The 54,995-nt window shown below is 42.9% G+C and overlaps 2 protein-coding genes and 2 long non-coding RNA genes across 6 annotated transcripts; 2 read left to right on the forward strand and 2 right to left on the reverse strand.

Moving 5' to 3' along the window:
- Positions 1 to 20,752: 20,752 nt before the first annotated feature.
- Positions 20,753 to 30,577, reverse strand: LOC310838488 (Golgi apparatus membrane protein TVP23 homolog B). 3 transcript variants are annotated; one of them, XM_083725962.1, is made up of 8 exons: positions 30,488 to 30,577; positions 28,969 to 29,051; positions 27,199 to 27,343; positions 26,459 to 26,548; positions 25,117 to 25,248; positions 24,891 to 25,019; positions 22,320 to 23,526; positions 20,753 to 22,174 (listed from the first exon to the last, which is right to left on the reverse strand). In XM_083725962.1, the coding sequence occupies exons 1-7, from the start codon at positions 30,497 to 30,499 to the stop codon at positions 23,494 to 23,496; spliced, it is 624 nt and encodes a 207-aa protein (XP_083582088.1). In that variant the 5' UTR covers positions 30,500 to 30,577; the 3' UTR covers positions 20,753 to 22,174; positions 22,320 to 23,493. The 3 variants fall into 3 exon arrangements, with proteins under 3 accessions (XP_083582088.1, XP_083582089.1, XP_083582087.1); XM_083725963.1 differs by having other exon boundaries at positions 30,466 to 30,536; XM_083725961.1 differs by lacking the exon at positions 30,488 to 30,577 and adding an exon at positions 30,180 to 30,461.
- A 3,036-nt stretch (positions 30,578 to 33,613) lies between these two features.
- FBXW10B (F-box and WD repeat domain containing 10B) lies at positions 33,614 to 50,747 on the reverse strand. Its single transcript, XM_083725807.1, has 14 exons — positions 50,013 to 50,747; positions 49,348 to 49,491; positions 47,626 to 47,832; positions 46,969 to 47,096; positions 46,570 to 46,689; positions 46,019 to 46,128; positions 45,204 to 45,407; positions 43,869 to 43,990; positions 42,427 to 42,575; positions 41,442 to 41,584; positions 39,697 to 39,855; positions 38,799 to 39,064; positions 36,556 to 36,690; positions 33,614 to 34,985 (listed from the first exon to the last, which is right to left on the reverse strand). The coding sequence occupies exons 1-14, from the start codon at positions 50,554 to 50,556 to the stop codon at positions 34,111 to 34,113; spliced, it is 3,306 nt and encodes a 1,101-aa protein (XP_083581933.1). The 5' UTR covers positions 50,557 to 50,747; the 3' UTR covers positions 33,614 to 34,110.
- LOC310838511 lies at positions 35,546 to 45,447 on the forward strand. Its single transcript, XR_014561001.1, has 3 exons — positions 35,546 to 35,670; positions 37,144 to 37,241; positions 45,257 to 45,447. It is a non-coding gene; the product is annotated as an uncharacterized lncRNA (long non-coding RNA).
- On the forward strand, positions 37,628 to 39,992 carry LOC310838534. The gene is made up of 2 exons (XR_014561027.1): positions 37,628 to 37,666; positions 39,715 to 39,992. It is a non-coding gene; the product is annotated as an uncharacterized lncRNA (long non-coding RNA).
- Positions 50,748 to 54,995: the final 4,248 nt, after the last annotated feature.

Consider the following 54,995-nt stretch of genomic DNA (forward strand, 5'->3'; position numbering starts at 1 on the left):
TCTTGTAGATCTAGATTAAGTCATCCTCCTGGCAGGCTCACAGCTTACACTGGAACTGTGCATGTGACACTGTACAGTGTGGGAGTCACAAACAACTGGCAGGGAGTCAACTAGGGAAAAGACAATGCAAGAAACCACAAAGGCCAGGGCTACTTGGACTGGCTTGAAATCCAAGGCTCCAAGTCAACATCTCTCCTTGTGTCAGGAGTCCATTGGAAGGCTGCCACTCCAAGTGGCTGGACACTCTGTAACAACATCCTCTCTCCTTTGTTTTCCTGCAGCCTCTTCCTCACTTTCATTTCCTCTCTGCATCCATTTCAGGGGCATGGTGCAACCCAGAGACACAGGCACTGGTTCTTTGTTACCTGCTAGGCATTACCTGCACCACTGCTACTAATATTGTTGAAGTATTGTGACTTCTCCACATGGTAGAAAGCTCCTGAGGCAAAGCAGTTACGCAAGTTTGGTTCCCTTTGGAAGGTGGTCAGTGGAGTCTTGCTAGCATTTTGTATAATTTATTTGCAGATACATAGATTGAGTAGAACTGGAGCCCCAGTTTGCACATGACAGCAGATAGCCAAACCGTTGTCCACTTCAGATCTCCAAAGAGGTGTGTCCCAAAGCTGCTTACAGAACCCAAACTCACCTCTCTGCCCTCTTGGTTTTCTCAGCCTTTCTTCTTCCCGACTTCAACCGCAGCTTCTGTCAGGAGAAGAAAGGCATGTCACTTTTCATGACCTTCCAGGTATTTCCCTTTCAGAACAATGCAAGGTGGTCTTGTATTAAGAAGCAATCATCTAACAATTATCTCCCATGGAGACACATCACCTGAATACCCTGAGCTATTAACATTCCGATCCTAGGTGTCCAGGTGCTGCTTTAAGGCAGTGGTGGGAATTGGATCTAGCAGATGAGCCAGTTCCCAACCTCCCGCAAGTCCCGTGGGCTATTTTGACAGGTGGGCGGGGCCACCACATGTCAATCACTTAATGTCACCATGTAAAGTAATTAGCTTTGCTTATATGGCATGAAATCCAACCACGCAGTGAAAGACTATGGGGTTTGCAGGTGACACTAGTCATGATGACCACCTCAGGTGGCAGGACCCACAGGGGCAGCAGAACCTGATGTCTTTATCTCTCTCCCCCCCCCCCCCGTTCCTGGCAGGGAAAGGGGGTGTCATTTTGTGGCTCACCTCAGGTGCCCAAATGTATTGGACCAGCCTTGGCTCAGATCATAATGACCATTATTTAATCAGGCCACAACTAGCAGTTTCACAATTCTTTATTTAACATCAGGCAAGTTGTAACTTTCATCTTCAGGGAAGAACCCAAGAGGAACCATGTGCTGCTGGTGCATAGATGAGGATGAGCACAGAGTGAGAGTGGGTCAGGAGCATGTGGATGGATGAAGGGATGAGTGTGAATGAAAGGTATATATATGTTTGAATGGAAGGTATATGGAGCTATGGCCCCACCCTCTGTTGGCATGTCAACTCTGGAAGGTAACGTATGGCAGGAATGCAGTCCTCAGGCTGAAGAAGTCTCCCCACCCCTCATTTAGAGGATTTTGTATCAGGGATTAACTTAGTCAAAGGGTACTGATTATTTCTGGGAACAGAACCATCTGAAGCATCTGCCCGCTGTAAATAAAGCAACATTGCTCCCCCATCTATTCGTTGGGATGTGAAGCGCATGGTCTCATGGAGAGAGGCAGTGTCATCAGCTGAAGTGCTGCCAAGTGCTCCCTTGACTTCCAGCATTCCTGGAAGTGAATAAGTTTTTCCTTCTCTTTACTGCCATTGTGAGCAGCAAAGACATTTGTTCTTTCCTTTGTTCTGGGTTAAGGGGGGGAACTAGCAGGAGACAATGCAACAGCACGTTGCTATGAACCACTGGGCGGAGATACAACCAGTACATGTGCGTTTGACTACTGTTCCAAGGAAGGGATATTTGGCAAAGCCCCATTTGTATCTTTGAAGGATATGCTAGTGAATGATTTGTACTGAGATCACCACCTACACAGCCAGGATTTCTGTCTGTACACACAGGCGTGACTGGTTGGCCGTACAGCCCTGGAGCCTTGCCTCTTCTTCCTTCCTTCCCTGGGCAGTCTCCCTTCCTCTCAACACAAATGCCTCCAGGCTGTATGTCATTGACAAGCAGCAGTTACCTCATGAATCAGACAACCCCCTGTTCAGACCTTGGGCTCTTCCAAAGGAAATTCCTCAATGTGGAGCACAGGGGGGATGTCTGACTCAGGGTGATCCTGTGGGGTTTGGAATGGACTATGGGAAAGTATCCCATACCACCTGCCATGTTAAGCCAATCCTATTTTCACCCAAGTTATGACAAACACCTAACAAAAATGGCTTTTTTTTTTTACTGAGAAAAAAGCCACAAAAGAAACCCCACCTCACAACCAATAGACTGAGAGTAAAATTCTCCTTTGGCCCAGAAAACCCGCCACCATTTGAAGCTTCAGTGAAGAGACTCTAATCTGAGAGAGGGTGAGTTGGGGAAGCTTGATGAAGGGAAAGAACATGACAAGCCCTTTTGAAAAGGCCAGCATTCTACCCACAAGGCCACACAAGTGCAGGGCAAGGCCTTGTGAGATCACACAAAAGACCAGGAGGGCCCCTTGCAATTGGAGCTAGCAGCACCGTCCCACAAATTGGTCCCCGGTGCGCAAAAGAACACAGAACCATGAGTTAAAAGTATGATGTGGAGGTGACCATAGAGTCAGAAGGGAGCCTTGTAGGCCACCAAGTTCATCTCCCTGCTTGATACAGAACTGGATCCTCTCCAACAGATGACTGTCCAGCCTCTGCTTGAAGACCAGCTTGCATTAGGGAAGCAGGATTTCAAGTTTTGCAGAATTTTGATCCAGTTACATACATGAGGATGGGAAAAGACTGGAGTAAACATGGATATAAAAATGAGAATTTTCTTTAAGGTGATTGCAGATATCTTGAGGTGGTTGGAGACTGCAGGCTATTAGTTGACAAGGACCATTAAAGACCCGGATTTCCCAGGATCAAGGATGTCAGACTACCTATTTCCTCCTAAGATGCTTCCTGCATTCTTGAGTGCTTTGGCCAGAGTAGAAACTTGGAAAGTGGCCTACCGGACATGCCCTAAATATCTGAGATTCCCCACCACCCCTCCATTAAAAAGGTGAAAATAGAACAAATGGATTCACCATATAATCGTAATAAGCATTTTAAAATATGTAATACTGTCCAATATGTAAAACTAGTTGTACAAATGTGCACACATGTAAGCCAGCAATTAAAATCTGGCTAAAATTTCTGAAAGTTGTATTATCTTTTTCTGTCACAGTAGGAATCAGTATGTGGGCTTCACCTGACTCCTTCTCATGCAATGAGACTTGTACCCTTTTCTTCACCCCATGTACCCACTGATATTGGCTCTGGGCAGGTCAGGAGAACCCCCAAAACAAAGCTTAGAGAAGATTTCCCTGTAAGCTGAAATGCTTGAGCTGTCAGAACAATCAACTTAATGCAATGCTGAGTTCCTCCCAGTGACTATTGAAAGTTGCCCAAAGAAGGTATTTGCTGCACAATGAACTGTTTTCGCCATAATTATTGTTCAGCATCTGGGACTGGCTCTGATGTGCAGGTGCTAATTTGAGGGATAGTCCCGGTTCTCTCTCAGTCATCCTCTTGCGACTAACCAGAAAAGGGGTGTTCTTTTTCACACGAAGCATCTACAGCGTTTGAGGAATGGCAAGGCTGTGAGGAGGTCCTAAGCAGCCAGGAAAGCTGATAACCACTGGTTACGCTAATCATCCAAATGTCACCTTGGTCACATTTCAAAGTGGAGACTGGGCCAAAAATACAAGAGGCAGAAGAGCATTTTGAGGCTCTGCCTGCAGTCAGTTCCAAAATAGAGAAGGAGGCATGTTTGTGGGTGTGTGGAAGAGGAAGGTGTCTTTGTTGCTTTGGGTATCATGGTAATCTGAGTTTGTGGGAGTCAGGTTTGTGGTAGTCTTGGCTGTGCCAAAAAAATTATTTAATCTTCGTACTTAGGAAAATATTTTTTGTACCAATAGGGACATCTGAGGCTCGTTTCTTTCCACATTCCAGTTTGATTGTTTTGGATATCTATACAGACGTCTTTGCCGTTGAGGGTGCCCACTCTGATACACAGGTCAGTCAGTCAGGGTATAAATAGCCAAGCCTACCTCACAGGGCTGCTGTGAGGATAAAATCGGGGTGCAGAACCATTTACGCTATCTTGAGCTTATTGGCGGTGAGACATAAATGGCATAAGTAATTAAGAAGGTCTCTAGTTCTATCAAAGCATCAGATTTTTGCCTTACAAAGACCTTTTGAAGCCACACACCATCAGAATCTGAATTTTCAAAACTGGGAGCTCATCACATTTGACCCTCCCCATCCCAGCCAGAAGGACCACCCTCCCTGTTTTTTCAGGATGTATAAGAAGCTTCTGCAAAAGAGTCCAGATGTCGGGCAGGAAGTAAGAACTATGGTCAGATCTGCACCTCCCCCCCAAAAACCCCCAGACTCCTGGTGATGTCGATGATGATAATTTTATTATTTATACCCTACCCATCTGTCTGTAGTTTGTTAAGGTGGCTGGGAATTGTAGTTCGGTTAAGGATAAACTACAGTTCCCAGGATTCTTTGAGAGAAACCATGTGCTTTAAATATATTGTGTGGCTGTGTTGGGGACCTTCCAGTGGGAAAAATGGGTACAGGGTCTGCAAAAACAGATTCCCCCACCCATGTCCTCATTACATAAAAAGGAAACGCTGCTTATTTTGAGGGAAGGGAATAATATTCTGTGTATGTGTAAGTTTAAGAATTAATGGGATAATTGCATTTTTTAAAAAAACCTCTCCCACTATGAAAAGCTGGGCCACCATGTCTCCCGTGAGTATCAAAGATATCTGGAAAGCTACTCTAGGGATGCACAATTCCTGTCTGCATTTGTAGGAAGCCTCTCTCTCGGCCATGGATGAAGTCGATGAAGTCCTTCATTCAATACAGATATATTTTTAGAATTGTGAGCAAAGAAGAGGGTCGTGCTGTTGACAGATGCAACCTTGCCTCAGCTCTGAAGCATGATGCCAATTTTATTGCATTCCCTGATAATCCCTCACTCCAACCAGCACATCAGCATTAGCAGCAAGTCAGCACTCACCAAAAGCAATGATGCACTTTATGCTGGGGCTCTGAGATTCCTCTGGCATTTGCTCTGCAATCTAGATTCTTGCCAGCGCTTCTCTTTCCATGAGCTCACACTATAAACATTTTCACACACCCTTCCCCTAATGCAATGTTCAGTACAATCAGGCAGAAGGGGGCTCTTTTTCATTGACTGATGCTGAAAGGTGGTGGAGAAGGCAAGGTTGGAGCAGGGCAGGAATAGTATTTCCTGCTCAGCTAACTTGCCAATCAACACTGGAGGCCAGGAGATCAGGGACATGTCTTTCTAACTAGCTGCGCTTGCCACCTGAGTGTGAATGAATGCAACCTTCAGCCATCCAAGTGGTTCTCTGAAATACAGCAGCAGTCAGGGACCTGGACAACTTAATGCAGCCAGGGGGTGACTTAAGAGAAAGAAGAGAATTTGCTTGCTTAAATAAATACAGAATAATACAACACCAGTTGAGTAGCAGAGCAAAAGAAAAGCGTAATAGCTCAGATGGAATGGGGTGGAAGATGGAGAAACCTACTAAATTTCGGGCATGCTGTTTGATGTGCAAACACAATGAGCAGTTTAACCCAGATTATTCAGCTAATAGTTTGTCTCTCAAAGGGAACTGGATCAAGCAACACACATATTGCTACAGGTTATAAAGGAGAATCATATGATGAATTTGGCAGCAAGAGGTCTAGCTACATGGAGAGTTGGGCTGCTTGCATGCTAGAGTCCTTCTTCTTACCTGGATGAAGCAAAATTAAAAGACGTCACACAGACTTGCCTACAAAAAGAAGACTCAGAAATATGTCCTATTGAATTCAATGGTGTTTCCTCTCAAGAAAACAGGAGCAGAATATGCAGCCTTAACTTATAGCCATATTATCCAGCAATGACCCTTTCCCATAGTAAAATATCCTCATATAATGCTTACTCAGTAAACTCCATTCAGCAAAGTTCCCCAGCAATATTAGTTAACAGTTTCTTCTTTGCAGGCCCAACCCACTTTATTGCTTACCTCAGCTGAGGGCTAAACTAGATTTGTGTGATGAGCATTTTTCTTCTTCAAATGAATAGTTGAGCTCTTCAAGATGGCCTGGTTTTGGAGCATTCATCCTGATTTGTTTTCAAGGAGGTTAGATGACATTCCTTCAGAACCAATGTTATCCCACACTTTCCAGCACATTTTCCCATCAGTTTCCTTATCATAAAAGGTCTGATCCTCTTGAGAAGTGGGTCAACCCTAAATGCACAGCCTGGATTTGCCAGGAAGTGATTGAATAGCAGCAGTTTGGAAACAGCCCTGCTCACTAGGTAGGCCCAATGTCAGCTAGTAGAGTTCTGAAGTGGTTCTGGTCATAACTCCAGGGATGGTTCCAGAAGGTAGCACTGGTTGGTTGGGATCATGTGGGCATCAGGTTGAATTCTTTTTAAAGATATGCCCCCAAAGCATATGCTACCTGTGGAAGTAAAAAGGGCGTAAGCTGGCACCAAAATAAAAGGAAACGTATTTTGCTCTCCAAGTCCCCTTTTTGCACCAAAACTGTTCACCGGCAACAAAATTTGGCATGGCATGAATTTAAATAACCACTCACAACTTGGGCAGATTACATATAAAAACAGTTTTAGCTTTGGAAACCATCTAGTCAAGAACCAAAGAATGGAGAGAGAATCCTTTCCTTTTGGTGCTGGGTGCTCTCTCTGCTAGACATTGGCACTGGGGCTTGGGAGATAATGTACACAGAGTCAGACAAAGGGGGTTTAGAGAGCAGGCAGCAGAGCTGTTAAGCTTTGGGGTCATTCTCCCTGTGTCATCTCTGGGACCCATGTTGGTCCAGTTTAAGCACTAGCATGATGATCACATGATTTCATTCCTGAAGCTTTTCCCATTTCTGTTTGTTTATGAAAAGAATTCTCTTGACAACACTGTTTCCAAATGAGTGTTCAAGGCTGGGAGGACTTGCTGGACTTCCATCACATATGATGACAGCAGCTAGGTGTGTCCCCGTGTGTGCGCCTAGGATTTGTGTGACGGAGTCTGAGAATCAGGAAACTCAGTGAGGAAACCAGAAGGACTGGTATGTGCTCTCTGGGAAAGGCAAAGTTCGCACTTTGCAAGGCCTCCAGGATTTTTGTTCCTGGAGAGGATGAGATAAGCTCATCTCCAGGAAGCATGATTCACCTCTGCAGTGGAAATGTATTTAAAGAGTTTATCTTGATAAATAATGGCTGGTATAAAAATACCTTCCACCTTAGCCATCTCCAAGCACCACCGTAGCTAGCCAAGGAGCAGCAGTCAAGCATCTCTTTCGCTTGTCCAGATCTTTTGCTGAGCAGTTTCCAAGTTGCAATTCTCTGCTCTTCAGGGCCTCAAGGCAACTGCTGGGTGGTACATCTTCTTGAATTGAATGTATTGACACAGAGACGGTGTCACTGGTTTCGTTAGGGCACTGAAACGAGACAAAAGTCCCAGGAATCTAATATTCAGCCCTCAAAGTTTCCATGCATGGACTTTAAAATAGCTATTGAACTTCTCTCACACATTACTTATGTGGGGTTGTGATGTCAGACTGGAAGGCAACTGGTCACTCAGATGAACATTCCGGCCAATGTAGATTTGACATTCATCTGCAAAGAGATGTAGGCAAAAAGGAATCCGCTGGAAGGTTCGCATGTGTAAAAAGCACCACTAGAGTCATGTGGCTCTTGAGACCCAACTGTCCTTGTAAGTGCGCCATTCATATGAAATGGCTGTGAAACACATGTGGAAGGTTGGAGATAGCTGAACAGCTCTATTTACATCTGGAATGTCAAGAGTTCACATAGCTAGAAGGGCTTTTGTGTGGCTTGTCTGTGGTTTCCCAAACAGAAAGAGAGGAGGACTGGCTGCTGGCGAAGAACCACCACCTTGCTCTTTTACAAAAAAAAAAAAAAAAAAAAAATGTACACAATCCCTTTTGCTGGGTTGCTGCCTGTAGAGGAGATGCTGGATTTCTTCAGCCAAAGGATGTGTCATTGATGAGAAATGCTGCTAGCAACTTTGAAACCTGATGCCAAACAGAAAGCAATGACCACACCAACCCGGCATAATCCAGAAGTTGTGCAGCCTTAGGAAGCTGCCTTATCCTATGCCACACTATAAGCCCATCAAGCTCAAGATTGTTTACATCGTGTGTGTGTGTGTGTGTGTGTGTGTGTGTGTGTGTGTGTGTAATCTGTGGCCCTCCAGAGGTTGTTAAACTACAACTCCTATCACTCCTGAGCATTGGCCCTGCTTGCTTGAGGCTGAGAGGAGTTGCCAGGCATGGGCCCTGGGACCTCTTGAAAAGAAGGCAGGTGCTCTACCACTAACTTACAGCCCCTTCCTAAAAGGCAAGGGCTAACTACTTAGGCAGCTGGGCAAATGGTTTCTATAATGAATATATCAGGGATGAGGTCTTCTTGCAGTGCAGCTCCCATCATCCCTGAACACTAGTCCTGGTAGCTGGGAATGGTGGAAGCTGGAGCCCAAGAACATTTCATAGAAGCACAGAACTGCAAACTTGGAAGGGACCACAAGGGTAATCTAATCCAATGCCCTGCAATGCAGGAATCTTTTGTCCAACAAGGGACTCAAACCCCCAGCCCTGAAATTAAGAGACTCGTGCTCTACTGGCTGAGCTATCCTCTACTATATTGACGAAGCTCAGGTTCCCCATCCTTTAAATATGTACATTATAGCTCTTCCCAGAAAACAGCATAAGATTCAAAATAACTCAAGTGAAATGCTCCACCACTGTTTCCTCCTCCTCCTCCTTCAATTGGCCTTGCTTGAGTAAGAGGCTCTATCCTGAGGCTGCCTTTGATCCTTGCAGCTGTTTCAACTCACTGGGGATAATACTGACAGACTACATTCTAAAGCTTGTCTGCTGTTCAAGAATATGGCATGATTCAATCCCTCCAGTGATTGGAGGAGGGAAATTATTGCAGAGAACATCTGGGCATGCCTGCCTTGCATATGTAGACAGGATTACCATCACACTCCCCAAAAAGGCCACCAGGGATTGTAAAGGGGTAAAAATGGTAGGAGAGGGAAGCAACAGGAACCATACTGTGGGTGTCTGTTATAGACCTCAAAGCCAGACCAAAGACCTGAATGATGCCTCCCTAGAGCAATTACCAAACATTCAAAAAGGAGAGATATAGTAGTCATGGGAGAACGTCAGCTATCCGGATGTGTGTTGGAACTGAAACTCTGCCAATAATGCAAGCTCCAACAAATTCCTCCATTGCCTCGCTGACATTTTTTAAAAAATGATTTTTATTGAAATTTACAATCACCAACCAACCCCCACCACCTACCACCAAAACATCACATCTTATTACATGTATCCTACTTTGTGTTTCATAGATCCATTAGCTTCCGTCCTTCCCTTCCACCAGTTTTCCTATTCCATTCTATAGTTTACAGATTCTTTAATTATAAATTATACCACGACATGAGAATTATTTCAATCCTGCCAAAGTTTTCATATTTGTACTATTCTCACTTATATAAACCATAAATTTACTCCATTCTTTTTGGTACAGTACTTTGTCTCCTCCTGATTGCGAATTCTGTGTGTCAATTTAGCCATCTCAGCATACTCAACCAACTTTATCTGCCATTCTCTTATCATTGGCATCTCCTGTTGCTTCCACTTTAAAGCTATCAGAACTCTGGCTGCAGTTGTTGCATATAAATATAATCTTTGATCTATCTTTTTAATCCCTTCTCCCACCAAACCTAGCAAAAATTATTCCAGCTTTTTGGGAAAACTGTACTTAAACATCTTTTTTAACTCGTAAACCGCATCCCAAAACTCTTTTATTTTATTGCAAGACCACGACATATGATAGAAATCGCCGTCTTTTTCCTTGCACTTCCAGCAGGTTTTACTACTTGTTCTATACATTTTTGCCAATTTGGTGGGAGTGAGATACCAACGATAAACCATCTTCATTACATTTTCTTTTAAGGCAGAACATGCCTCGCTGACAATTTCATTTCCCAGAAGGTGGAAGAAGTGACAAGGGGATGAACTATCTTGGACCTGGTTCTCACCAACAGGGAGGAACTAATCAACGAAGTGGAAGTATTGGGAAACCTGGGAGGAAGTGATCATGTCCTCTTGGGTTTCATTACACAGAGGCAAGGAAAAGCTGAGTGTAGTCTGACATGCACACTGGACATTCAGGAGGCTGATTTCAAAAAGCTTAAGGAACTACTGGGTGAGATCCCATGGTCTGAGATACTCAAAGAGAAGGGAGTCCAAGATGGATGCAAGTTTCTTAAGTGTGGAATGTAGAGGGCACAAAGGCAGACACACCTGACAAGAAATAAAAGTGGGAGGCATCTAAAGAAACCAGAGTGGCCACATAAGCAGCTTACAGATGAGATGAGATGTAAGAAATGAATGTACAGTGGTACCTCAGGTTAAGAACTTTTTATTCCTTCTGGAGGTCTGTTCCTAACCTGAAACTGTTCTTAACCTGAAGCACCACTTTAGCTAATGGGGCCTCCTGCTGCCGCTGCGCTGCCACTGCACAATTTCTGTTCTCATCCTGAAGCAAAGTTCTTAACATGAGGTAATATTGCTGGGTTAGCGGAGTCTGTAACCTGAAGCGTATGTAACCTGAAGTGTTTGTAACCTGAGGTACCACTGTATAAGAAATGGAAGAAAGGAGAAATGAGAAAGGAGCACACCCACAACCCAACTTAATGGGCATTGCCATTCAAGTGGGGTGGAGGTGCCACGTCATGTGAACGATTATGTGGAGAAGGGCTTACCTCCAACTCCCCCCCCCCCAATATTTTATTCAAGTTAGCACCTCTGGCTATACATAGGAATGCCGTGCAAGGCACTTACATCTTCTTGACAGCAGGTTTCCATCTGTTTCTGCTGAGCTAAGCTGGATTTTATGGAACAGCCACTGGAAGGATACCAAGCATCACTTGGAAATACAGTGGAGTTCAGGTGGGGGTCTGATTTCCAACTTGATCTGTGATGATGAAGGAGGGCTGTGAAATCAGGGCAAACAGGACTGCAGCCTGAAATGCTTAATAAGAGGCGTTCAGTGGGAAGCGAGCCCCGTTTCCCAAAACTGGAGCCTGAGAGTCTAAATGGAGTTCAAAACGCCTCCTAAGTGGAGCCAGGCTGTGGGTCTCGGTCTTGCACACTCCTCCTTCACACAACTGCCTGGTTCCAATTTGCTTCTTCCCACTTGGCTCCTTGCTCCAAGAAAGCTCAGCGAAATCATCTTCCTCCCCCCCATCCCCCATCACTGCACCGATGACCCAAAGGGAGCAGAGAGCGGGATATGAGAAAGGGTGGAAACAGTGACTCTTGCTCTGTTTTGTCATGGATTTCCTGTCAAGAACTTCTGCTGCAGCAGCCAAGGAATGTAGACGCAGGCCAAGAGTGACCCCGTATTGTGGCTCCACCCGGCTCCGCATCTACTTGTATTCTCGTCTCCCCACTCTGTTCCCTCCTCTTTCCGGGCAAGTGAAGCTCTGGCGGGGAAGGGCTGCCTTATTCTTTTCCACTTCTCGCACTTAAATTGATTCCTGGAGCCATTTCAAAGGAGTTCTTCCAAAAAGGACTCTGTGCCAAAAGTAGCCATTTTCTAGCCTGCTCCTCCTGCCTTTGCAAAGGAAAGAAGGGTTGTGGCTCCCTCTGCTGGTAAGACAAGAACTGGCTGCTTGCAGCATAAGATTCTGAAAACAAAAGTCTATAGAGTACCACTGATAGGGAAAGAAGAGCAAAAAGTCCCCTTGATCTGGCCTGCTTGGACCACTAAATACACCTTCTCTACCCCCTTTTCTCATTACAACCCTCTTCTACTGTCCGTTCATTAAAAAACAAATTCTGAAGTAGCTAAATACAGAAATTATTAACTATAGAAAAGCTCTGTTTGAAATTTGTATTGATGCAAGTATGCATTTACCTGCATACATCCTCATTTTCTAGGCTTTCCTTACTCTTACTCTTTCCTTACTCTTTCTCCTGCTACGTCTCAACTTGGATACTGCGCGATCTGTGACAACTGGAACATTTTTCTTCTTACTATCTATCTGCTTTATGTGATCCCCAAGCTAAGGAGATAAGTAACTAAACAACCTTTAGAAGGATACTATCAAGAATGTACAACTTGCTGTTGAAATGGAATACTGAGGATGAAACGGTAAAATCTGCTATGATAAAATGGGCACAAGATATCGGACATGACATTATGTTTGCTGACTGGGAACAGTTGTGGACCACAGGTATGAAATTTAGAGTACCACTGATAGGGAAAGAAGAGCAAAAAGTCCCCTTGATCTGGCCTGCTTGGACCACTAAATACACCTTCTCTACCCCCTTTTCTCATTACAACCCTCTTCTACTGTCCGTTCATTAAAAAACAAATTCTGAAGTAGCTAAATACAGAAATTATTAACTATAGAAAAGCTCTGTTTGAAATTTGTATTGATGCAAGTATGCATTTACCTGCATACATCCTCATTTTCTAGGCTTTCCTTACTCTTACTCTTTCCTTACTCTTTCTCCTGCTACGTCTCAACTTGGATACTGCGCGATCTGTGACAACTGGAACATTTTTCTTCTTACTATCTATCTGCTTTATGTGATCCCCAAGCTAAGGAGATAAGTAACTAAACAACCTTTAGAAGGATACTATCAAGAATGTACAACTTGCTGTTGAAATGGAATACTGAGGATGAAACGGTAAAATCTGCTATGATAAAATGGGCACAAGATATCGGACATGACATTATGTTTGCTGACTGGGAACAGTTGTGGACCACAGGTATGAAATTTACGGCATGTAATGCCTTAAGAGAGAATATTATGAAAATGATATACAGGTGGTACATGACTCCAGTCAAGCTTGCAAAAATCTATCGTTTGCCCGATAATAAATGTTGGAAATGTAAAGAGACTGAAGGTACATTCTTTCACCTTTGGTGGACGTGCCCAAGGATTAAGGCTTTCTGGGAGATGATCTATAATGAAATGAAAAAGGTATTTAAATATACTTTCTTGAAGAAACCAGAGGCCTTCTCCTGGGTATGGTCGGCCAATTGGTGCCAAAGAAGGATAGAACTTTCTTTATGTACGCTATAGCAGCAGCAAGAATACTCATTGCAAAGCATTGGAAGACACAAGATCTACCCACCTTGGAAGAATGGCAGATGCAAGTAATGGACTACATGGAACTGGCGGAAATGACCGGCAGAATCCGAGACCAGGGAGAAGAGTTGGTGGAAGAAGACTGGAAGAAATTTAAAATCTATCTGCAGAAACACTGTAAAATTATTGAATGTTAATGATGTTGGAATGAAACAAAGTGGTTCTAGTAACAAGGCAAAATAAGAATATGCAAGAATGGATTGATATTAGATGAAAATTTGAAGTTATAATATGTGAGGATAAACAATTAAGGGTAAATTAAGAGGGTATGAATTTGCTGAGCAAATTTTTAAATGGAATTCAAAAAAGAGAGGTGTGAGGAAGTCATGAAAATAAGTAAATGAGTGGTAAGATATTAGAAAGAGGGATTTTATTTTTATTTTTTTCCTTTTACGTTAAATTTTTGGTTTTTGTATTTTCTTTGTGTGTTCTTTGTTTACTGTTTTGTAACCTTTTTCTTGTTAAAAACTTAATAAATATCATTTTTAAAAAAACCTTTAGAAGACCTCTGAAGGCAGCCCTGCATAGGGAAGATTTTTACTGTTTCATTTTTTATTATATTCTTATATATGTTGAAATCTACCCAGAGTGGTTGGGGCAGAGAGAGAAAGAGAGGGAAAGGGAATGGAAATGGGTAAATGTTTATTTTATGTACAAAAAGAGTCAATGGCCTGTGGCCCCCAGGAAAGTTCCAGCTCACCAAGCTGCTAGAAATGGCCTGCCACCCCTGACAGCTTTGTCTTTTAAAACCATCTTCCCACTAGATAAGAGTAACTGGTAGCATTTCTGCTCATCCCAGTATTGGACAGTGTACCTGCACAGACTGTATTTCTGAAGTGCCTATATAAATTTTGGGGTGCGGTTGCCTTAAATTGTTTTTCAATGTTAAATGTTAATTTGGATGTTTGCATTTGTATCTGTGGGCTGTTTAGGGGCCTTTATTGGGGAGTGTATTTTTAATTAGTTTGTATACATTGTTAAGTTGTGGGCGAACATAGCAGACGACACAGCGATTTCTCCAGAGCAGCTCTTTAATTGTAAGCTGGACAGAACTGAACGGCAAACAGCTCAGCCGGCCTGCTTTTATAGGCAGCCGGCTGTCAACATTGTAGCAACAACAACCCAGGGTTTCCCGCCTAAAATAACTGACGTGGACCTGAGTGAAAACTATCTACAGTATCCCCCTGCTGGCCCAGGGTGAGAACTTCAGTACATAACATACATTAGTATCGTTAATTATTTTAATTATTTTTATTATGTATTTTGTGCTTTTATATTGTGTTGTGAACCACCCTGATACCTTCGGGTATAGGGTGGCATACAAATAATAATAATAATAATAATAATAATAATAATAATAATAATAATAATTTATTATTTCTACCCCGCCCATCTGGCTGGGTTTCCCCAGCCACTCTGGGCAGCTTCCAACAAAATATTAAAAAACAATCATTCATCAAATATTAAAAGCTTCCCTAAACAAATATTAAAAGCATCCCTAAAATAATGATGTTGATGATGTAGATACCGCTGCCAAAATCAAAGATTATTTGTTGGGTGTAAGGAAAGCAGAACTAAGAATAAGACTTGCACCCACTTAAAACTGGAAGTGTGTCAAAGTTTCACTTCTATTTTTGACCCATGAGCCACTTTGTGAACCCTGCCCCACCCTATTGTTCCTCTAAGAAGTGTAGCGTGAAGGACATGAGGCGAGGCTCCCTCATCACCTTCCTGTCAAACCATGACGGCTTCTATTTCTATTATTACACAGGAAAACCCGTCCAAGCTTTATTTATTTATTTTTTTTAAGTTCCCACAGCAGCCCAAGTGGAAATGAGATAAAGGCTATTTAGTTCCGACCCCCTCATAACATCACAATGGGAAAGTGTGGCTTCTCAACAGCCGGGAGCCTAGATACACAGCAAAGGATATAAAAAGCTGCAGAGGGTGCTATATTTATCTGAGCTTATTAATAGACTTTTTCTGGTCTTGAGGAAATTAATTGCATTTCCAAGAAACAGTAAATGACTTTCAGGAAATAATTCAAACCAGCAAGCAAGCGGAAGAAGAATTCTCCACACCCAATAGGGCTTTGGTCGACCAAAATTGGGTGGCTTTAAAAGAAAGAAAGAAAAAAGCACTGTATTTACTATGTGGTAAAGCCAACTCTCTCCAACAGCACACTACACATTGTAATGAAGGCAGGCATTTTGCCCCCTCAATATTTGTTGAAAGGGGGCTGGGCCCTCTCAATGTTGAGCTTCAGTGGCTGGCTTCTCCTGAGCGTTCAGCCTCCTCCATACATCGTCACATCATGCATGTGCAATGTGCACTGGGCCCCCTCAATCTTGGGGGCAATTTTGTGCCTCTGCTCCTTGATGCATGGTTGGTAATCAATATTCCCTAGATGGTACTATGCCAGTCACATGACGCCCAATTCCTTTAACTGTGCTTGTGAAGCCATCACAATTAAATTGCTATGAAACTAAAACAAGTACAGTCGTACCTTGGTTCTCAAATTTAATCCATTCCGGAAGTCTGTTCCAAAACCAAAGCATTCCAAACCAAGGCGCGCTTTCTCATGGAAAGTAATGCAAAATGGATTAATTCATTCCAGATTCCCACTAAAAGGGAAATCTAACATGGATTTTGCTATCTAATGAGACCATTGATCCATAAAATGAAAGCAATAAACAATGTACTGCAGTCACACAATCAATCAATCAATCAATCAATCAGTGGCTGAACACAAAAAAAGAGCAGCAAAAATGCAAAATAAATAGCAAAAACAGACAGACCTCAGCATAACACTCAAAATGGAAGTGTGGCGTTCAAATTGGAAGCGTAACACCCAAAACGGAGCACGTTCGGCTTCCGAAGAAAGTTCGCAAACCGGGACACTTACTTCCGGGTTTGCAGTGTTTGGGTTCCAAGTTGTTTGAGTACCAAGTACCAAGTACAGTGGTACCTTGGTTTTTGAATGTCTCCATTGCCGAACATTTCGGTTTCCGAACGCTGTAAACCCAGAAGTAAATGCTTTGGTTTTTGAACACACCTCAGAAACTGAACATGCAGTGAGGCTTCTGCACTGAGTTTTCCGTATTGAAACTTCCGTATTGGGTTTTTGAACATTTAGGAACTTGAACAGTCTTCTGGAATGGATTACTTTCGAAAACTGAGGTGCCACTGTATATAGACAGGTAAAGGGGAAAGAGAATAAAAGGGGGAATGGGGACACTGAGGCTTCCATCACTGTTTGAAGCAAGTTGGGAAGCAGCATGAGCACGTGATACGAAAGAAGCAGAGAAAGCTACCCACAATTAGTGAAAGGTGTGAGAAACCGCAGGGAGGAAGGAAACAAGGCAGTGGGTGGGAAGCGAGTGCGAATAAATTGCTCATCCTGCAAAGAACAAGCTGTGCAGTGAGGCAACAATTGCAACCGAAAGGAAAGGAACCTTGGAATGCAACGTCTGCTTCCTGACAGGAAACGAGGAAGCCCACAGTACGCAGGGAGTGCCCTGTTACAACATGTACTCTCATCACACCACCAAATGGAAGGTGCTTATAACCACACCAAGGCCACTGCAGCGGAAATTTATAGGATATATTCTGCTAGGTAGCCTGCATGTGAAGAGATGTAGAAACTGTAAAAGAGAGTGTGACAGGATGTTAGGAGAATTTGCTTACTCAGGCTGTATTAAGAATGGGTCAATAGTGTTTGTGCAGGAGGAACTTGGCCTTGAGCTAGCCTGATAGAAAGTAGGCACCCTGTCCTTCTCTCTGAATGAGGCATCCAGCTCTGTTAACGCAGGCATGTTTTTCCTCCAAGAATGTGACTTACCGTATTTTTCGCTCTATAGGACGCACCTTGTTTTAGAGGGGGAGAACAAGAAAAAAAATCTCCCCCTCTCTGCGCAGCGCCCCTTCAGCGAAGCGGCAGGAGAAATGGAGCCCTTTCAATTTCTCCTCCCGCTTAGCTGAAGGGGCGCTGCGCCTTAGCTGAAGGGGCACCTACCCTTCAGAAAAGGAACCCGAAGCCTCCAAAGCTCAGTGGGAGCTCCCGCTGCGCTCCGGAGACTTCAGGCAGCTATCTGGAGAGTGAGAGAGGGCGGTGCGGAGGGAGGGCGGAGAGACTCTCCTGGCTTCAGCGAAAGGAACCCGAAGCCTCTGGAGGCTTCAGGAGGCTATCTGGAGAGCGAGAGGGGTTGGTGCGCACCGACCCCTCTCGCTCTCCAGATAGCCGCATGAAGTCTCCGGAGTGCAGTGGGAGTTCCTGCTGTGCTCTGGAGGCTTTGGGTGCCCACTGCGCTTCAGAGGCTTCACGTTGCTATCGCTGAAGCCAAGGAGCCTGCATTCGCTCCATAAGACGCACACACATTTCCCCTTAATTTTTGGAGGCGAAAATGTGTGTCTTATAGAGCGAAAAATACAGTGCATGTGTCAAGCTAAGGCGAGAGAATGCCTCTATATAAGCCTGTGTAACTGTGGGTTCCACAGTGGCTGCTGCTATGACCAAGTTTCCTTAAACACCACAGTGGGATGTTTATTGAAGAAATCCACTAAACAACAAAGGCTTTTTAAATTTGAGGGAGATTTTATCAGGCCTCTCATCGATCCTACCCACAAGCACCTATACTTACGTTGAAATGTACATCAAAAGAGACCGTTCTGCAATAGGACAAGGTTTCACAACAGCAAAGCTGTTTACTGTTGTTGTTGTTGTTTGCAACACAACTGTACAGACGTGGGGGGAGCTGGATCCCAGGCTGGTGTCAAATCTGACCTAATTGTCTGCCCCCTCACCTTCAAAATTACTACTGCTTTGTAAGAGTTTTATTTTTTAAAAGTTTACCCTAAACTGAGATTTCAGGTTTTGTTACAATTTAAAAATTAAAAGCATCACAACATACACTATAAAGCATCAACAATACTTCACAACCCCCCTCCCCAAGTCTAACAAGATTAAATCTCCCAAACAACTTTGGGACCCACTTGGCATTGGAGCCCACCCACAACAACCAGTAAGTATTGGGTGGCACAAAACTGTGGGCAATTTGCTAAGAGTACCCCCACCCTGAGGCTAGGCTTCTCATCTACCCCATTTTTCACTGAGATTACCAAATATCCTTTGAAGCGCTATCTCCTTTCTCTTAAGACACTTTCTAAGTGATCCAATATATTTTTAAATTGTATTTTGGTATTTCGTTCACTGACTAAAAGGGCCCCAGAACTCTATATGAATAAATGAATAAAAGATGCCTAGCTCAGAACAGGATGAGCAAAACCAAATTTCAAAGTGTTTAAAAAGTCAAATGCGTTTCAGTGCAGTGCACTTGTAACAACACACTGCCACCTAGTGGGTTTTATGATAACTCTACTGTACAGTGGTAACTCGGGTTACATACGTTTCAGGTTACAGACTCCGCTAACCCAGAAATATTACCTCAGGTTAAGACCTTTGCTTCAGGATGAGAACAGAAATTGTGCTCCGGCGGCATGGCAGCAGCAGGAGGCCCCATTAGCTAAAGTGGTGCTTCAGGTTAAGAACAGTTTCAGGTTAAGAACGGACCTCCGGAACGAATTAAGTACTCAGCCTGAGGTACCACTGTATTCATTGCACATTTGTTTAGAATTCACTCCTGCTTGCTAAAGAATCCAATACAGTACTTGAGGAAGAGGTGTGCGTGCATAGACAGAGTGAGTATATTTGCTTACAGTCTGCTCAGAAATAAGTCAAACCAAGAGTTTCTAATGAAGATATTAATCTGCTCTTCCACAGAGTATTTGCTTATGACTCAACTACCTAGTACAGTGTTTTAGGTTCCACAATAACATGAAGATATTACAAAGTGTGCTTCAAGATTAGGGCTTCATATCGTAATTGGGTTGCTCCAGTCCGACTTTCCTGTGTGTGCAGCTGACACAGTCACTACCACACATTCTGGCCCCAACCCTCCTCGTCCCCAGTCATGGCTATTTGTTGCTCTTCCACAGCTTGTGGAACTCTACAAAATGGCCCCCTTAAAATAACTTCACTGGTTGCCAATATGTTTCCAGGTCTAATTCAAGGTGCTCACATCACTGTTCAAAGCCCTAAATAACTTGGGGTCCCAAACAACTGAAAGACCACCTCCTTTCCTATTGACCCTCTAAGGTCTTAAGATCAGCAAAGGGATCTTAGTTGAGTTCCCTCACTCCATTATGTAGCGAATAGAATGTCCCTATTGTCATGTGGAAGGTTGCAGAGCTATAGCTATGGGGGTGCCACCCAGGTGTTTTTGCCCTGGTTGAAGCCTCCAGAAGGGTGCCATTGAGGCTCCCAGCCTGTGTGTGCCTGCAAATGCACGTGTGTGCATGTGTCAAACTGGGTCTTTGACCCGGGTGAAATAAAGCCTAGTTTTGCCCCTGAATGTTAAAGGGTATGTGATCATATGAATTGCATTTGAAATCATATAAAAGATCTATTGGTTGCATGCACTCTGCATTTGCTATTCCTATATCTGTCAGTCACTACCTGATGTGGCAACCATTTTGCCAGCAACTCTGGGTCTTAGGATTGTTTTGTGTTGTCCTGCTGTTTCATCATTTTATTCTGCTGGAATTTTAAACAGTATTTTATTTGTTTTAAATGGCACAATGCTTCGTTTCAAATGGTGCTGGAAACGGCTCTGTGGCATGAAGAGTGGTCTAGAAGCTTGACAAATAAATAAAATGAGCCAGACCTAGCTATGGCTTGCAATGGCCTCATTAATAGCAAACTCAGAGCACTAAATCACACCAGTGCTGTAGTGTCCCAAGCTTAACTCTTCTTGGGCCGCTTATACCTTCCCTTGGGGATTCCAGCAACCACTTAGCAGGCTCCTCTTCCTAGAGTTCCATTGACCAGCCAATGAGGACAGAACCCTTTCTGATTGGTCATCAAGATTAACAATTAGCAATGGCATTCATATGAACAAAAAGGACTACATGATCCTGTGGAACAAGGAGATTGTCAATAACTGTGCCAATATCTCTTGCATGCACGTGTATGTTTATATGTGTATGTGCACACACTCACACTTTGCATGTACAAAGGTAAAAGTCTCATTGGTTGCTCTGGTCACTTTTGCCTTTGGGCCATGCCCATCACTGGCCCACAGAGCAAGGTGATGGTTCTCTGCATAAGACATCAAATGCAGGTCTGTGAAAAATGGGTACTGGCAGCCACCCATACTGGCAAGCAAAACATCCAAAGAAAGGAGGGCTTTAGGAGGCCAAGTTAAAAATGTAAGCTTGTTAATCGGCCAGACAGACATTACACATCACTGCAGGCAAAGAAATCCAGGACACTAATCAAACCAGTTCAAAGGTACAGAACTTTTAAAAAAATATATTTCTTTTGAAAAACATGTTAATTCAAAAGGCTTCACAAGCGTGCACAAGAATTTTTAAATACATTGCTTTAGTATCCCTCAAAGAAACAATAACCCACAGCTTTACATTACCCAGATATCCAAACACAAACATTTAACTATCAGTATTCAGCACTCCGTTGAATATAATGTTGCCCAATAAATGGATTCTTCTTTTTAACCAATATCAGACAACATTGTATTCTCCTCTTTGTAACAGAGCTTCTTTGCCAGTCATCTCACTACATTTTCTTAACAGTAACTGAATAATACAGCTGCAACTTCCATTTAAACACCTTGAGATTTATGCAAATCTGTCATATTAAAAGTGTTGTATTTGATTAGAAAACTGCATCCAGCCAGCGTTAGTAATGCTCGTATGATTTAGCACTGAGTCTGAAAGTAGCCCAGCCAGCCAGCCAGCTACATAATATGGTCAGTCCAGGAGCCTGTTCACATGACTCCAAAGGGAGTGTGAGGAAATGCAGTTTTTAAAGAGGGTCGTTTGATGTAAAGGACCACAATCCTAATCCTGGATGAAATGTGACTGTGACTTTAACAAGCAGATGACTGGCTCAAGGTAGTTTTTCTAATTCCTCTGGCCATCACAGGTTGTGTGTATGAACGAGCCCCCAGGTTTAACACACACACCCTTCTCAAATTGAACCAGTTAAAATACCCTTTTAAAAATGTAATGGTTTGGTGTTCCAGTATCTTAGGGTTCATTCTCATACTGCATTGAGATGCTCTACAAGTGATGCAGGAGAAGTCGTCTCAGGCTTGCATTCTGTACCTGTAGAATGTTGTGCATGCACACAATAACACCCCATACGTAGATGGGAAGATTACATGGATGCAGAATACATATGACTGCATGAAAACAAGCTCCAGTTCATATAATACATTTTATGTGCATGGGAGTGTGCATGTATGTGAACACATGTTCATGTATGTGAACACATGCATGCAAGCCACAGATTCTTTCCTGTCCCACAATGTCTGTAGCATGGACACATTGGGGCAATATGTGCACTGGACCTTTAACTGGCATTGGCTGTGTTTGAACAGAGTGCTAAACTATGGTATAAGCATTAGGTAAATGAGCCTCAGACTCATGCCCTCACCCATCCCTCAGCCATGAAGAAGAGATGGGAAGGCTTGGCTTCTCTTTCCAATTAATCAGAGTATACTCATCCGAAGTGTGGTTGCTCATACCATGGTTTGTTTATTGAAACAAGCCAATTTCTTAACACACAGTTTGAAATTGACACACTTCTGTAAACCATAGTTAATACAAACCACACTCTTGTCAAGGTTCAGGCATAACACTGAACTGGGGTTGGTGAAAACAGAAGCAAAAGCTTCTGATCGCCCTATGGGTGCACTAGAGCAGTGTTTCCCAACCTTGTGCCTCCAGATGTTTTTGGCCTACAACTCCCATCATCCCTGACCACTGGTCTTGCTAGCTAGGGATGATGGGAGTTGTAGGCCAAAAACATCTGGAGGCACAAGGTTGGGAAACACTGCACTAGAGGAACAGATGGGAGAGAAGCAGGCAAGCTTGAGACACCACACTGGAACACAGCTATTACGTATCTGTAAAAGGAGGAAGGGTTCTGAAGTCAGGTTTGCAGATATTCTATACGAAAATATGGACTACCACATTATTTATCTCCTGTGGCAAGAACAGAGATAAAATTCTATAGCAAAGGTCTGTCATAATCACATCAGCATGAATCTTCTCTACTTTCTACTGATTACCTACAGCATGTTTTACCTATATTAACTTATTACCAAGGAAAGGATGGCCAGAGGCATTAAATACTCTACATAACTTTATTAGGAAGCAAATACATTCCTCTTTCTTTTTACCTCTGCTGGCTATTTAGGAAAAAAGGCGAAAACCAAAAAGGGTTGCTCCGATGCAATCCTAGCAGCCTACTTTATAGTTGCACCATGAGAATTTGGTCCTCCCAAGAAAGTAAAGAAAATGTTTTATAAAGAAGAGGGAGGGGAAAGAGACCAATCCGTACTAGCCAGGTGCTCTGAAATCCACACTAAAAAGTCTCAGGTCCTACACAATAGAAAACGTTTGAGCTGAAATCAGTTTTGAAAGTTGAGACATCAAAGTGCTTTTGTTCAACTTTCAAAATTGGTACTCTACCGCAATTTTCCCAATTCCTGGTAGCAGAACTTATCAACCTGTTTTTCAAGTTGCCCCCTCCACATTTATGGGCTAAAATACTTCCTCGTTTTAAAAGAAAACAAGAAACCTATAATATTGTAATTATGTAGATAATATCTCAGATTTCATATTAGAGGTCAGATTTTGTAGTTTCCGGGGGGATGAGAGATTACTCAAGTCCCTGCTCAAAGGGCTTCTCAGCTTTTGGGACTGCCCCAAATTTCACAAAAATGCTGATGGCAATAAACCGTGGTACTTATCATGAACTCTCTGCCATCAATATATTTTACTTATGTATAAGTGGAGCTATTGCACCTAGAGAGCCCAGAATCAAGTGTCAAGAAGGACTCTGCAAAATAGAAGCTGTAAGGAATATGAGAGGTAACCTGCATTTCTAGAAGATGCATTTAATTACGAAAAATCCACACACAGATTATAAATCTTCTGTACAGGGGGTCAAGGAAATATTTCTCATTCTCCAGAAGGAATTGAAAACAAAATGGGACTCTTCCTGATCTTCAAGACACTGCTTGCTCCTCTTTGGGCACAGTCTATAAAAGGAAAGAAAGCAGCATTAGATCAGGACTTTAAAAGACAGGGAATTGCCTGGGGGAGAAAGAAGCTGAACTGTTCCCAACTTTGGAAAAGTATTCCCTTTAATATCTTTTTAAATAGCAGCAGGGTAGAAGGCTAAAGAGCAGCAGAGGGCCAAAACAAGAATTAAATGATTGAGTGTGGATAGTGGAGGAAGGTATCCTGCTCAGACCCTCTGTTATCAGCTTACATACTGAACTAATTGTTAATCATCTAGTATTGCTTAATTTGTAACTTCTCATTGAGAAACCCTGGATCTCAGGATTCTGAACCTCACTTATGGATAATTAGCTGGGCATCATTTTCACTCCCCGAGACCTGGAAACCTATTTTTAAAATGATATAAGTGTGGACAGTAATGTACGGGTCTTATGTTGAAAACCCTGAAGCAGCCTCCTATTATTTTCTGGACCAATTAAAAACTGTTACAAACTTTGCATGGCCAAGGCTTTGAGAAATAATGCCCTATAGAAAGATCCCAGAAGATGGAAGCCACACATCTTTTCAGAGAAAACAATGCTGTATTAGCATTTATCAACAGGCAAGGCAACATCAGGAATGAGAAGGAAGAAACAGAAGGGAATGACCTTTGCAAATTACAGATGGCTGGATTGCTTTTGTCAATATTTGGACTTTTCCTCTAAGGAATTCAGGGGCTCCAAGGAACTACATGGGACTTACTGTTACTGTGCTCTGCACCTTGCATTGATCTGAGCATACTCCTCCCAGAGCCAATCAGTTGCGTGGCTCAACGGGATGTTGACATGCTGGCAGGAGGGGTTTAAAACTACTCATCCCTACATGCTAAGAGAAGAGAGGGTGAATGAGTGTGGAGAAGGCAGTGTGGCCACAAACTCACAAGGTCCTAGGACCCCAAAAGGATGTGCCCTCCTGCCTCACCGAATAGGAAAGGAGGTGTGGGAAAAGTCAAGGACGAGCACTGGGAGATGTACAGAAAGACTTGTTGTCTTTCTCAAGGTGGTCATTAAGCCACAGGCCTTGAGGAAACAATTCTCCTTTCTCCACATGGTTCCAGGTGCCTGGCAAACTACAGAACAGGGCAAATTAAAGATCCTGTACTTTACTTTCTCAGAAGGATAAGGCAGAGGAAAAATTGTGAAGTAATGTACCTGTGAAGCTCAGAACAAACTCTCTTTCCAGTAATGGAAGAGCCAGATCATACTGTGATTTAGACTGAATTCAAGAAAGCCTGCCAATATCTGGGCCACAATGAATTCAAAGAATGCAAAATCAATTGATAAGCACCAAAATACACTCTGGGAAGCAGGAAAAATGGCCATGCAAACAAAATCTCAAGTACCTGACGCAGGAGCTGCCTGCCTAGGTAAGAGGTCGCCACACTGGTCAGGTTCTTCCTGCTGCCTACTTTGCACCGGATATAGCCATACAGATTGGCCCCTTGCAATGTCACACCCATTATCACTATCGCCTGTGGAGAGAGATGACAAAGACATGTAACGGAATTCAGGTCTCATTACACTCAAAGGAACATGTTCAGTCAGATATTTGCCAAGCAGGCCACTCACCAGCCACTTAACTTTGAAAGAAAACAGGGCGCTGAAGGCAAAAATCACCCAGAGCAAAGGGCAGCTGATAAGCCCTAGCCAGAAGATTCTGGACTCTGCTTCTGATGTTGTTTTCTTCGTCTGAGCAGATGCCTAATAATTTGGAGAGAAATACAGAAGTTTTCTTTTTTAACGTGGCTTACCAAATGTAATGCTCTGAACCAGCAGGACCTAAAAATTGCACTGGCAAGTCATACAGTAAGAACACTTAACTGCATTTTTACAACCATGTTTCGTACTGAGAAAAATACATTTCAGCCTGTTATTTTAGAAGGGGGAAAAAAGAGCCACCTAATCAGAATACCAAGGATTTCCACCACCTTAAGCCACAAACCATCAACCCAACATTTCCAGGCATGGCACAATGCCATGACACAATAGCCTCTTTATAAAGCTTCTAAAAATTGGGAGCACTGACCTTGGACATACAAAAGCCTGAAAAAAAGATCATTCAGCAAACTAAACTAAAACATCCCAATGAAAAGCAGCTGAGGTATTTTTTAAGTAACAGAATGTGATATTTTAATTGCATACAGCAAAATAAAGGATCAAACCAAAGTAGTTTTTGAGCAGTGTTGCATATACTGAAAATAAGTGTTAGTCGAATAATGATGAGAGGTGTTCCACTACTAGCCAACTAAAATCAATGAATTCTTCTATAAATAATGGGGAAGGAAATAGTATCTCAGAGTAGCCATAGTGGAGGTGAAGGTTATTTTATCTTCGGAATGCTCATTATTCCTATCATTTTAAAGGCCTGTACAGATGTAACAGGGCTTGAATCCCACATATGATTACTGGCTCTAGGATGTTTGCTTCCTGCCACAAGGCTTCTCCTTTTCCATATGGATTTCCATTGTAAGACTTCACAATAATTAAAAGTTACATTTCAATAATTAAAAGTTACATGTCAACGTTTTAATAGTAACCAGGGTATTCTGCTATCCAGGCTCTGAAACCACTTAATGAAATCTGGTTAGTACAAAACAGTTAACATCACTGTTCATATAGCTTGTATAAATATAGTTTGGTCTTTATATGCCTAACTGTAAATACTCTATTCCAAGTTCAGTAATATAATCTGTGTTCTTTCGCTGTGAAATTAATGACATGTCTTTGTAGCATTGTCTCTAAAGCAGAGGATAGGAAAAGCCAGATTTCACACCCACACTAACTGTTGCTCCAGTTCAATCTGTCTTATGTCTCCCAAATGGCATATTGAATGAAAGATGTCTACAGCCCTGGAAAACAACACCATATACCACCAACTGCATACTTCCCTCAAGGACTGGGAGAACTTTACCTTCCTGGCTTCAAACACCCAGTGGCTTTTGCCGTCATCATCAACTTGGTTCCACCAGCGGAGGCCGACCATCAACCTCCCTGTGACATTCTAGAGAGAGAAATACGAGATTACTCCATGGGATAAGTGAAGGCAGGAATGAATTGATTCCTCCCATTGCATAGCAGCCTGCCTGGTGGCCTTGGATGCTTCTGAATGTGCCTGGGATTTGCAGCACCTTGGGAAACCACAGACATCTCATGCCCTAGAGGGGACTGCAGTCTGGAAAGGGGGGGGGGTTGTATTCCTCCCCACCAAATGGCTTTACATGGGTGGTATGTAGGGTGCAACTCCATCACAGATGCTGAGTTCTACTCAAGAAGGGTCTAGATGCATCTCTGCATGAAACCAGCCAGTTACAATCATTCCTAGAAATGGCTGGATCTCAATTCATGTTGGCAGCCATTGTGGTGTAGTGGTTAGTGTATCACACCAGGACTAGGGATACCCTGGGTTTAATCAATACCCTATCCCCCCCCCACGCTTTCAAAAGGAAGCTTGTTCCTTCAGAGGTTAAATGTACTCTGCACATACCTAGAGGTATGAGAGTACATGCAAAAACACTTGCTTACTTTTCCTACTGAAGTTAAGGGGTTTAGAAGAGAGAATTCTAATTCAAAATCTAAGAACTTGACCAATTTGCCCACTCTCCTTTGAGAACAGCCATGTTATAGCACCGACAAACTCCCAACAGTATTTACCTTCACTGCCCAAAAGTCACATGACAGAAGTAGGATGATCGTCACCATACAGGCAATATAGCTGCTGCTTAACAATTCACAGAGTAAGTAGACGATTATTGCACTGACCCGGAAAAACAAGTGAAAGAAGGAGGCTATCGGATGTCTGTAAAAGGCACATGTAGACAATAATTTAGTAATGCATTTATCTGTTCACTCTGTCCAAATCAAAAGGCCTAACAAGGGTTATAGTTTCAATCGTAATTCCATGTTATGGCACTTCATAAAGACAGAAGTAATTATAAAAACCAACTAATTAATTACCATAGCATAATCAGTGTGGGAAGACAGAAAGCGTCAATCTTTAGCTGGTGAGATAGACCTCTCTAACAGCACTTCCTTGCAAAGTTTGCTAAGAATACAGCGGCAAGTAAACATTGCAGTTCAGAAGAATACATCTATTTCCTTCTAAAATAATAATCTGCATGCACAGGTAAATCATTCAGATGGAACCTATCCAGAGCTTTGTCAAACACTTTCAGACACCAGAAGACTGGCCTGGAGCAGTTCTGTGCTTAATGATACATTGTGCATTCAATGCTATGCATATGTCAAATCCATTAACTCTGTTTGGATCAATTTTTCTTTGCTCACTCTGAACTAGGGAATTTCAAAGCCACCTTAGCATGCCAGCATCTGTAAATGCTCCAAACCAGGTTTCTTGCACCAGGATAAGAACATAAACACACCCTTTGTGTCAGACAGTTTAAATAAACCATAGCAGCAACAATGCATTGGCAAGCAAATGCTGAGTTGTATGGAAAGCTACCCACTGTAGCATTTTGAATTTTATTTTTAACCTCCAAAAGTCTTTGGTCGATAAGGTTTTATTTATTTGCAAATAATCTTATATACCACCAATGGATATAAATTATCGAGGTGATGCAGAACAATATCTGCGATAAAACTTAAAACAAAGTGGATGGCATGCAACATTGGGGGGCTGTTCCATGAAGGGAAGGGCCATATCACAGTAGCAGAGCAGAAGGTCCGAGGTTTCATCATCAGCATCTCCAGGTAGAGCTGAAAAAGACCCCTGTCTCAAATCCCACAGAGCCAGTGTAGACAACAGTGAGCTGAATGGACCACTGGTCTGACTTACTACAAGAGAGCTTCCTATCCAGTGCTGCAGCCACAATTCCCTGCGGGTGGCAAGAGACCCCCAATTGTGATTCCATATGCATCCACAGGCCTTAGTACCTACATGGCAGTTAAGGCAATCAAACTCCTGCTGTGATCCAATTTACATGGTCCCCAGCACAAGCAAAGAGCATGGGGTTGCGTCACAAGATCTCCTCCATTTCATATAATCCTGGTCTATTTCCAGAATAGCATCACAGTGCCATTTTCTCAAGGTATATGGGAAGGTTTTCCAGAGCCATTAGAATGGAAGCCCTTGCCCAGCTTGATTGGATTTCTCTATGGCTGATTACTTACCAAAATATATAAAAAAATACTTCTTACTAGATACAGACTCTCTTTATATATATATCTGATGTGACTTATTTTGACCCATACAGAACTAGAATATAAAGCAGGTAAAATTTAAATATATGTATCATATGATATTCAAGACAGAAATCCTACAAGAAAGCTCTTCAATAAAGCATATAAGAAAGCCAGTGCCAGAGCTTTTATTTTCCCCAAGCTAACTCCAACAGACAGACACAAGAAATGGCAGGTCTTGTACCAAAGAGACGGCAGCCCAAGACAATTTTGTCAATTACTTACTTTATCTTTGATTTCTTCGGCCTCCTGGAGGTTTCATCATCAGCATCAAAGAGTGACACATCTTCTGTGTCATCACTACTGTCCTGGACAAGCACATGGGCAAGGGTTAGAAAAGACAGCATTAGTGGTGAGATTACATAAAATCATAGAATTGTAGAGTTGGAAGGGTCATCTAGTTTAACCCCCTGCAATGCAGGAATCCTGCCACAGCCGTCCCTTGGTAGGCTTGAACCCCCAACCTTCTGGCTAACAGTCAGACGCACTGACCACAGGAGGGCAGCTTATACAGTCAGACAATACATTCTGAACACTTTATCTGATCTCTGTTTTCTTGAGACATTATAGAGCATAACAAATTATTTCAGAGAACAGTAATGACTTCAACTGCATAAACATCCTTTTCCTTAGATAATGTATGTTGTCAGTTATCTATTTTTTTCTGGCCACTTGTTCCAGATCCAAAATACTGTATGTGGTTTTTTTAAAATGCATTTTTAAAACCTTCAGCATTTTGTAAATTTCTGCAAATGGCTGAAAAAGTCAAATGATATTTTAATATTTTCTCATCGTAAAGGACCATTCAAAGTGGTATTTCATATAGTTTCATTTTCAGGGGTAATTATTATTATGAAAAGGCACTTTGCACAGCAAGAACCCAATCATTTGGGAGAACGCCAAGACAATTAATTGGAAAGAAAATTTGCCACTTAATATGTTTGCTGCCTTTGAGTCCCTGTCAGGGAAAAACGTGGGGTATGAATAAATAAATAATAAAAATATACAAATAAAAATATGCTTACTCAGAAATAAGTAGCACAAAGGTAAATGAAACTGACTCCTATGTGTGCACAGCACAAGGAATACAGCAGTCAAAGTGTGTTGTGATGGCAACTTATTTGTTTGTTTGTTGATTGAATTTATATACTGCCCTAAACTTGAAGGTCTTTGGGCGATTCACAGAACAGAATTAGAATATACAACCACAAAATACATAACCAAAATAAAAGCAACAATCCAACACTCCCCCCTCCATAACTTGGAATCATGTTAGTTTACTACGGCCGAAAAAACTTCACAGCCACCGCTACTCTTCATTTTGACACAGAGTGTTTCCTTCTAATGATGCCTAACTTCTAGGGTTTGGGAAATCCTAAAGAAATGCGACGCATATAAAGCAAATGCAAAAGAAAGGAAGAGGGATAAAAGAAAACCAAGTGCGAAGAAAGCAACATTTTTCCCCAAACAAACAAGCCCTTAGCTTTGTGCATAGAGGAAAGGAGGTCGGTGGTGAGGCTCATCCAGCCGCCCGCCCCTTCCTCCTCTGTAAGCAAAGCAGCCCCCCAAGTCGTGCAGCCCCAGACAACGACCCCACCTGCGACCCACCTTTCCCCGCGGGCCCCCAGCCATCTAGCCCCTCCCCCGGGCCCTCCCCCAACTCGCGCCCCCTCAAGGGCTCCCTCTGACCCGCACCGCTCGCAAGGAAACCGAGTCACCCACCCGCTGTCCCCCACATCCCCACCTGCCGCAACATCGCTTCCGCCTTCTGCCACGTCACAATGCCGCCCAGCGGGCGAAACCCGACACGCCGTCGCTCTGCGACCGACGCGCGCCATTAGTTAGAAGTAGTAAAAATACAAGAGCGACCCGCTTCTTGAACTTCCGGGAGTAAAAAACAGCAACGAAGAGCATCCATTTTGGCCCACAGATAAAAGAAAAGAGAGACACATCTCAGGTTCCGTGTACAGTACCAGTATTCTGCATTTTCATCGGCAGCTGTTTTAAATGTGTCCTAGGGCGGCGCGGAGAATATCAGGTGTGTTCGCCGGCGTATTGGAGACTGAGCTGCTGCAGCAGGAATGTCCACCCAAAAAGGAAGCGGCAGGAAGGACGGGAGACTGTGCTTTTCCCGGCTCACGGCTTGGGTTTCGTGTGTTTTAATGCCGTTGCATGTGAATCCGTATGCCAAATATATATAGCCGCTTATTGCAAAGGGAAGCAATGATGCTGAGAGAATGGCTCACAATATTTTCCATCCACCACCACGCCACTCCTCCTAAGATACTGTTCATATATACAAGGAGAGAACAATCATCCTATATTGCCCCCTCAGGACCCATCCAAATCCAGGTGTCAGTTGCATGCAGAAGCCTTCCCTTCCAGGACTTGCATGGCTTCAAATGTTGACAAGCTTGTTCTTTATTGCTACCTGCCTGTTCATTCACTGTGAGCAACATTAAAATCTTGATATTCTCAGTTGATTTCTACAGGCTGCAGTCAGTGAGTTCTGCCTCCGTCAGTGCCAGATGTACGTATAAGCTAAGCAAGCTATAGCTTAGTCCCACCCCCACCCCCCAAAAAAAATTAAAGGGGGAAAAAAGCACCTGGATGTACATTTCCAAAATATATGCTAAAAAACCAAGTAAAATAAAACCTACATACAGCAACAGTGGCAAATGGCTTTAGATAACTATTAGGTCCATAAATTACCAAATAGCATATATTCAACACAAAAACCAGCGACAATTTGTTGTTGACAAAGGACAGGTGGACATATAAAGGGCCCCATTACCTTCAGTAGTTTAGGGCCTCATCAAATCTAAATCTGGCCCTGGCCTCAGTGGGGATCTCCCCTGTCCTTCCCTGTTTGTTTCTGTTTCCGTATCATTCAGTTTGTCATGCTTCTTCTGCAGGTGGTTTCATCATTTCCAGAAGGCTTTAACTATTCAGACTGTTTTAACTATTCAATGCAGCTATTTGAGGCTGTTCCCATCAAAGCTATGAGGAGAAGTATAGCCAAAATCAACTGTATATGTGCAAGAGCAGCATGGTTAAAATGCTGCTGGGCCCAAGAAACTCATGCAATGTGATGCAAATTCTTTGCAGGTTTGGCAAACTTGGCTCTCCAGATGTTTTGGGACTACAACTCCCATTATCCCTAGCTAACAGGACCAGTGGTCAGGGAATTGTAGTTCTAAAACATCTGGAGGGCCAAGTTTGGCCATGCCTGCTTTACAGGCAGTAAGCACCCCTGGGCTCTGGTTTCAAATGTGGCGAGGTAGTCTCCCTCCTACCCCCATATTTCAAGTTGCTGTTCCCACCAGAGAGCGGGCAGGGAGGTCTTCATATGATGTTCATTGCCTAATCCAGTTCACTGAAGCTGCCCTCTGTGCAAGTGCTGTCACCCGTGAGTGCACAATGCTACCCGAAATGTACACACCTCACCTTAACTGTGGCTTCTGTTTTCTAATCAGATTAAAGCTGGATTGAGGGAAAACACATCAAACAGAAGTATTTCTCAAGAAGTCACAGGATACCTATGGATTATGGCTATTGTCATGTCTACTCAGCTTCAAACACCAGTGGTGGGAAGGTGCTGGAGGCAAGCAGTAATGTGCACACAGCTTTAGGTTGCAATCTGCGAATCAGTCACATTGAACATGAGGGTACGTAGTAGAAATGACTAGGATAGCACTGTAATTTCAGAGTAAATCTGCAAAGGAGCAGGCCAAAAGGCAGATCATTTCAGCATGGCAAAAGCTGTTAAATGTGAACAGTTTGTAGGTTTGTGTCTCTGCTAGGAACCTCCATACCAAATATGGTATTTTATGTCACTAAGAAGAACTAAATACTGATAGTAACTCAGTGGCCAGAATCAGGAAAAACTAGATGGTGGTTTAAACTATCTTTGCAAACATATGAGATGGTTAGCTGTTGCTAAAACTGCTAATAAACGGTAAAAAGAAGTCTAAAGGACAGAAAGACCAGCACCAACTCGACTGCAATTTCCATAGAAAATTACATTTATTCATTATATTTTCCCTTGGGCCCACCCCCAAAGCAGGACTAAGGACAAATTTATTTATTTTGTTTATTAATTTATCTGCAATATTAACACAAAGTCTGTAAACTGTCAGGATCTTTGGGTGGCTTACAATGTTCAAATTAAAACAACAGTAAAACCAACTACAAAATAATAATTTAAACAATTTAAACAACATTTCAGTTTCAGCTGGTCTCACCCAGTTAGATTTACAGCTATGGGATTAGTTATCCCCTTGTCTTCCCCCTTGTATAATTTGTGAACCACACAAAGCAGGTGTCAAAGATGAATCAAGGCCAAAACCACACCAGCATCAGGGACAAAATGGATCTGCTCAACTTCTTCCTGTGAAGGAGATGCTAAGCATACTCTCAGACCTGTCACTCTAAGGTATATTTTAGGCTTTCAGTGTTAGAGGAACAATATTGTCCTAGATACTTCGAAGTTTAATAAATAAACTTAATAAATATACAAAAAACACCAACGAATACAAGTAACATTTTAAAACACTAAATAAAAACTGCACTAATAACTAAAACGTTACCCCAAACTATTAGCTATCTCAGCATAAACTCAATATATTAACAATTTAGAATATTGTATAGTATTAGCAGTCTAATTTATTTCAACTAGTGAAGGCTGCAGAGAGAAAAAAAATGTCTTTAAGGCCCACTTAAACATGAAGTGGGGTAGAGACAGTCTGATATTGTGGGGAATTTAATATGCTGCTCCTTCCACCTTGTTTGGAAGGTGGGAACAAGACCCACATGAAAAGCAACAAGTAAGGAAACAAGTTCATTACAAAGCAGGTACCGCTGTAAGAGCTGTTGTAGCCAGGTTTCTTTATTTTGTGAACATATATTAATTGATGATGACTCTTGGACACCTGGAGGATGTCCTCAATAAGACTGCAAAGTTTAGAACATTTTCATTAAGATTTGGGCTATATGGTGAGCTTTGAGAAGTGTACACACAGTCTTAGAAACAAAGCTTACAAACAGAATCATTGTAGAGTCATGTTAATAAACCTTTCTCTAGAGACCAGGAGTATTTGTAAACTGCACTCACTGCAAACTGGAAAGACATTTCTTTGGGGAGTGAAGTAGCTTCCCCATCATATCCACCCCACCCCACCTCCAGTGCAGCCCAGAGTCCCACCTTCCCATGTGAAAATCTGGACAATTCAATAGAGTTTGTTAGCATTTTCTGAAAGGTAGCTTCAAGCTGAGGGTAAAAATTCAGCCCAAAGCTCTCCAGTGCCAGCTGTTTGGTTTGTAGGCAGTTGTTTGGAAGGACTAGCAGGCTGCTTTGAAAAGCGAAGTTCAGATGAAAACATTCTCTCCAAGTTCAGGAGCTGCAACTTTGCCCTCCTTGTTGAAATCGTCGATGGGGAGACCTTTAATTTTCCTTAGCCAGGCATTTTTACACTCTTTTTCTCTGTTTGCTATAACCTTGGTCTTCTGTGCCTGATACTCGTGCGCCTTAGCTTCTTCATACTCTTTCATCTGTTGGGTTGTCAGAAGCCGGAACCCAGAATTGAGCCGGTATGGGTTTGGAGTGTGGGTGAAGAAGAGTTTGGGTCGCCGTGGTATCATGTCTCTATCGGGTTGGGCAATCTTCATTCGAGGCACTTTGATGGATTCGACAGAGCTTGTAAAGTGACCAACGACATGCCCTATGGCAGGTGGAGATGGTATCTTTGCCTGGCGAGAAATCTTTCCCCCTCTGGCCAAGTTGCTGCATGATTGGGAACGTGTAATAGTGGGGGCTGGGATGAAGGATTTCACCCTGCTTCCAAGCAAGGAGTTCTTCAAGCTTAACTGCAGCGTTTTGGTTTCATAAGGTGTGGAAATCCTTTCCATGCCAATCATGCAACGGGCAGCCTTCAGTCGTTTCAGCTGGGTTGATGGATCCATTTTCAGTTGCTCTGGACTTTGGGCAGCAGGGGTCTTGTTGGGCAAATTTTTCTGGAGAAAGGCAGGCCCCCAGGCATCTTTGATTTTCATATTGTATGCCATGTTGGCACTGACTTGGTCTGTCTGGTAGGCATGCTGCATTGTGCTAACAGTGAGAAGTATCTGGTCACCAGACAGGGGACCATGGAAACGCCTCTTCTTTATGTGCTTTACGAAAGCATCAGCATCCTGGCCCGATGCAAAGTTGCTGGCTAAGGGCTTGTTTTCCTCTAACTCATCTCCTGTTTTCAAAAATAAAAGTGAGATGAGTGAAGATTAGCACCTGGGGGAAGGCAGGGCAGAACTTGGAGCACAGATCTGGGCCCCTACTTGGTAGATCAGAAGACCCCCCAAATGAAGTCTTTTAAAAATCCATGAAAGAGGAACCTATGGGGATCAGGAGCTCCACTGTCAGAAGAATGACAGTGCATTCCTGCTGAATGCTTCCCCTCTCCTCTCTCTGTGAGACTGGGGGCTGTGGTTTGTGCAGGATAGGGGGGCTGAATGACTGGATATGGGTAGGTGGGTAGGGGCCTGCAAAGTCTGATGAGTAGAGCAGGATGGGGAGAAGGCTTGGGTGTTTGTTTGAGGTGGGGAGGAATAAATCATGTTGGATGGCACTTTAGTTTTAAAGGCGAAAGTCCAAAGAGGGAAGGGATATGACTAGGAGGAAGGAGTGGTGCCAGATGATAAGCTTGTTGCTCAATGGCTCACAAAAATGGGGAGCTCACTCTGCACATTACCATGTAAAGGAGGGCCCGAAGTCTTCAACTCACCTAACTGCAGCACTGGGTTTACTGTGAGATGAATTCATTGTTGCTGATGATGTCAAAGTGGTTGCCATGGTGCGCCAAGACAAGCACAGTTCCAGGCTACTATTATGTCATGCAGGAGTGTGAGGTGGATGTTATGGAGACGAAGGGTAGAGTACGTGTTTGACATTTGTATGATCTAAAATGTATATTGCCTCTGTTTCTCTTTCTAATTTAACATCCCTTAACCTGCTGCTTTGTGGTGCTTTGTTTATCCCATTTCCCACCTGCGTCTTTACTATTTCACTTTAACATGTAGTAAAGGATATTCCCATGCCCTGACCCACATTTTACTTTCCCCACCCTCACCTTCCGTCAGTCTGTTTTAAAATCTACATTCCCCCCTCCTGTTTTGCCAAGTCAATAGCAGGTTTTTTAATGGATCTCTGATGGACCATAGAGCGCTTAGTGGGAGGAAAGATTTTTATTTGAACAAAATAGGCTTCTCATGTAAAACCTCCCCAGATAATCTATGACCCACCCTCTTACACAAAGAAACAATCACAAAGAAGCAATCCCCACAATACCTTCACTCAGACAACCCACATATAGCACCAGATCACCAAATCCCTTGTTCCAGCCATGGGGGGGGGGGGAAGCGGCCTCAGGAACAGCAGCGTCCAGTCTGTGATGCAGCAACGTTGACTATGTTGCCCTGCACCCAGACTCTCTGCATCAAATGCCTCCATGGCTGCCACCTGTGGTGATTAGGGCTCCTCCCAGTCCCATAATCCGGGCAATCGAGCCCAAGCTGGGCCACCCTCAAGGGCAGGAGTGCTCCTGCGAGGACATGCGGCCTTCAAGGAATGGTTGATTGCGCAAGGCCAATCCTAAACCTGCTCGATCCTTCTTTGGCGTTTCCACTACACCTCCCAAATCTACAATTTTCATAGTTTATTTTTAGTATGCTAATCAGCTCTAGTGGCCTAAAGCTGGACTACAGAAACAAATGGCACCTTTAAATGCAGCTGCACATTTTCAATACACCATAGTTCCTTACCTACTAGAGTTGTTACAGATTTTGAACGTGCGGCAATAGAAAAGAGTCTAGTCTGCTCATCTGGCTTCATTTCCAGGGTTACTACATTTTTGCGCATCCTGGGAAGAGGTTCCTTCAAAATTTGATAATGAAGAGCTAGAAAAGAAGGGAATAATTTTGGCTGCTGTCCAAAGCACACTTATTGTGAAGGAAGTCCTACTGAACGCAGTCAGACTTTCTTCCAAGTATATGAGAATATGGCTATATGGCTGCCCTCTTCAAATGGCTTAACTCCAGAGTTGTGTTTTGTGGATCAGTGGGACTGTGCATGCCAGTGAGCTTGGGCTTATCAGTTTTGTGTCAGCTACAAACATCCTGAACATATATGAGCAATGTATCACTTGATATCTGTTTCCTCTCTCCAGAAATTCTAGCTAATTGGAATATTGTAAAATTAGAAAAATGTGAAAAGTAGTCTGATAGGACTTCTTCACCAAAGGGATTATCTAACTACTGTGCAGTTGGTCTTGTATAATTCTTAAGAACTTATTAGAACACATTCAAAAGGAGTACTTCAGTAGAAACCCGTCTTACTCTTCATTATTCCAGAGAACCAAGATCAAACCCATCTTGCAAAACTACACAAAGATTTCTGATGAATATTCCTAGGAACCCAGAAATATCCAGCCTTTCTTTCTGTAATGGAGGTAGGTTTTATAATTTTTTAATGTTGCTTTTAATATATGTGTTATATGCTTATTGTTAAGTTGTTTTGAGTATCTTGTATATGAAAAAAAGAAAAGTGACTAATAAGTTTAATCAATAATAACCTAGGAGAATGTCATCAAGCAGAATATGACGCCATCTGATGAAGGGAAGGTGGCCCTAGATTGTATATCTTCTAGTCTAAAAGCCACATTTCCTCATGGAGAACCTTTTAAGGGTCACGTGACAGTCTTGGGTGTGGCCCAAGTGGGTGAACAATGGATGTAACTTTTATCTTCCTACAGTAGCTGAGACACAAAAGGGCTAGGTTTCTGCACGTGCATGTGCGCCCATGCACACACACACACACACACACACACACACACAAACACACACAGCCACATGTCTCCATCCTTCATCCAGGCAAGTAAGAGGTGTTATCTTATTGTAAGGATGCATTGCAGTCAGGGCTGGATTTGGTCTCTGGGCATAAGGTCCCCCAATCCTGCTCACAAATCCATGATTATATTACATGAGTTCCGCTTTTTACCTATCCAAAAAACAGTATAAAGCAGGACATTGCAGATTGCTTGTGTATTAAAACCTACAGATAATTCATTCTATCTTCAAACAGCCACCAATGACCTGAAATATCACTGCACAGCCATCTGTTTTGCATATGTATCCAGAACTGGTTCATATGCTCAGATTTTGGTTGTGCTTGCTTTACCTTGCAGCAAACTGAGTGGGCAAAAGGAGTCTGATTACTCGGCATTTGCACAACTCAATGGCTGCATTGGGGTGTCATGCTAAAGCATAGTTTGATGAACAAGCTGGAGTGAGCCACAGCAAGCCTCAGGTTTGAAAGGTCACCCATCTTCCCTGGTACAGCCATGAAGAGGCACTTGGAAGCTCTCACTTCTGCTTAGCCACAGCTTGTTGAGTTCTCCAAACCAATAAGCTGTGCTTAATGCCAATGTAGTTCAAAGCTAGCTTGTGTCAAATAAACCATTGCTAACATCAACCATGGTTTTGCAGTTGGGGCAAAACAAACAGGCTGTGGTTGAGCAAAACCTCCCAAACTCTTCCTTGTAGCCACAGCAGAGTGGCAGGGGCAGTTGTGTGAGCCCAAGGCTCACTGCAGCTTGCTCACATAATCCTAAATGATGATATATCCTTCAGCCTTAGATCCCCGGATGTTGCTTGACAGCAGTTATCATCTCTAACCATTGGATAAACTGGCTGCATATGATATGAGTTATAGTCCAACAACATTTGGAGTACAGATAGATTTTTCATTCCTCTTTGTGAGTGATAAAAGGAGGATCAGACCACCCTTTTACTGCATGTCAAATGCAACATAGATCAAATGTGATGCTTATCATCACAGGATATTAGAATTTAAAGGAGAGATGACCAAGACTGTATACAAGCCATCTAAACACCCTGGAAGAATTTGTAAAAGGGTGAAGAAGTTCCTCCCTTCTTGACGCCTACCAACACTTGCAGGATTTCAACTGCCATTTAACTTAATACTTGATGGGCATCAGGAGCAGTACCTGGAGTAGAATTTCTGAAGTATTTCGTCGACTTCCGAATAATGTCATAGGAAAATACTGTTTTGGTGCTGTAAAGCTTCCATTTATTCCTGTGGGACCGTTTCTTCCGCCCAGAAAGTAAATGTGGCGGCATTATTTGCAACGCTTTGTCGTCAAATTTGCTCTTTTCTTTCCTTTTAGTTAGTTGTTCGGAAGCTAGTGTGTGGTCCCACACTACTTCCTCAAACTGGAACATAACCACACTGCCCAGTGCATTGACCAGTAGCCTAAAAGAAAGGCAAAGGGAGTGAGAAAACACCATGGCCAACTGTCAGAAAGTACCAAACGTGTAGTGCTATAAACTGAGGAGTGAGGCATTATTAGAACCTTCAATCTGCAAGGAAGGAAAAGTGGTATGGATGTAGCTTACTGCCATACTGCCTTTTCCTGCAACTAGTGACATGATTTTATTTTTTTTCAAATGCAAATAGCAATCACATGGCGGGGTGGAAGACTGAGAATTATAGAATTGTAGCAAATGGGGGAGGAGAAATTTTAAACTCTTGTTCCCTTGGTGCAGTCCTAATGAAAATTGCTCCTCTAAAGCTGTCATTTGCATGGGGATGGTTCCGTTGGTTTCATGTAGATGTTAAACAGCCATAGGGGATAACATCAAACCCCAAGGAACCCTGCACTGAAGACTCCACAGGGCTGAAGAGCACTCCCCAAGCGTCACTCTCTGGAAACATCCATCCAAACAGGACCAGAACCACTGCAAAGCAGTGCCGTCCACCAGCAATTCAGACAATCACTCCGGAAGCAATCCAAGGCCCTTCACATGCCAGCCCACACATTTCCTCAGAAAGGTATATGACAACCTTTATTATTTAAGAACTGGGAAATAATGTCTGCAACCTACGTGTTTTCCACTATACAGAAGGACACCACGGGGTCACCTCTGCTATTGGCTCTCAAAACTCTCAGGCAGGTCCCTGTCAGGAAGTTGAATATGCGTATCTTCCCATCCGCACAGCCACTGATGACTCTGAGATAGAGAAATCCCAGGGACAGAACCTCCCTACAAACAAGGAAAGTTGTTGAAATACAGCACTTGCTCTTATGAGGACAACATTGAAACTGTAAGGGTGTCTTGGTGTAGAATGATGAATTAACACTCCTCAAAGTAAACAAATGGAGGATGTGTTTTACAAGGAATATTCATGAATGAGGTGAAATTGGGGGGGGGAATTATTACTAGTACAACTTTGTCTATTTGCACACACACGTAGAATGCACATAATGCAGTCAATGTTCATTAATTTGAATTAGTCTATTCTGAGTAGAACTTAGTGGAATACCACCCCTAGTTCCTACCCTTCCCTCATGTGTTACTCTGAGCAGAAAATATGTCAAGCAAGTGCTGTTTACTAGGAAAATGACAAATTGATGTTTAAACAGGCTGCCATCTGAAGTGAAAAGTTACTGCAAGAACACACCCGGATCAGCAGAGCGCTAAACGTAAGCAAACAAAATGTGAGCCAATTTACTTTTAGGCAGTTGAGGGAGAAAGAAAGTCAACACCGTGTTGAAGGATGGTATGCTGACATAAGGGGCTGGGTGGAGAACTTCCTGAACCGAGAACTGGCATTGGCTCGAGTCCAGAAATGCTAGAGGCACCTTCTTCTATGTGCCAAGGCAGGCCAGCAGGAACCTGAGAGAAGTGAGACGAACTTAGAGAAGAGGACCACAGAGAGTACAGCAAGGGTAGGTGACTCTTCAACTGTTGTTGGACTCGAACCTTCATCAGCCCCAGCCAGCAAGATCACCATCCCTGGAGTACAGCCTAGTGAATGAAGAGGCACAACTTACTGCCTTTCTGGAGTAAAGTAGTCTGATGGGGATGGAAAGTGAAAAATGGCCACCATCTTTCAGAGGCCTGTAACCACATGCCAGTGTGGTGTAGTGGTTAAGAGCGGTAGACTCGTAATCTGGGGAACTGGATTTGTGTCTCCGCTCCTCCACATGCAGCTGCTGGGTGACCTTGGGCTAGTCACACTTCTTTGAAGTCTCTCAGCCCCACTCACCTCACAGAGTGTTTATTTTGGGGAAGGAAGGGAAAGGAGAATGTTAGCCGCTTTGAGACTCCTTCGGGTAGCGATAAAGCGGGATATCAAATCCAAACTCTTCTCCTTCTTCTTCTTCTTCTTCTTCTTCTTCTTCTTCTTCTTCTTCTTCTTCTTCTTCTTCTTCTTCTTTCTTGCTGTATCCTTTCATCATTACCAGTTCACAACACACACATTTTTGAGATGTGATATAGACTAAATAAATTAACTGAAGTGGTAAATCCTATGAACAGCTTTAACGTAGAGGACCTTTGAAGGTGGAGACAAGCCATTCATAGTAGAGTCATGCTAGGTTCTGTGGTCTTAGGTTTTTTGCCATCTTGGAGGTGGGTGGGAGTTCAAAGAAAAGATAAACCTTGTATGGTTCAAAAGCAGAGAGCTGTCTCATCTTGTACAGAAGGGATTTTGGCAATGGGAAAAATTCACAGTTCCAGTTAGCTTTGTCCTTTATAAAAACTACTCCAAACACATAAGAATCAAGAGTCATTGCTAAGGACATCACAAAGTCTGCAGCTTTTTGACTGCAATAAACAATACCTACATGGGGTGTCTGAAAGCCCCCAGGCATCTCTTGTGATTTCCGTACATGCTCCATCCCAGGATATAGCCGTCATTGCTTCCTGTCACAAGATGCCACTCATCAAACGACAGGCATGTCACAGGGCCCAGATGCCCTTGTAAAGTCTGGGGAAAAAACAGATTTGTTTTTGCATGCTCTTTAGAGGCTTCCAGCAACCACAGGATTATGATGCCATTGTTTACTTTGTTGGTGGTAAAGATGTGACTAACCTCCACTGGCCACCTATTGCTGAATGCTAAGCATCTAACCTATCAGAAATGTCAGCTTTCTTACTGGAGTGGAAGAGGATAAAAATAACCCCTTTAAAAATAGTGGGGAGCAAGGAATCATCAGACTGATTAGGCTAATTTCAATCCCAGGAAAATTTGTAGAAAGCATAATTAAAACTTTACCTGTGATTAAACATATAGACGGACTAGCCCTGCTGAAGAAAGACCAGCAATACTTTCTCACAGAGAAGGTTTGCCTCACCAAACATTCAGAATTCTATGAGTGTGTCACAGACATGATGTATTGCAATTAGCAACCACTTTTGGTGAAGTTGCACACTAAATTCCTTTTGCTGCCTAGAAAGCCCCTGCTGCCAGTGGCAGTTCCCATATTTCACTCTGAATGAGTGGTCACTGTAAGCCAGCTCTCTTCTGATTGTTTGACGCTTGCCTGGGTTAGTCCCTTTGCTATCCCTGTGTTCATGAAATGCCAAAGAAGCTTGAAAGGTCTCGCTGACCTTTCTCTGTGTTCCCAAGGAAGATAGAGCCTCATTGTTTGCATACAAACTTTTGGCAAGAGCAGTAGAGAAGTATGGAGGGCCATGTTACCCTCCCGCCCGCCCACCCTGGCTTGAGTTTCCCCACCACTGTTCTGACTCCACCTTAAATGTGTTGCTTGGTGCCACATACTGAGCTGACAGCATTTTCAGAGTCAGCCACTGCGTTTTAAATCTTACCTTTATCAGTATACATGTCTCAGCATGCCACACTTTCACTATGCCCTTATCGCAGGCACTCACGACATGTGTTTCATTCATCTTAGCAGCCCAAACAATAGCTTTGTGTGCGAAAGTCTTAACGCACTTTCCAGTTTCTATATCCCACACTGTGAAAAACACAAAAAGATGCCGTTAATTCATTTTCAGCACAACCCTGAGCAGTCTCCTGGTGCCATTAAGCTGAAGTGACGAGACCTTGCCAAAGACACAGATAGGCTGGGAGATGGACAGTACTCTCTTGCAAAAAATCTCTAAAGGTGGCAGCATACTTAGCAGCAGCATCTGCTCCAAAGAGTCACTCAGTCCCCTTCCTCCTGATAACCAAGCAACCCCCAGCACTTGCTTTGGAAGCAGAAAAGAAGATCCCAATGAGGACTGAGCAGCCTTAGTGGCCTTCAGCCAAAATAGAATGCTGAGTATCTACTGGAGAGGAAAAATGGAAAACGGTGTGCATGAACACTCTTGCTTGACCCCTTGCAACTTATGGAGGAAGGCATGATTGGCACCTTGAACTGTAACACTCCTGTTAGATACATTGGTACATTGATTCTTAAACTTAATCTGTTCCGGGAGTCGATCCGACTCCCAAAACGTTCAAAAACCAAGGTGCAGCTTCTGATTGACTGTAGGAGTCTTCTGCACTCAAGCAGAAGCTGTGTCGGACAGTCAGCTTCTGAAAAACACTCGCAAACCGGAAAACGTACTTCTGGGTTTGCGGCATTCGGGAGTCGATTTGTTTGGCAACTAAGCCATTCAAGAACCAAGGTACGACTGTATTGAGGATGTACTGCAACATGTTGTTATTCTGCAATAAAAGGTAAAGGTAAAGGACCCCTGATACTTAAGTCCAGTCGAGTACGACTCTGGGGTTGCGGCGCTCATCTCGCTTTATAGGCCGAGGCAGCTGGCGTTTGTCCGCAGACAGTTTTCCATGTCATGTGGCCAGCATAACTAAGCCGCTTCTGGTGCAATGGAACACCGAAACCAGAGCAGCACACAGAAACGCTGTTTACCTTCCCACCAGAGCGGCACCTATTTATCTACTTGCACTTTTGGGCATGCTTTCAAACTGCTAGGTTGGCAGGAGCTGGGACCAAGCGACGGGAGCTCACCCCAGCGCAGGGATTCGAACCGCTGACCTTCTGATCAGCAAGCCCAAGAGGCTCAGTGGTTTAGACCACAGTGCCAATAGGAGCCTTCTAATGACTACAGTTCCCAAGATTCTTTGGAGGAAGCCATGTTTGTTTAAAGTGGTATGATTCTGCTTTAAAAGTATCTTGATGATGTGGTCATAGTTCTGCATTACAATTGTTTACCTTTTCATTCTGCAAAGTTTAAATTTAACTATAGTATGTAGATTTTCCCGTATTTCCCTGGGAGACAGGCAATGTTTTGCTCACATTTTGCTGTGCAATCTTTGGATCCAGACACAAACTTGCTCTTGTAGAAATCCAGGCAAGTGATGCTTCCTGTGTGGCCGTTAAAAATTTTCACACATGCCCCAGTGAGGATATTCCACATTCTAAAAGATACGGATCAAGAGGATGAGAAGAAACAAACATTGAAGTTGCATGTATGTTACCAGCTTAAAATATAAGCTGTTTCCCCCATCAATTTGGATCAAAGCGGGTTTAGGGAAAATTGCATCAAAATGCAGTATTTCTCAAGAAACAACAGAATAGATATGCATTGTGGCCAATATGGTGTATACATTGCTTTCCAAACTAGTAGCGGAAGTGCATGAGATGCTGAGTAAACAGAAGAGTGTACACGGCCAGAATATAACGAGTTATTGAAATTTCAAGCATATCTAGATAGGGGTGCAACCAAACAAATGGGAATAAATATCTGGAAGCAATATGCTTTGCACGGTCTTTCTCTGTTTGGATCATGATACTGGGGTTAATGCTTCATTTCCCTTTTTCTACTATGCAGCCTACTAAATTAGTATGGGGATTGGTAATATGTGGCAATGGCCGATCCAAGGTGAGATTGAATTGGTAGATATGTGCATGAAAATTGCTTTAAGTTCTGACATTCCATTCACCTATCTTCTTGTCCGATCTGTTGGTACCAGGTTTTATAGCTTCTCTAGTATATACTAAAGTTTAAATAGCTTGATGATACAGGTATGATATATTATGGAATAAAATGTAACACATGGCACTATACTGTGTGTTTCTTTAATGCGCTTTCTGAGTTTCAATAAACAACGTTCAGAAGCTGACACTCCCGAAAGAACTGGAGCCACCAACAAATTAGCCAACCAACAATTTATTTGAAATTCTGCTGGTGAGTTGCAAGTGCATTGCTGTTTCATTTGCTGTTGTGTTCTATAGTCTGTGGCTCTGTATTTCATTACTTTGTGAAGTGCCCTGGAACTGGAGAATGAAGGATGGTATATAATAATTATTATTATTTTTAAAAAATAAAATACAGTAGCTAATTCTGGAGCTCTCTGGCTCAAACCATCATTTGCTATGGCTCCACCCAATGCTGGAATGTACCTCTGCACAGATTACCCCTGAGCTCTCATCCTTGTTGTGGGAATACATAACTTATTTTAGACTCAAGGAGCATAATAATACAATGTGAAGTATTTTTAAGCCCCACAAGCAACGAAGCACTCGAAGGACGTTGAATTAAATGGGCCGCAAGTACCCTTAACACCTTCCATATTTTGCCTCCCCCCCAAAAAAATGCAATGTAAAGATGTTAGGATCAGCACAGCTCACCTGATGCTGAGATCATAGCTGCCACTCAGAAGCAATCCTTTCTGTTCATTGAGGTACACAGCCCGGATGCTACCAGCATGTCCCAGAAAGACAGGAGGGACATAGCGCATCTCATCCACATCCATCAAACGGACTTTCCGGTCCACAGAACCAGTGGCCATCAGCTTCCCACCACCATAGTGAATCACTCTGTTTGGATCCAAACTGAAGAGGTAGCGAAGGTTGAAGGGAGAACCTGGTTTTATTTGATAGACTTATTTCTTTCATATCCTGCCTTTATTCCATGGTGGAATTCATCATGACAGCTAATACAGTATTCCCAGGAGGTCCCCCATCCAAGCAGCAAGCAGATCCAGACCTGCTTAGCTTCATATGCTCTGACACCACATCCCTGTTTGTAGCAACAGATGCAACACTAACCAAACATTCATCCTTGCAGTCATTTTTACTATTTCTCAAAGTCTAAGCCAGGCCACCCAGATCTGGTTTCCTCCAAGTGTTGTTGGCCTCTATGAATGAACTGAACTGGACTACTTGCATGTATTATGGGAATGTACGTCCTACTTGTACCACTTGTGGCAATTTATTCAGAGGCAGGAAGCAGATAAAAGACACAGGGAGGTTTTCCTTAGCGTGCTGCTCCTGGGGGGAAAGCTATATGTGTTCACTATTTTGAAAATATCATCAGAGGTTCATGGGTTTACAAAATGCCCCATATGTTGTGGAACATTGGTTGTTGTGAGGCACATCTAGAGATTTTGGGTGGGGAGGAGGGTGGAATGAAGCAAAACACACTTCTTGCTGGGTGCACATACCTGTCTATTAGAATCCGGACATTATACCCACTGCAGAAGACATTCCGTTCTTCCATCTTGACAATGTCTACCTCTTGTCCATGATAAGCTTTGCGCAGGTATTCATTCTCCTTAAAGCAGAATGAGGAGCAATGATGGCTGGTTATATGAGAGAATGACAAACGAGGAAATAGGTGGCCTTCTGCTTCAATTGGCAGAAATGGGCTTTGTCTCCACCACCACTTCCATCATTAGAAGCCCCCTCTACCCAGTATGGAGAGTGTGGGTACGCAGACTCCCACCACAAGCTGTGCACACATATGGGCTATTATTCCTTTCTTTGGGGAAAAAGGAGCATAGCTTCAGGTTGACACAGCTTCACACTTCCATACTCTAGGCATGGTTTCTCTCTGTGGTTTCTCTCTCTCTCTCTCTCTCTCTCTCTCTCTCTCTCTCTCTCTCAACAGAGAGATCAACCAATGGCAGAGAACTGAATAGGGCCCAAGAATTTCCCACCACCTACTCAAACCCAATCCAAGAAAATCCAGGAATGCAGAACACCCACAATGCACCTTTATAGTTACGATTAACTTGGCCTTGCTTCGGATGATGTCACCTTCAGAGTTTATGCGAGGAATGGCAACATTGACAATTTTGGCATAGTTGGAAATTGCTCCTTTAGGGCATGACCCCTGCAACAGAAAGACAAAATCATTTAGTTAAATATGTCAACACTGAAATGTTAGAACAAAAATGGCTGCAGTTGGTGCAAGATAAAGCTTGGCCTCTGCATGGGAGGGCAGGTCCATCCTTGCTGACTGCACTCCACACACTATGACTGCAGATACGCAATACATTGAAAGCACATGATTTCCCCCAAAGAATCATGGGAACCGTAGTTTGCGCCTCAAAGAGCTACAATGCCCAGTACCCTTAACAAACCACAAGGGTTGAGGAGAATCCCACAGTACCTGCAGAAATGCAATCTCACTTTGGAGAGCACGATTTGCTATCATATCCCTCTTGATTAGTTTGACCAGGAAGTCCCAGTGTGCACTCACGAGAGCACATCTGTTCAAGGATTTCATGTCCAGCATTCCTAGAGAATCACAAAGAGAAGCTTGTTGCTCTTTTGCTTCCTAAAAGCGAAGCATTAGAAAGCTGCTTCAGGGACTTATTAAGACATGCTGAAGCCCCTAAGCTTTTGTGAAGCTTTGTCAAGTTTAAGAGGCCGGAAAACTTTAAAAAAAAATACAGAAAAGGCAATGGGAATAGAAATAATGAAGTTTAATATTGGCATATATGGTGGTGGCACAGGTAAGGATATAACAAAAAACTAACCATCTAACTATGGACACCTTATAAAATACAGCTATTTCTGCACAAATTAATGAACTCAATATGACAAATGTGTAGCCATTAAGTATATTGTTGTCATATCAGAGCAATATTGTATGTTTTAGAGTGCTTTCCCTGTTCTCCTTTTTAACCAATTATGTAAAATATTAAATTTAGTTTTTAAAAGAATGTATTTAGAGATTCCTCATAATCTGAAGCCCTTGAATGTAGCTTAATTTAGCTTGTGCATAAGTAAATCTGGCACTGTGAGGAAGGCAAGAGGTTCTTACGCAATATGAACTTGGACAAGTGGATGGGCAGACAGCGAATGAAGTCTTTGAACTTGTTGACTTTGAAGGGCTTTGAGGGATGGGTGGGTACAGGCTCCGCGACATTCAGTATGATAGAACTGCTGGCGGCTTCATCCATGTACTCTGACATTACTTCAGACATCTGATCTGACTCTTTGCTCCAAAGCCTTTGCAAACGTAGACGACCTGTCGAGTGGATGAGAAAACCAACCAAGGGAGTATTACAGAGTGGTCATAAAAAGAACAGGCAGGATAAGAAGCTTAAGTTACCCTCTATAGCCCTGCAGTGAACAAGCAGCCGGTGCCTTTGAGCAATTGGACCTCCTCATACATATGTTATATATGGGCCATGGCTTTGTAGGTGACGTAGCCAATGTCTCATACAGCCCCACATCTCAAGAGGGACTATGTAGCACCAGATTTCCATTATGCCAACTGGGTAGTAGTTGCAATTATTTACAAACAAGATGCACCTCCTGGAGAAAACCCAGGAGCAATGAAAAGTCATGAATCAACATAGAAGTGGTAGAGATGCTGCTTCACAGGCAGAAGGTCCCAGGCTCTATTCAGCATCTCCAAGTAGAGACCTTGGAAGAGACCCTGGTGTGAAATCATGGAGAGATGCTGCCACTTGCTGGGAACAACACTGAGCTAAACAGACCAATGGTCTGTCTTGATTATCACTGATCTCATCAAAACATCCACTACTGTTATTCTGGCTGTTATCTATAATTACAACTGGTGGACTGGATTGCTGGAAGGGGAATTAGGTGGAATGAGAAGAAGAGCAGAGCAGGATGGGCCCCCAGAGCTACAGGGTGGTGCAGCTCAGGGGTATCAACAAGCCTTGACATAACTTGAGTGGGGAAGGCTGATCTCAACTTTCTGATTGAGAGTTTCCCAACCATGACCTTGGGATGGCCAGCATGGCCACAGAAGCTCTGCTGGAGAGCCAAGACTGCCACCAGAGTTGAAATCACAACGAGGCAGTTAAGTAATGCCATAGCATGTTTTGTTTAGGCTAACAGTGGCATTGCCATCTGTTCCCCACCCACCTACCTGCTCCACACCTACCTGTGTGGATCTCTTTTGCTCCAGTGGGGTGCCACTGTTAGAGGCAGACATTGACATTTAGCTGGAAGACAAAGTCTAGTCTGTTGGATCAGCTGCAGAGGTTGATGGGGTTGGCAGCATGAGCTTTGTTGTACACTGTTCTTGTGATAGGGATGGCATTGGTTAGGGTAAATTTGACAAAAGGGATATGTGAACATCTCCCAGCCCCACCACAAGTTTAACTTCTAGCCTAAGGAAGAACTCTGGAGAACTTGAAAGCTTGCTCACTATTTTGTGACATTTTGGCTGACCCAAAAATAACTATGGATTTTGCATATTAAAAGTGGCATATATATACAGTGGTACCTCTACTTATGGATGTGATGCATTCTGGGGTGCCATTCGTACCCCCAAAAGTCCATAAGTAGAACGCCACTTCTGTGCGTGTGCGTGACGTGATAGAGCACTCCTGCGCATGCGCAAAGCACGCAGATCACTTATGCACAAAGTGGCGAACCTGGAAGTAAACACTTATGGGTTTGCTGTGTTCGTAACCAGAAAAAATGCAACGTGAACCTAATGCAACTAGAGGTATGACTGTATTAGGAATGGGAAATGGATGGATGGATAAACAAAATTAAATAATACCAAATAAGTCACTCTTCTCTGAAGCAACCCCCGAGGTAAAACCAGAGGTGCGAGATGTGAGGTGGCTTCGAACCTGGGAAATAGATTTCTCTTGCTTCTTAAGAGGAATCACATCCTTGCTTGTTTGATCTTCATCTGGCACAGCTGAAAAGATTTAAATAACACAGGAGATAGAAATAATGAAAAAACAAAACAGTAAGAGACAAACATTTCACAGGAAATGATTCTATATCTAGGTTCTTTGCTCATTGGTCTGCAACCAAAGGAAGAGCAGTTACAAGCTACACTTAACGTGGTCCTCTCTGAAGTCAGGTATGGGGAAGTTATGGCCCTCCAGATGTTATTGGACTCCCACTCCCATCAGACCCACCCAGAGGTGATGGCAATTGAAGTCCAGCCACATCTGGAGGTTCCCCACCACACCCACCTCTTCACATGAACTTCTGAATGTAACTAGATACTTGGGCAATGTAAGCTAGGACAGTTCATTCAGTTTCGCTGGTTGACCACAAGCAACTAGGATGCTGGCTGCCCCACACATATCTATGCAATGAGGATTAGCACAATAGTAAAGGATACTGTCCATTTCCCCCTCCACACATTACTGGGATGTCTGGTTGAGAGTCAGAGATAGCACCTTCAGCTCCCTAATGCATTAGTATTACCTGTTTTGTTGTCCGCCGATTTGCAAGTGGCCTCATCTTGGCTCAAGAGGATGCTAACCAGGTTGGCAGCCATCAGCAACAACTGTGAGTCACACATCTGCAGCAGAAGCAGGAGGTAGTTTGCTTTGCTCCAGAAACTGGCATTTAAGAACCAGTTCCAGAGGTCTTCCATGGCATGCTCCAGTTTCTTCGGATTAAGTGCCCGGTCCAAGGTGGAAGATGCTGCGAAGCTGGAGCTGACGCAGGAACGGCTGTAGGTGAAATCCTTGCTATTGGTGGACTGCAGGAGGTTCCAGGCATACTTCAAGAGGTCTTGGCTTTGGAACCGTCTTATGATCCCCTTCAAGAATTGCCCCTTAGAAATATGGCTGGCCCGCACAAACCACTCTCGGGTGGAGAGAGCCTTCCAGGACAAGATGCAGGATTTGCAATGATAGCAAACAGGCACCAAGTCTGTTTGCTTGTCACACCGCAGATCTGGAGAGTACTCTAGTTTATATTCCAGGAGCTGTGGAACCACTTCCACCACCGGGTGGGTCTTCATTGTATTAGCCTGTGTTACACACACACACACACACACACACACACACACACACACAAACAGACACAAGGGCCACCAGCCAAAGGCAAGCAAGCAGCTTCCTAAGAGTCTCCCTCCATGACCCTAAATCTCTGTCTAGCAGCAACAGTTTTCTGTTTGTGGAACTCGTTATTTTTCAGAACTCCTAGGAGACACAGTTAGTACCATAATTCTCCTAGAACTTGCCAGGGCAGAACTGTCTGCAGCTTACGTACCTTATAGATTCTAATAGATGGAGAGAGCTGCTTCTGTATCAAGATAGACACAGAAGGATCAAACATGGCTCCGGGTTCAGATTTCCCCCACAAAATATAGTTGTATCCCCCCCCCAAAAAAACCCCACAACCTTTTGAAATCCTAAATTCCAGGGTGCCAAGCCCTGGAGAGTAAAAAGCTGCTACCATCTCTCCGAAAAACTTGGGAGGATATTGGTGGGTCTTGAAGGGGAGGTCTATTTGAAAGAACCATGTTTTGTTTTGTTTTTGTCTCCCAGGTGCCTATGTTTGTGTGTGTTTACCAGAAGTGTGATCCATCCAAAGTTACTATTAGTTTAACACATGTTGAGTTTACGCAAAAGTAAATCTCATTATATTCAACTGGCCTCCCAGAAATTCTGTCTATTTGTTTCACTGTGCATCTTGGCCTACATTTTCCATTTAACTCATTTAACAGCAAGTCTCTCTCCTAATAGACTTATCAGACTCGTTATAATTGAGCACACAGTCTTCTGTGCTGTTTTTGTCTCCATGAGGGAGCACTTTGAATTCACGCAGAATCTCATCTCTCTCTGCTTTCAGTCTGGGGAATTCCTTTTGGTCCTCTTCCCAGTCTTCTTGGGATTTTACCATTCTAAAGGTGTTTGGCGTCATCTGACTTTAAATCATTTTATGAATTATTTCGACAGCAATAATTGCAAAGGAGAGCTCTGGTACATCACACTCTTGTTTACATCCCTTACACTGTGAAATCAATTACTGTCCGCTTCGTGTTCAGTTTTGAAACCAGTCACTAATCTGTAATAAGGTCTGTGTGCTTACTGCATTACTACTACATTTCCATCATATTTGGTTTGCTTCCAGGTGGTCAATATTCTGTGGGAGGGATTCGATCATATATTAGCACATTTAGGTTTGGGCTGCAAAAGTGGATTGAAGTGTTGATCTGCAGCAAGCTCACTTTTTTAAAAAAGGAACCCGCTCAGATTTTTTGCAGTAAGAAGAGTGCAGACCCTCCAAGCTGTCCAGAGTGGTTGGGGCAATCTAGTCAAATGGGTGGGGTATTATTATTATTATTATTATTATTATTATTATTATTATTATTTAGGACTCCCTATTTTCATCAGAGGAATGTTGGAAGGTGTGAAAGTGTAGGGTAATGATGAATTGATGAAAGCTCATATAATGCTCAATAAATAGTAAACGTTGCATAACCTCTGTGCAAACAAATCCAAATGAATGCTCAACAGTGGGTACTGTGCAGGTTCCAAGCAATCTTTGTGCAAACAAATCAGTGTCAATGTTCAATAAACAGGTTGCCTAGAAGTGGTGGAAGTGGCCTTGGAGACTTTTTCCTAGACCAATAGCTTCAGAGGTATGTGGAGCCACTCTTCAGCAGGAAACAGTAGCTGGCTACTATGACAGAGAACTCAGTCCAAAGCTGTCTGTCTTTTGTAGGCAGATGCAAGATTGCTGTGGTATCTGGCTTGCGGTACCCACAGGAACATGGCTGAACACCTGAAGACTGATGCAAAGAGTTGGCTTACTTTTTGAAAGAATGCATTTCTGCTTCCCTTAGGCTCTCTTTATCACACGTTTGTCAACTAAAGGACGTACTGCTTCTCTGGGTGGTTTTAAACACTGTATTTGTATATTTTAAAACCTGTGTTCTACTTTATTGTAAAGCCTTGAGGTGGGTAAAACCATGTTACTACTAGTGTTTATTCTTAAATCTCTTAACTGGCTTTCCTTACAATCAACTAGTGGGGACTGCTGGCATTACATAGGAATTCTAAGAAACCAACAGCAACCCTTTACTGGCAATCAGTGCAGTTTTGAAAGGTTCCATCCACCATTTTGATTCAAAATGGCATCCAGTGATAGACCAAAACCTGCTGCTTGATCTGAAGAGCCACTGTACCAATTTTTGTTAAAATATTTTAATTGTTGTCCTAATCAGTGCATTTTTGAAAGACCTAGCTTGTTATTTAGTTTCAAAATGGTGTTCAAATATAGTCAGCTCCTTGACCTCAGGGACCATTGTGCCAAATGTGGTTACAATATATCTTAAGCAGTGTCTAAATAAATGCAGTTTTTTATTTTTTTTAAAGGTTCAGGTCGTCTACCTTTTGATGTTGTTTTTATTGTTCATGGCTACTTTTGTTATGTTCGTATTTATGTATTTTTTGTACTTTGTAAGCTGCCTGGAGCATGGTTTTAACTTCGGGAAGGCAGCATACAAATGAAATGATTTATTTATTTATTTCGGCCAAATTTTTCCACATCTTCTTGTTTATTATTCAGCCACGCTGGCATTTTTTCATGGGTTTGTGCCTTTTCCTAGCCCGTACTACATATTTCATTTGTGTCTTTGTGAAAATGACTTTAAATTATGTTCACACTTTCTGAAGGAATCTGGTCCTCCTACAAGTAGTCTCAGTTTCCTCTAATTCCGAAGATTTTCTTTTTAAAAAAAAAAGGTCCAGACTTCCGGGTTAGCGCCTCTGGCAATGGCGGAATTCCTCTGATTGGGAGGAATTTACTCCGTGGAAACAGGGTCTGGCCGCCACGGCGAAGGCAGAGACCCACTAAAAATCACAGGCGGGAGAAGCCTGTGAACCTGGGATTCGGCTGGCACCTTTTGCACCTCCCCTACTCGCGTCGCGGGGAGACCCGGTTTCGGGGATCCGGAGCGACGTGGGGTGAGCGGCGCGTTGCTTCGAATTGATTGCTTCTTTCACGGAGTAAAGCCGCATTGTTGTTGCCGGAGAATGCTGACTTTTTCATGTGGACAATTCGATTTTAAACAACTACCCGTGAGTAGAACGGAAAATTGGACCTATAAATGTTTTAATTTGGCACCGAAACTGGAAGGTTTTAAACAGGAAGTCCACCTTCCCCTTTTGTAAATAGATTGAAGCAAGGACGCTGCAAGCTAAGGTCTTGGAAAGTCTTCTGTAAAGGATTAAACTTCCATCGATTAAAACTATTAAACCCCCCTTGGAAGCAGGAGAAGAGGGGGGGGGAAATTTGGATCACGCAAGCCTGCAGGAGAGAGTTGAAAATTAAATCACCACTGCTCCGAACCTGGAAAGGGTTCTGCCAGTAAGATTGACATTTTGAAGTTCATTGGCTGTATCTTGACAGTTAACTAAATAAGAGAAATATATTGTTTCCATTGTCCTCTTCTGCATTTAAAAAGGAGGAAAAGTAACTGAAAATTGAAACTATATTTACTGTTTGAACTGTGCTTTAAAAGGATTGACACAAATAGAAACTGTTTCCCTCTAGAGAGAGCCTTTGAAACTGTTATAAGAGCTGAGCTGGGGGAACCAGCTGCAAGATAAGAGACTGTGAGACTCAGGGATTGACCTTGGACTATTTGAGAATGTCAACAGAAGAAGCTTTAGTGATTGCATTATGCAAGATAAGTCACTCATTGAAACAACTCCACAAGAAGACAGATGTCATGACTACTAAAATTGATAACTTGGGACAAAAAGTGACTAACTTGGGACAAAAAGTGGCTATCAATACAGAAATTATTCAGGATCTGATACAGGAATCTACTTTGACAGGGCAAATTGTTGAGAAGGCGAAGGAGAAAGTTGCTGTTGTTGAACCTAAAGTAATACAAGTGGGAGTCCCAGCCTTACAGAGGCAAATTGAGGACTATAAATTGAGGCCTTTTATGTTTTTTTAAAATTGATTTTAATTCATTATATTACATCATACACTAAAATAAACAAAATAAACATACAAAACACAAACAAAGAAGAGATACTAAAAAAGAGAGGAGATAATAATAAAGAAAATAAAAGAAATCGACTTCCCTTCATCTCGGTTTCGGAATGTGTTATAATTTTTTTCTATCTGCAGTTTCTTTTCCTCAGATAACTCTTTACGTCCCAAGCGTTATATCGTACCTACTGTGATTTTTAGATTTTTTACCTCTGTTTCCATATATACCATAAATTTATTCCATTCTTTATTAAACTTTATGCCCTTTTGGTTTCTTATTTTCTGTGTCATTTTTGCCAATTCTAAATAATCAAATAGTTTGGATTGCCACTCGTTTATAGTTGGGATTTTTGATGTCTTCCAATTCTGCGCTATTAGAGTTCTGGCAGCCACTGTTGCATACTGGAAAAGTGTTTGATCTTCCTTTTAGATTTCCTCTCCAATTAT

Source organism: Podarcis gaigeae (assembly GCF_964106915.1).
Source record: "Podarcis gaigeae genome assembly, chromosome: 2".
In the NCBI taxonomy this organism is placed as follows: Eukaryota; Metazoa; Chordata; class Lepidosauria; order Squamata; family Lacertidae; genus Podarcis; species Podarcis gaigeae.

Coding starts and splice junctions, on each gene's coding strand:
- LOC310838488 (XM_083725961.1), bottom strand. CDS start 30,266: ATGAGCCTCACCACCGACCTCCTTTCCTCTATGCACAAAGCTAAGGGC. Junction 26,549..27,198: donor GTGACTTTTGGGCAGTGAAG/GTAAATACTGTT, acceptor TTCTCTCTCTAG/AATGTCACAGGGAGGTTGAT. Junction 25,020..25,116: donor CTTTCAAAGTTAAGTGGCTG/GTGAGTGGCCTG, acceptor CTCTCTCCACAG/GCGATAGTGATAATGGGTGT.
- FBXW10B (XM_083725807.1), bottom strand. CDS start 50,556: ATGAAGACCCACCCGGTGGTGGAAGTGGTTCCACAGCTCCTGGAATAT. Junction 39,065..39,696: donor TTCTGTATAGTGGAAAACAC/GTAGGTTGCAGA, acceptor CCTTTCTTTTAG/GCTACTGGTCAATGCACTGG. Junction 36,691..38,798: donor CTTCAGAAATTCTACTCCAG/GTACTGCTCCTG, acceptor CTTCTTTTCTAG/CTCTTCATTATCAAATTTTG.